We start from the raw sequence: 65,365 nt of genomic DNA, 5'->3' as shown, positions 1-65,365 counted from the left end.
GATTTTACCCATGCCATGTGTTAAGTTTAATTAGGGATTCTGTACTGAAAGAATGTTATGTTATCTCTGAATATGGAAATGGTTTTGTAAAGTTGAGAAAAGACTGCAATATTTTTTCATCCTGAGGAGTATAATGTGTCTGGTATTGTATTTGCACATAAATCAAAACGTCGTTTGCTTCCTCTTGCTTAATTTAAAGTTACCATTTTAGAAATCGGCAACCTTAAGACGGACTTAAAAACAGCGATATCATCTATACTATTAAATAATTATTAAACGAGACCTCATTTTGTGTGTCGCTTCTCTTCCTTCCGCAATAAATTAATCATCATGCCTCTTTGTCCTATAGGTACCATGCATAGTCGCATTTGTCATCCATTCTTATGATTATTCAGTTTGTTTTTTTTTTGAGAGAAAAACGAAAAAAAGGCGTCCGAATATTGTATCCATCATCAGACCGACTTTTAAGTCATAGACAAGACTTCCGGTTTTAAACTTTTAACATATTTTTTTAATTACTCGGAGACAGGACAATTATTTTTGCGTTATTCTGCATTTAGACTATGATTATACTCAAACAATATATAGAGACTCTCTATATAATATAGCAGTGATCGCCGGGGAGAAGAAACTTGGAATCTATTGTTAGTAGCAAAATTAATGCACTTTATTTATAATATACAATGCACGTACAATGTAAACGCGAAAATCATGGAATTTAACAGAAAACAAAAAAATAACGCACTTTGGAAAAGAGAGAGAGGGCTTGAAATAATTGTCCTGTCTCCAAGTACCTATGACTTTTAATACCTTTTCTGAAATTCCACGGACTGCATTAAATCTATTTAAAAAATCCATCCTACAACAGTTTACATTCTTTCAACCAAGCTCTAAATGCCCGCGATTTCGCGGCTGTGTTTTAGTATATACAATACGATTACGACTCTCTAGTGGCACCGAGAGCGATGCATATAAACCATAGTGTGATGTCTTTTGAACAAATCATTCGTGTTACAAATGAAATGAATGTCTCCGGTTATTATAATTGTAATCAATCGGAACCTGAACTGTACTTGGAAGTCTTTACAAATATTCTGTGAAATATATTGATCAAGTTAACAATAAATTAATAAATTCTTTATTTCTTTATAGTCCGCTGCATACATAGTGGCAGTGAACAAGAGAGAGGAAATATGGTAGCTTATTGCAGACAAAATGTGGATGGCAATCAAGACATGTATATCGCTATTAACGAAAAAAAAATGAAAATACGAAATTTTGAGAAAGAACAATCCTAAAACCCCCGGTCACACCTAAACATATAGCTCGAACGGATGCCTAACGGATAACTTTTTTTTTCAATCTGTACATGTCCGTTAGACGTCCGTTCTTATTAATTAGACGTCCGTCCATATCCGTTGCATGTCTGTTTAGCGTACGTTTTATCCGTCGCCGTCCGTTTTGTCCGATGGAAAAAAGTAAAATCACAAAAATACTGAACTTAGAGGAAGATCAATTGGGAAAGTCCATAATCACATGGCAAAATCAAATAACAAAACGCATCAAAAACGAATGGACAAAAACTGTCATATTCCTGACTTGGTACAGGCATTTTCAAATGTAGAAAATGGTGGATTAAACCTGGTTATATAGCGCTAACCCTCTCACTTTAATGACAGTCTCATCAATTTCCGATATTTTTACATTGATGCGTTAAATAAACAGACACAATAAATATAATAGTCAAAATATGGGTACATCAGTCATCATCGTTTAACAATTTTAAAAGGAAATTTGTGAGCATGTTCAAAAGTTTGAACGGACGTCCAACGGATGAAATGTCCGTTAAACGTCCGGTAGTCGTTCGTTTTGTACGGTACTCGTCCGTTTCGTTTCCGTTTTGTATCCGTTACGTGTCCGTTATACATCCGATGAAGGTCTGGAAGATGAATTCACCAACGGACTTCTACCGGACGTTTAATGGATAAAACGGATGTTGAACGAATGAGAAACGGACTTTTACCGGATATTTAAATATACAGTGCACGTACAATGTAAACGCGAAAATCATGGAATTTAACAGAAAACAAAAAAATAACGCACTTTTGAAAAAGGGAGAGGGCTTGAAATAATTGTCCTGTCTCCAAGTACCTATGACTTTTAATACCTGTTCTGAAATTCCACGGACCGCATTAAATCTATTTAAAAAATCCATCCTACAACAGTTTACATTCTTTCAACCAAGCTCTAAATGCCCGCGTATTAAACCGTATCTCACCGTAAAAACTCGTATCACTCATGTTACCAACTGATCCCTATACTTCATTGTCCGTGCTAGTAATGTCAAACACCGTAGTCAAACTTTTGTGCGTCCGTATCGGATTTGTATCGAACTACGGAAACAGCATTTCCAGGATCATCCGTGAGATTTAGTCCGTAGTGAATCCAGCGAGGTGATACTAGAATGTGTGCTCTAGGCATTACTGTTACATGTACTGTAGTTGTTTAATCATTGTTTATATATGTGCATTTGAAGGCGTTTGCATCTGATTTTCATTTTTTTTTGCCTCCAACTCTGCACACTAATGTTGATGTCCTTAAGGATTCAATTTGCGAATCTAAAGTTTCTGACAGATCCATTAAACTTTTCTTGAAGGTTTAATCTAATGGAAAAAGTGGGCCGTTCATAATCGTATAAATTATTGTGATATTTTACCAGCTCAACACTTGCACGTTGCACTTTATTTATGCAATACTAGAAGTTCACCAGTTCGGATATTTCAGCATTTTGTAGTTAACAAAATGTACATGTACACATGATATGATTTGGTCAAAAGTGAAATTACAAAAAATACCGAACTCCAAGGAAAATTCAATTCTAAAAGTCCCGTATAAAATCGCAATATCAAAAGCTCTGTCATATCAAAGGTCTTATAGCTTGCTAACAATTTTGTATTTGTTTGTACCATAATTTAAACTGTTCCCTTATTAACAATAGTGCGTTATTTTATACTATTTCGCCATCCGTTCATTGTTTCAAGTACATTTGTAAATGATGTAAATGCCATTTTATGGTTGACCATTATAAAACGTTTTGGGTATGATATTTCCATTTATTCTATATCTTGGTATGTTTTAATCTAAATTTGGCTAATAAATAGTATGTCTCGAGTGCCATTCAATAAAAAAAAAGAGCTGTGTGTATTTACTCATTGTTTGCTGACGTAGGAATTTAGTTGGAGACTCCCTGTTGTATAGCTACATATAGCTAAACTTTTTATTTGTAAGACAGTCGCAAACAATTCTATCAGCGTGAACAAAACATGTACATAACAGGTAGAAACGACCTCAGCACTACAACACATTAATGTAATTACATGTAGTACCGAGCCGCGCAAAACGGATTTTACATAATCGACTAAACAGTTACGGATAATATTTTAAAAAAATAAACAAAAGAACACTATAATTCGTAATATAGATGATAGACTGCGTCAGTACTTTTCTTGAAGACCATAACGTAGTATTTGTGAAGTTGATACGGAATATATTTATCAACAAGGTCTTGGTAACTACCGATTTACAATTTTAGAACAAAGGACGAAACATTCTTTGACATATCCCTGTTTCATCAAATTTCTGCTAAGACTCCGGTGATGATTGTAAATTCTGAGTAGCAATAAGACTCCACAAGGAGTATTAACGTCGAAAACAGTATCACCAAGTTTATGCAAATCCTCTTCAGAAATATCTTGATAATGGTAAAATTTGGCAAAGCCCTTACGTTTTAAATCGACATTGATGGCTTGGAATATCAGATCGCTTTTGCACTTTTTGTGCTGACATGAATTATCATTGATATGGTTATATTTATAAATTAATTGTTTACAAAATTTAGAATTTTTGAAAAACTAAGGCTTTTCTACCTCAGGCATAGATTACCTTGGCTGTATTTGGCATAACTTTTAGGAATTTTGGTCCTTAATGCTCTTCAACTTCGTACTTTATTTGGCCTTTTTAACTTTTTGGGGATTCGAGCGTCACTAATGAGTCTTTTGTAGACGAAACGCGCGTCTGGCGTATATACAAAATTTAGTCCTGGTATCTATGATGCATTTATTTGCATAAACTTGGTGATACTGTTTTCGACGTTAATACTCCTTGTGGAGTCTTATTGCTACTCAGAATTTACAATCATCACCGGAGTCTTAGCAGAAATTTGATGAAACAGGGATACATTTTGTATGACAGATTTCTTGAACAAACTACCAGCATAGAAAATCTTTAGTTCAGCTTGAAAACTTCATACCCTTCAAACTTGGTGTTCACCCTTCCACTCTCCTCAATAAACTGTCGGAAACTTATAACTGCAACTGCAGTAATTGTTTTAGTTTTCAGTGAATCTTTGTTTTTTTAAACCTTCAATTTCATCTTCGTCTGCGACATGAAACCGTTTTGCCATTTTTGTTAACTAGCAAAAAATATCCGAAAGCTCACTAGACTTTTCTATTTATTATATTTTGGTGAAAGAAGGATAACTCTAGTATAATCTTGAGAAATTGGAATAAAGGGAATATGACAATGGAATATGATATTATTTTTGGTTAAACATCACATTGGCCAGTCTGAACCAATGAAATACTCGTTTAGCTATCCATATTTACATATACTGGATATATTGAAATAATATTTCTTGTTTATGAATGTCAAATAGTATTGTATATATTATTTTATTACTCATTCATGGACATATATTATGATTTAATTATATTTGCAGATTTGTGTAATACCTTAAATGTATTTTTGTATTTGTATTTTTGTATTTAAATAAGCTTTCTCACTTTAAAATAGTCAGTCAGAGTCTTTCATTCGGCATTTAAGGCGGGTGTGCCGACCACCTTTTTTGAAAGCCGATCACCTTTTCATGGTCGGCTTTTTTATTTTCAAATTCTTGATTGTTTTTGGTTTCACACCGTAAAAATGTAGATACTAATCGCTCTCGCTGACGATCGTCAAATGTCAATGTCTTCTTGTATAAATCGGGGAATGAGAAAGACAGATGGCAATAGTGTGTGGTAAATTCTAGGACAAGTTGGTCAATTAAAACAGATACAAAATTAATGTAGTTGTATTGAAATCGTTGAAATTAAAAAAAAAGAAGCATTAATGCAACGGAAAAGGCACACAAGCAAAAATAAATATGAACAGGACTTCTAATTGCTAATTGTCACAGAGGAATGATGTTACTCACAAAACAAAAGCAAAAGAGAGAAACAGTACAGAAACTTGGATCGATAGTCCATGCATTTGCAGGAGGAGAAGTCTTGCAAAAGCCATCTTCTATCCAAGGTGCACAAAACTTTTAAATTTGTTAAATGAAAAATTAGCAGTGATAGCAGAATAACAAGCATTATGACATCTATCTATTTTTGTTCAATTCCATAAAATGTAAATACAATACTTTGTTTTGTGACCCCTACCCACTGTACAAAAAACCGGAAATGTTGAGAAAAAAACCCATCTTGTTGCAAGTGTTTTTTTTTCAAATCACCAACCTTACCTTAGTGAGAAAAAAAAAAGAGAATACTCAGTCTACCAATGTTTTGGAAAAACTTTCTTTATTTAAGATAATTAACTTATGTTATCTCGAGAAAAGTTTGTGGGATCTTTATTTGTAAATCCTTTAAATATACATTAAAACAAGTATTTATCACTTGGTGATAGAACTCAGGAAGGAATTTAAATATTCGTTGTCTAATTTATTTACATTTTAATGTTCTTTTGTTAAGGTAAGACTTAGGGAAACTCGGATAGATTAAAACTGTTCCATTGTTAGGCAGTTATGATACAAATCGAGAAAACATCTGATATAACAAATTACAAAAAAAAAATCAAGAAAACAACAGTAGCTGTTAGACAGTGCACACGTTCGAGTTTGTGACAGCTGATATGACTTTTTCTTTTTGTCTTCTTGGTTTCTTTTACATGTATAATGTTCATTAATTTCAAAAGAAAATGTGCTGGTTTATAAGAGTCACCAAAGGACGCAAACACAGTCATTATATGTTGAAGCCGACTAAATAAATTATGTAATACCACAAAACTGAATATATTGGGTGTACGTGTAATTAAACAAATATACTTTAATTATTCATAAATGAAAAGAGAGACAGTATTTAAAGTCACTATTCAAAATGCCGTATTTCATATAATGTTATGTTCCGTTAAAGAAGAAGTTGTTTTGAAGCTGACAACAAAAAATATGTTTACTTATTTTACTATTTTTCAATTTCGAAAAAAAAGCATTTGGTTATCCAGTTCAATACGTACAGTGTAAACTCCCTCCTATATTTTGTTTTTAGTATTAAGAAAATCAATTTTCATATGTATTTTTTTTAAATGTATTTTTTCCTAACATAAAACGTGATCTTGGTTTATCATATATGTATCACAAAATGTATTTTTTTATATTAAATTCTTCTTTAACTTGTGTTGAGGCATCAATTGCGATCATTATAGATTTCCTTCTTACATGTTTCTTCTTAATGTATTATAAACAGTCTTCGGACGGAACAAAACGTTGATTCTTTTGATATTGCTTTTCCCACATGTTTATCTGCATTGGAAATTTTTCAATAACATATGTTTTTGGCTAATTATAATGTGTGCTGAAAGTTTTTTTTTTATAATGAATATGTAATCTCGTATACCAAAAAAAAGAAAGAACAACAGCAACAAAAGAAATCTGCATTGACAAATTTTTAGATACTAAAATGTATATAATTCAAAAATGTTCCTTTTCTTAACTGCAACATATACATAAATCAAATATACATGTACACTTAGTCTAGTAAAATCTAGTAAAATCTAATTTTCCAACAAATTTGGCAAACAAAAAACGTTTATAATCAACTTCATTATTCACAAACATGTTACAGAACATGAAAAAAATATAACCATCCCAGTTGACTTACAATTTGTCATGCTATTTCTGTTGCAAAATTCAAATTAGTTCAATAACATTTTAAAATACTTTACAGGTGCTTTAAATTTATAGTTTAAATGAACAAATACATTGTAAAATGTTTTTAACAATTGCGAACAAAGGAGTTTCATAATCAACTTTATTATTCAAAAACATGTCACAGAACATAAAAAAAAACAGAACATGAAAAAAATTCTACCGTGTATATGTAACCAATCCCAGCTATACATAAATTTGTCTTTTTTATTTCTTTTCAAATTCAAATTAATTCAATACAATTGTAAGGTACAACGTTACGTGTAACTTTATAATAAACTACGTTTACTATATGGTATTGTTTATGAACGCATTTAAATGTCGTACAATGCTCTTCAATTTCGTACTTTATTTAGCCTTTTTAACATATTTTGATTCGAGTGTCACTGATGAGTCTTTTTAGACGAAACGCGCGTCTGGCGTATATACGAAATTTCAATCCTGGTATCTATGATGAGTTTATTTACATACAATGTTTGCAATCCCGCCGATCAATTCACATTTCTCCATTTGGTAAGGTACTGTTATAGAAGGATCTTTTTAAATGACAAATGATACTTTGTTTAAGGTTTAATTTCATACATGTAAGGCAAAAAAAAAAGGATATTTACAAATGATTTCAATTATCATTTTATCGATTGTTTAACCCCTTTAAACTCCTTTTTAGACTCTAATAATTCACACATTAATTAGTAGTTTATACAAATCTAAATCATATTTCAATGAATGAATACAACTTGTTATACATTTATAGAACTAAAAACATTAATAGGAATTTTTGTTTCAATTTGTGTCCGTTTATTAAGTGTAATACCACAATTGTTTTCCCTATAAGTCTTTGTTTAATTTTGCATTTTTTTCATAATTGTGTAGAATTTATCTTTGTGTCAAAGTTGAACCCTGACCAGCACTACAGACACAATTTCACATAACATGTCATTGAATATTAGATAATAATCATCACTTTTTTACCCCTTTTTACCTGTGTACTAGCTTTCAAAACAATGTTACCTCATGCATCGGAATGACCAAACCACACGAGGTAAATTGCATTGACTAATATTTCTCGGTCCAAACTAATTAGCATATGAAAGTGACCAGTAAAAAATGTATCGAACACATCGTCAATTAAATCATACCAAGTTATATAATTGCAATTACCTAATTTTATTATTATTGAATTAAATGCTATTAATACACACAAGTAAATATTGTTTGTTTTTATCAAAAGATCCAGGAATACATAACATGATTTTTTCTTTTATCTCATTGGTTACTACGGATTCATATTGGGTCATTCCAGTTAATTTCTGACAGGTGGGGATGTATGGGGAGATTTTTTTTTCATACCTATCAGAAAAAAACATCATGAAAAACTACCTATCAGATGTTGAGTTTCAGTTCATATTGGGTGGAAATATGGGTGGAAATATGGGAAAAATTGACCTATCAGAATATTTTACTGCAAGGATTGTACCCATCAGCATTTTAAATTCAATACCAGATAATGCATGATACGAAACTGTCTTCATTCCAAAGCACCCCTAACATCTGAAATAGGTATTTTTTGTAACCCCTAAGATGTAATTATTTTTAATTTTTTTCTCCTGTAAGACCCTCAGAAATTTTTGCGTATAAGTGTACGTGTCAGATGAAAAAACCCAAAATTTCACCCCTAAGATGAATAAATTTTACACCCCTCAGAAAGGACCATCCACCCCCCTTTAGCAGATATTAACTGGAATGGCCCATTGCAGTCATTTAACCTGATTTCTTTGACATTATAAAATGTGTAGAGGAATGTAAAATGTTAAAATTATCATGAATACACAACTCTTATTACTATTTTTATTACTATTGTTTTTTTATGAAGAACCAAGCAGTGAAGAAAAACAGTTCGAAGACGAAAATGGAAAGTTAATTAATGTCACATCGAAGTTTAGATACTGTAATATAGTTTTGAATTTTATGGGAAAATTAGATGAATCATACTTTATGGTCATACACAACGTTTCATGTATTTTTTCAAACAAAAATACCTATTTTGTTCCTAGTGTTTAACCAATGGTACATAGGTCTGGAATAATGTCAACAAAATGCAAATTTGAACATTAAGTTACAAAAGGGGGGCCGGATTGCGACCTTTCTTGCATCAACCCTTACTATATTCATTCTAATAATGAAAATGTTACGCTGGTATGATATAGATTCAAAAATCGGTAATCAATTCATTAAGAAATAAAAGCTAAATATGCACTTTTAATGTATATAATCATTATCTTTAGAAATATTAACTAACATAGCACATTTCCACTTCAGGAAAAGCGAACGAATTTCACACGCTTTTATTAATTTTTGAAAAGAAAACGCTGTTGTAAAATAATGGATAATATTCAATGTTAAACCAAACAAGGTATAAATTTCAACTGAAAAGAAAGGCAAAAAATGGTTAAAAATTTCCTGATAAAAAGAAATATGCCTGCAACATTCGATTGAACATATTTAGTCAATCATGATTTCTTTTCTTATTAAATGGGTATAGTGTGGCTATTTTATGGACTAAATATATATGTAGACAATAACCCCTGTTTTTAGACCATTGGGACTATATGCAGAATTATACACATTACTTTAAACGAAAACGGACAGGTTTTTGGGATGACAGTTTTGTAATTAAAACAATATGCATCTTCAAACATAAAACATAACAGAGAAATAACTGAATTTCACGCAGCATCATGTGGGGCATGTCGAATTTGAATATACAGTTCACTTTGAAGAACTCGTTGTAGGGAAAAAAATTTATAACACGGGTAGAATTTACTAGTTCGAGGAGGTAATAGTAAAGCTTACATGAATGATTCAGTCAACACAAACAAAGTTAGTCAATTAGTCATTATCACAAGTACATGCATTGACAAACACCCAAATTGCTAAATAAATAAAGGTAATATATCCCTTTTCATTACTACGACATACACATTATTAAAAAAAACAGAAAGAAAACCCGATACATTTTTATTTTTTTTAAACAAATTTTGCAAAGAAAACTAATAATCAACGTTATTATTCACAAATGTGTTACAAAACATGTATTCAATTACACAATCTACAGCTGTATATATTTTTATATGTTTTTCCTTTACAAAAATCAGATTAATTCATTGACCTTTAAAGGTATTTTACTTGTACTTTTATGGTCTGCAACATGTACTATAAGGTATCCCCAGTCCAGTAGTCAGCACTTCTGTGTTGACTTGAGTTATCATTGATATGTTCATAATTATAAATAAGCTGTTAACAAAACGTTAAATTTTTGAAATGATAAGTAAAATTGAGAATGGAAATGGGGAATGTGCCAAAGAGACAACAACCCGACCATAGAAAAAAAACAACAGCAGAAGGTCATCAACAGGTCTTCAATGTAGCGAGAAATTCCCGCACCCGGAGGCGTCCTTCAACTGGCCCCTAAACAAAAATATACTAGTTTAGTGATAATGAACGCCATACTAATTTCCAAATTGTACACAAGAAACTAAAATTAAAATAATACAAGACTAACAAAGGCCAGAGGCTCCTGACTGGGAACAGGCGCAAACATGCGGCGGGGTTAAACATGTTTGTGAGATCTCAACCCTCCCCCTATACCTCTAGCCAATGTAGAAAAGTAAACGCATAACAATACGCACATTAAAATTCAGTTCAAGAGAAGTCAGAGTCTGATGTCAGAAGATGTAACCAAAGAAAATAAACAAAATGACAATAATACATAAATAACAACAGACTACTAGCAGTTAACTGACATGCCAGCTCCAGACTTCAATTAAACTGACTGAAAGATTATGATTTCATCATATGAACATCAGGCACAATCCTTCCCGTTAGGGGTTTAGTATCATACCATCATAACATATATGAGAAGAACATAACCCGTGTCATACCAACAACTGGTTTTTGAATAAATGTGTTTAGTTCCGATGCAAAGACCCTATAAGTGAATCAATATTAACGCCAAAATATGCAATCTTAAATGACCTGACAACAGTATCGTAACTATATCCCTTCTTAATAAGTCTATTCAAAGGTTTTGTTAGTTTTTGAGGTGAATACTGACCCCTTTGTGCTTTATAAAGAATATTTCCAAAAAAAATTGGATGTGAAATACCTGAATGTATAAGAAGTCTGCATGTTGAGCTATATTTACGAATGATGTCCTTATACCGATGATAAAATTTAGTAAATGTTTTGACTATTTGTGATATCGAAAACCTTGGTGTAATAATTTTTCAGTAATACATAAATTTCTCTCGTTAAAATCTAAAACATTGTTACATACACGAGCGAATCGTATAAGTTGAGATATATAAACACCGTAAGATGGTGACAAGGGTGACAGATCAAAACTTTGAACAGATTTAAAATCACCAATATAAGCTTGCAATTTATCAAGTACTTCCAACGAGTTCTTGACACTCCAAAAGTAATTAATTCCACTATTTTCGAAGGCCTTATTTCTAAGTCAGGAATAGATTAACTTTTAGGATTTTTTGGTCCTCAATGCTCTTCAACTTCGTACTTTATTTGGCCTTTTTAACATTGTTTTATTCGAGCGTCACCAATGAGTCTTTTGAAGACGACACTTGCGTCTGGCGTGAATATACAATTTCAATCCTGGTATCTATGATGAGTTTATTGTTCAGAATTTTAAAAGTTCAAATCCTGGACAGCTGCTTTATGCGGTCAAATAGAACATCTTATATTTGCTCAAGTATTGTCACTTGCAAGATGTATCTAAAATCTCTCAAAAAATAAATAGAATTGGGATACTCAAGGGAGACAAGAGAGAGAGAGAGAGATTTTGGATGCACCCGTTACGAAGTCTTGAACCTGATGGACATAATGAGAGACGAAAAAAGATTTAAACACAAATTAAAACACTATTCTTAAAATCATACAAATTTATTTATAGAAATTCATACAATTTGTAGAAATTCAAACAATTTATAGAAATGCATACAATTTATAGAAATTTATAAAAAATATAGAAATTCATACAATTTATAGAAATTCATACAATTTATAGAAATTCATACAATTTATAGGAAATTCATACAACTAATAGAAATTCATACAATTTATAGAAATTCATACAATTTATAGAAATTCATACAATTTATAGAAATTCATACAATTTATAGAAATTCATACAAGTTATAGAAATTCATACAATTTATAGAAATTCATACAATTTATCGAACATCAATAAATATGTTTTTACTTTTACTCAAACTTTATGTAAATGAAGCTACAGACATATATTGTTTTTGTAAAACATCAATAAATATATTTTACTTTCACTCAAATTTTGTGTAGTTCAAGCTACACAAATATTTTTATGCCATGCATCCGATTTCACCATGAGATATGCACACGCCTGATGCAGCTAATTTTTTGGGCAAAATATTGCGTACTTTCTATTCAAACTTTTTAATGTATAAATTAGCGTGTTTAACATGTTTAAGCTATATATTCTTAGATATATATGTATATATTTATGATAGATACACTTGAAATGTCAAATATTCTAATGTCTTATAAGAATGATTTCACACTATAGAAAATATATTATATGATTATCGTGTCAGATAAACTATAATTAACAGATGGGATTCACAACATGGAAAGAATATATATATATTTATATATGGTGGAAACAGTTAAAATGTCAAATATTCTTATGTCTTATAAGAACGATTTCACAATATATTAAATAATTATATATACGATTATCGTGTCAGATAAACTATTATCAGATGGGATTCACAACACGGTACATATCTTTAATATCATATGCAAATCGTACTAAATTCAGGTAATATCAACCCGATGGTGCGAGTGGTCAATGACGGAAAGGAAGATATCAGTGATAATAGAAAATATTGAACACACACAAAGAAGTCATATCCAGACACATACATTCACATACGATCGAATATGGTCATCTTCAAATGTAATAAGCAATACGAAGATTTACTTGCTCGAGTATAATCATAATCTTATTCGATAAATTATACATGTTATTTAACAACCGCCTACTTAATTACGTGGCTTTTGCAATATGTTGCATAATCTGAATACATTAATTGTTTATATGACTATAAAACTGACTGTTCTGCCCTATCCTTCAAAGTTCCCACATGAGCAGATTCGTCAATTGAATTGAGGAAATTGTAAGACCAGGTTAGTGAACAGTTTAATTATACATTTAAGAAGCGGTATGAATTGTACTAAGTGGTATGAAGTAAACTATTATAACCTTTGAAATATATAATACAAATATATAAAGCATACTTGATATATACATATATGACTTTTAAGACTCGCAGTTTTATGATTAAGAGTCAATGTTCACGCACATTGTATATAATCTTAACAAAAAACAATTTTTTTGTGTGTTTTTTTTCCAAATTGTTCATGCATGAAATGAAAATTCAATAGCAAAGTAATGGTAGATCACTTTGTAGCACACGCCTGCGATTTATCCCCAAAAAACGAATTCTGGCTTCACTAAGGAAACTGAAACTCGTTTTGTTCTACAAATTTCATAAATATCAAAGCTATAAAGTACTCGAGATATTAATTCAATAAAAGTTTACGTTAATATTTGAATATTACTGCATTGTTTGATAGCTTTTATTTATGTACAACAATTAATTTCAAAATTTGTATATAAAACATAAAATATTGTCCCCCATTAAAATTTTGTCTACGGAAAAAAATATCATATAAAATAGTGTCCTTGTTTATGAAATGTTGTCACCTCCTTCTGGACAAAATTTTCACTGTTAAATTCTGTCAATGCTAATTTGGCACTGTTAATAAGTGTCCATGAACTAATTGTAATTATTTCATTCCTGAGGATTCTACTGCCGTCCGTAGAGCTTGTCTTGCTTTACATAGATCTAGAACGAATAGTTGACACTTCTCCACATTCATTTCACTGTTTGAGATAGTTTTGATTTGAAGGAATTTTTTAATTCATCTTTGAATTGTTTTGTTGTTACTTTTTTAACTGAGTGAGAAAAAATTATAATTTATTTTGTTTTGCAGATACACTTACAACCTGTCAATTGCGATGATGACGATGATGCATGTTTTTGCATGTTTCTTATTTGTGTTGATGTTTGGTACAAGTGAACAATGTGAATGTAAGCTTTTCTGTTAATTTGAAAGTGTTACATTTTTTCATAGTTTTTCACACTGTCTAAACTTTTATTTAAATTGTTCTGAATTTTTTTTTTTTAATTTGAAATGTTTTTTTTTCATTTTGCGTCGAAAACGTTTCTCTGAACTTACCTTCATTAGAAAAGATTAGTGAATGCATTCGAAAAGTGATATAAAACGCATCAACAAGTTCAAGAACAATGAATAATGAACAAAACCAGAAGACAGTAACAAATATCATCTACGGGCAATTTTGCCTGATGGCGTTGAAACCTAAGTTTTTTTAAACATTTCTTGACTATCAAAATAAGTTTGAGAAAAGTCTTTTACATATCGTTCCAATACCTTAGATATAATGGTATTTGTACATGTGCTGTTTTTTAAACACTCGTAATTTACCCTCAGCATGAAAAATCACAAAAAGCATTTAAGAATAAGGATATTTAACACATAAACGTGTTTCCAGTTTCAATAATAAATTTGTTCCTAGCGATTAAACAACGAAACATAGTTTTATAATGTCTATTTTATCGTAATATGAAAATTAAGTTACAAAAGAAGGGTCAGATTGTGACCTTTACAATATACCTCCGTTGTTGCTGGGGATGTTAATAACATAAGCATAAAAAAACATTGTCTATAATCATTCTGATAATAAAAAGTGTATGTTGGTATGTTTAAGAATTTATAAATCGATAATAAATCCATTAAATAAATGAAGACTAAATATACATTTCAATTGTAAACAATCATTATATGTTTAGAAATATTATTTCTCATAGCTCACCATACCAGACAAAATTAGCGAATTAAAAGCCAATGGATTTACATCTTCGTTCTAAAGCAGCATCTAGGATAATTTGTAACATCTCCGGTTATATGTAGAAATACACCAATTGCACCTTGAGATTTTTGATTTTTTTCGAACCCTTGTTAGCCAAGTAAATTATAGGGGATTGTTTATCTAACATCATTGACTCAATTCCTATAATTAAAGAATCCGGTAATTAAATAAATTAAATATTAATTTATCTTTACTCATAATAAAAGCTAAATAGTATCTTCCAAGTGTCGAAATTGAATTAATAGTAAAATACTGTGTATTCATTTAGTTTTAATGATACCAATTTTCGTGGATTGAGGAACACTGGCATGTTCATGGATGTTTAATTTCGTGGTTTTGCGGAAGTTTGTATACAATTCTATAGAAAATTTGTTATAAATTGAACCTTCACATGAACCCACGAAAGCCACGAAAATTGGTATCAAACGAATAATATTGAATCCACAGTATCTGAATATAATCCTGCTATCCCGTACATGTAAAATGTTGAATAAAATTGAGAATGGAAATGGGGAATGTGCCAAAAAGACAACAAGCCGACCATAGAGTAGACAAGAATGTATCTATTTTCGTTTGATAACAACATCTTTATATTGGACACTACTGAGTAATCTGCGTTGACATTGAATTAGGTTCTTTATGAATCTCTTTAAAAGACAATATGTGTTTCTACATTGTATTGCTATGGCGTTGTAACTTTTCTTTACGACGTATTAGTTTTAATGTCCCTTTGGTAAATTTAGCCTCTCTTTATAATACTATCTTAACCTAAAAGGGGGTCTCATTGGGGGGTTCTGATCCCGGATTCCGCTTACTGTTTTGTCAGATTCCCATTTCCCGCTTACACTATGTACGTAAGCAATTCTCAATTTTTTTGCAATTTCCCGTGTCCCGCTAGACTTCATTTCCCGTTTTCACGGTACAATAATTTGATTTTCACGTGTTACGCTTACAAAAAATAGGCAATCCCGCGTCACGCTTAGACCCCAATGAGACCCACCTAAAAGAATGTGCTTGTGTTATGATGTTATATTATACTTACTTTACACACACATTTTTAGTTTACTTATTATTTGGTTTTTTTTTTGGGGGGGGGGGGTGTTGTTGAGTCTCTGGTTCTTGTTTAATTAAATAATACTGCCATTGTTGAGCAGATTTGTAAACACATCTAAAAAGAAATGTTTTTAAAAAAGCTTTGCGATGCATTAAGTGTATAAAGCTTGTTAATATATCTATTATATTGAATTTCATTTTACTGTTTTATTTACAGCTTCATTTACAGCGACATTACCCGGCGGTTATAATACAAATAATCTTAAACCATGTGTCCAATACAACCAGGTCCTTTGTCCGGATGATGGTTACAATAGCACTACAGGTGTTTTTACTGCAGAAATAAATGGTACTTACATTGTGTCTGTAACCATGATGACAGGCCTTGTTGCGGGTCACACTAATCTTATGAAGAATGGAGTAACTTATGTGTGGCTATATACTGGTAACCAATGGGATATGGCAACCCAAGTTGTCTGTATGGATCTAGTAGAGGGAGATCGGATTTGGGTAATAATGGCAAACGCGGCATCATACACTCTCTTTGATGTCTACAACGTTTTCAGTGCAGCTCTTGTACTTTCAGATTGATTCAGATGTAACATTAAATTGTTAAAGATGTTGCATTATGGCAAAAAAATAAAAATAAACGCTGTATGCTTTTTAATAAAGTTTACCATTTTGTTATCGTTAGACTATTTTTTAAATGAGTATTGAGCTAATCTAGCATTCGCTTTCGGTTTCTTGTTTTTAGTTTTAAATGTGCGTTATAACTAAAACAAGATGACATTCGAAGTATATTTATGTTTATCATATCATGATTTAATGTATCATGACTTCAACATGGAGACTTATATATATCTAAGACGTATATAAATTAAGATATGGGGAATGAGTGAATTAGACCAGACGAAATACACAGCCTATAGATGTTGAACAGTTTAAAATTTGATTAATTAAAAGTGAAATCACAAAAAATACCAAACTCCGAGGAGAATTCACAACGGAGAGTACCATATCAAATGGCAAAATCAAAAGCTCAAGCACATCATCCGAATGGATACCAGCTGCTAGTTGATAATTGATAGTTGCATTCAACCAGGTGGAAATACAAAAATAGATATCGTATACTGACATGCTTATGTGTTATGAAATGTTCAGATTAGTATTTAATCGATATATGTAGTCGATGTTTCTTTGAAAGAAGTTTCACAGGGTCATTTTTTGAAGCCGAACCTTTCAAGTAATTTTTGCACTTGCATTGCAGAAATACATTTTTGTGTCTTTCACTTTAGATGGAATCAAAATTCCAAAAGATGCGTTTTAAGTACGTTTAAGCCCCAGTCACACTGTCAAGTTTAACTACGTTTTAAAGTGCTACGTTTAAACTACGTTTTGAATAAAAATGTCCCGTTATTTTGAAAGCTAGGTTTACATTGGCTAGAGGTATAGGGGGAGGGTTGAGATCTCATAAACATGTTTAACCCCGCTGCATTTTTGCGCTTGTCCCAAGTCAGGAGCCTCTTGCCTTTGTAAGTCTTGTATTATTTTAATTTTAATTTCTTGTGTACAATTTGGAAATTAGTATGGCGTTTATTACCACTGAACTATTATATATTTGTTTATGGGACCATCTGAAGGACGCCTCCGGGTATAGGAATTTCAAGCTACATTGAAGACCTGTTGGTGACCTTCTGCTGTTGTTTTTTTCTATGGTCGGGTTGTTGTCTCTTTGACACATTCCCCATTTCCATTCTCAATTTTATTTACTTGGTTTGTGCTACGTTTTACTCACGTTTTGTTACGTATTAGTACGTAAAGACCCACGTAGTAAGTACGTTTTGTTACGTTCCGCTAAGCTTTGATACGTATTTCCTAGGTTTCTACTTCGTTTTAATTTTCGCTACGTTTGTTGTTATATTTTCAAAACATACGGGACAGCTCCCGTTTTGAACAGAGGATCACTACGTTTCGATATGCTTCTTTTCAAATAAAAAAGAGATCGATGGTGTAGCAACAGGAAACGAAAGATATCAAAGGGACTTATATATCTAAGATACTTTTGCATTAATACATGAGTAATGGTTCTACATGACCGAACGACAAAAACAACCTATAGATATTGAAAATTTTAAAACTTGATTGGTTAATTGATAATTGCACATACTGACAACACATTGGATATTGTTCTAAGAAAGCGAAATCATACCACTATTTAGTTTAAACACCCACACATCGTATCAGTGTATTGTAGTTTCATTTGATATCTATTTCAGTTGTTCTTCTCATTGGCTCATAACAACTTAATATAGTTATCAAAGGTATCAGGATTTAATTTAGTACGCCAGACGCGCGTTTTGTCTACATAAGACTCATCAGTGACGCTCATATCAAAATATTGTTAAAGCCAAATAATTACAAATTTAAAGAGCATTGAGGATCCAAAATTCCAAAACGTTGTGCCAAATACGGCTAAGGTAATCTACGCTTGGGATAAGAAAATCCTTAGTTTTTCGAAAATCTTTAGTTTTAGTCTTGTATGAGACTTATTACAATGTAGTCCAGTTGTCTTATCAATTGAATCCTTATTTTTTTTTTCAAATGTTTGTTTAAATCAAGTTAACACCGGTCGACAGGGAATGCCCACTATTTCAGAACAGCTGATACTACAACCTTCTACTAATATTAATTGATTGATTGGTCTTTATCGTCTCGTCGGCACCATTTTTCTATTTCGTTGCGGTCAGTTTCATTTATAGTGGAAGTCGGAGTGCCCTGAGAGAATCTCACAGTCTCGCGCAGGCTAGTAATACAGTGATTCGAATACTGATACTACATAGTCACACGGGTCCTTCTTATACGCAGATTGAGTTATGTTTCGATAGAGATTTATCGTTATTTTAGTTGTGATGGTTGCAGCATTTATTCCTACATATACATGAATATATCTTTGTTATATTGAATGCATCTTTCGTGTGTGATGCTACATTCGAAAGCATCATTGAACTTTCCAAGAAAAAGTATTCTTGATACAAAACTGATGTCTCTTCTCAAGTGTAAACATATGCCTAGTTGGAACTTGTAAATCATTTGTATATGTTTGTAAATTACTGTTTCACCCAATACACTAGATTATCAATATGATTTTCAGTATAATAGCTAAGATAAACATAATCTGATTCCGTTAAATTCACGCAATTTCCGTCAAAGAAATCAAATCAGTTAACGTTTTCCGTTATATTCTTCTGAAGACAAATAAATTGACTAATTTACTGAATTTAATGAATTTACAACAGACTAGATGAAATCAGGTTTAAAAAAAAAAAGAGAGAAAAAAATAGAAGATGAAAAGAATCGTGTGTCCGCACAAAACAACTTATAAAGGTCGAAAAATACCAAAACGTTAGATAATTCAAACCTCTTAACTCATGCAGTATTATATACAAAAAGAAGTTGATACATTCAACTAGTCTGCAAACTAACAACGAGTCACAACAAAGAAACATGCATAGATTTTTACAAAGAACCATACACATTTTCAATCTCACTGAGTCCAAGAATATATTAAACGCATCAAAGATCTGTCATCAACATGTTTGAATAAATGAATACAAATGATTTGTACGACTTTTTATAACATATTTCATTGAGATATCATTTTTAAAACTAAACATGGTAACATCGTTACATGATGCTTTAAAAAGTTTTAATTTGAAGTACTATCCTCATTCTGCAAATTGTCCGAACAATATATATATATGTATGTATTAGGATTTCTACAAACTCTGATTGATCTGTGATATTCTAAGTAAGTTCTACATTTGGATAACTAAAACAGCTGATCCCTCAACTAAAACTCCCATCGACAGCAACGCTTAATTTCGTCTTTTGGAAACACGTTAATTTAATTTAAAATGCAATTATTCAATGTTAGATTATACTTTAGATGAAAAGGTAGAGTGAGTTGTTATGGATTTTAGTGGTAACGTCGTTTTAGTCACGACATGATTTTCAATCTAAAAAAAACCCAAACGATATCATTAACTTTTGTTTTCATAAAAAATATAAAGAGATATCCAATCGTTATTGTGAGCCTTCCTATTACTAGCCTGATAAATGCCTATTTTACTCAAAGTCTCATGACAAACGAGACAAGAAGAAAGAAAGTTATTTTTGCGCAAATTCGGGTAAATAGAATAAAATAAACTAATTTTACGACTCTTTGAGGTTGTTTTTATTTTGATTTTTCTACTGTTATGGTGATTCCGTCCCCATAGTAACCTTTTAAAATAAGAGATTTCCCTATACTACAAGTTGTAATTCCAGTCATAAACTTTATGAATACTCGAATTATTTGTAACTTCCCACTACCCTCAGAATACAATAAATATAACCCATAATTTAGTTTTAAGCTGTGATTAGTTAATGTAAGACGCGAATTACATGATGTGGGTTTTGGGTATGCATTACCGAATAGTTATACAAATATGTCTTGACAAAAAGACAATTTTGAACTCATGTGTTTAGCCAGAGAAACTACACCAATGTTCATCAAAAGTTGCTTATGAAATGCGTGATATTTAGAAAATTAAATAGATTAATCAAGATGTACAATAGTTTGTTGTCATGATTCAGATGTTAAAACGTTCGAGCGTATGTTTCATGAAAATGGAGGTATCATACAAACTTGCGAATAGTTTGAAAGGTATTAGTAAATGTATGATGATAAATACTTATGTATATATTTTAAATGAAGCATTAATAGAATTTCACCATTAATATCATCAGACTATCGATCAATTTACGTAAACAGTACATGTATAACAATTATCAATAATGTGAAAATTGTTAAAATTGACAAAGTTTTGTCTTGTCTTCATTCTATCAGTTCTATAATTAAAAGTTAACCTCACTCAGTTAGTATAGAGTGATCAGCGTATCGGTCCCGGACACGCTTTGTCGTATTGAACCTTCTTGTAAAATTCCATAGAGATTCATTCATTAAAACAAAATGTGTCTCCGAACGACGACGATATAATACAATTATACATACCAAAAAATAAAAATGTTTGCGGTCATATTCAAATATATTAGACACAATACTCCATAAATGCATTTTCAAATATTTTATATAAAACCACCCACGTCAAATTAAATGAATGAGGAATGTGTCCATGGGTCTTTAATGATGCCCTGCATGCATATCCTATCAAGTTACAAAGAGATATAATTGAAGAACAGTAAAAGTGACACTACCCAAATTTGTTCTTATTCTGAGTGTTGTAACAATAAGCATTCCTTATCAATGTCATTACGTTTGGTTAGGCAAACTTAAGTTAGATAATTCACACGAATTGACCGTGTTGGAGAAAATTTATGATGGTTATAGCCATACAAATCATCTGAATAATAATTAAAAAAAAAACCAATTGATATGAAATTTCTATTGTGTATTTTAAAACTAAAAGGGTTCAAATCTTTATTAAGTATCGCTTCTAAAATTCAGCTGACTAAATTGCAATACTTTGTCCTTTCAAAGGAATATAAACATATAATTAGTAGAAGGAACATAAGTTAATGGACACTTTTGTAAAGTATACCAATAAAACACTTCTTTGTTGCTGAGATTTTTTAAATTTCCTAACAATATCATCTTGTAGGTTCCCCGGTATATGTCTTTGAAAAATATTTTAAAGACATCTTTAGTCAGATGTATGCTAGCTATTGTAGTTAAATCTCTCTGGTAAAAAGTAAATCGCGCATATTAATTATTACATCATATACATAATTTGAATATACACTAGACATTGCACTTTTTGAACAAATTATGTAGACAAAGAAAATCAATATACAACGTTAGTATTGACTAATGTGTTGCAGAACATGAAACAATCTAATATGTTCATAAAAAATCCCAGCTGTATATATTTTTCTATTTTATTTCCGTCATAAAATTCAAATAAGTTCATTGACATTTAAAGATGTTTAACAAGTACTTTTATAAAGGACTGCATGTACTATGTGGTTTCGCATTTGCAGACTTCTAACAGTCGGACAGTGACCTATACATGTTCAAATCCTGAACAGTTGTTTTATTCGGGGTATTTGCCTAAACTGCCTAGAATGCCTCAACTTGCTGTCTCTTAAAGTATTGTTAGTAGCAGGATGTATTTGAAAGGTTTCAAAAGTGCCAGTGGTAATTGATATGAGGTGTGCTCTCATAGTATTTATGCATCCCGCTATTGTGTTTTGATGTGTTCTTTGTACAGATGAATCCTGATGCGCAATACATTGCAGTCAAAACAAGATTAGGCTACAAACTATTAGAACAAATGCAAAATTAGATTAAATAAGATTTCGAAGATGGAGAGGTTAACTAACATGAGTACTCTAATTAAAATCTGCCGGTTTAACATCTCATTTGAAAAAATATTCACAACAAAACTGTTTTATGAAGTTTTGGTAAAAAAGTATGATTTTTATTATTTCTTAAATTTTTTGAATTAAACTTTTTTTCTTAACCTGATTTTTGGGTTTATATGACTGTGAAGAAACAAATGGTGAAGAAAAAATCATGTGGTGGTGCACTCCTTTTTTTGCTACAGCCCTGTGAGAGTACCCAATTTTGATGATTTTCACATTTATATCAATTTTTACCTACTTTTGGGCTATCATCGTAAACAAAATAACAGTTCCACAATTTTTTGTTTTCATACCTTCAATAAAGATGAAGTGGACAATTCTGAATAAATTTAACATACAAAAAAAAACTATAGGTAAGTGTTAACATAAGAAAGTTTTATCATATGTTGATGCTTTGTTGTGTCAAATTTACCATGCTGTCAATTTTGTAAATTTTTGATTTTTCTCATTTCTAAAAACAAAATGCCTATCATTTCAACTTTTTTGTTATAAATGATTGAACATATACATATCTAAGAAATTTGAAAAGACAATAATGATATGGGACGCACATAATTTTTGTAAAATCTTTTTTTGCTCCCCTCACCCATTTTCTCAAACTTTGGCCTAAAACAACTGAATCGATTGGTCGTAAAATTTGAAAACTGGACTACTCATAAACTGCTCATTGTAACGACACAATATTTTCACAGCGTTATTTTTGATAATAATATTTTTGAAATTCATTGATATTTGCTACTTGTATCATATGTTTTTGAAATAATTCCAGAACGAGATTTTAACGAGACTAAAACGTCAAAAGAATATATCCTTAAATATATTATGAGTAGTAATCATTATCAAGTATCGCTGCTCAAATTCAGATGACTCTTCTGCAGTACAATATCATTTCAGAGGAATAAAAAATATTAAATCGACCATTTAGAACATTTGCAATTTGTCATGCAGCATCGTTTGCTGCTTAGTTTAGTTCACGCATTATTGCAAATATAACAGAATTTGATGAGACTGTCAACAAAGTGAGAGGTTTAACGCTATGAAACCAGGTTAAATCCACCATTTTCTACATTTGAAAATCTCTGTACAAAGTCAGGAATATAACAGTTCTTGTCCATTCGTTTATGATGTGTTTTGTTATTTGATTTTGCCATGTGATTAGGGACTTTCCGATTTGATTTTCCCCTGAGTTCTGTATTTTGTGATTTTACTTTTTGCAGTTGCGCGCATTTTCATAACGTTAATTTGGAATTGATGTTATGGTAAATGGTGACATTATCCAACGACAATGGACGTTTCAAACGATTCTGCATCTGAACAGACACGTATTTAAAGTTTACAAAAAAAAAATTACTTCTTTGTTGCTGAGCAATTAATGATTTACAAACAATATGATTTTCACCTTCATCCATAAAATTTAAAAATGAACAGATTGTTTAAGGAGAAATTGATGTACATGTACAACAACCAAAACCGAAAACAACAAAATAACACATCAACAATAAACAGCGCTTTTTGTATGTTCTTCGTCTCAAAGTCATAGTAAAGCAGTCAACAGAGGGCAAAAATATATTCCCTAATTTCAAATTTAAGACTCCCCGAAATGCCTATTTAAGCGTTTTCTTTTGCAAACTGGCAATCAATCCGACTATGTGTTAACATTAAAAGTGAAATTCTAGTCGATTACAACAACAAACAGAGAAACAAAAAAGAAATTTTGCACAATTACAATTACAAGAGTTAACTAAAAGAATATCATTCCCATATATAAAAGTTTACATGTTTATTGCTCTTGGTCACTATACGTATTCAACTGATATTTATATTTATGAAGTTTCTAGTAAAATAGGAAGTAAGATCCTTGTGCTATTTGCGCGTAAGTATTTTGAATATATTGCACCAGAAATGTTGTAGTTTCCCTGGGAAAATTTTACTTTTTCAGTATGATTTAGAAAAAAAAGTGAAAACATATTTAGTCAGCTGCAGACTAGCAATTTTTGTCAGATATTACTGGTCAAAATTAAAACGCCCATTTCCATTTACATTTCTACTGTTACATATACATCATTATAACGAACATAGGACATTGTACTCTTTCATCAAATGATGTAGACAAAAACAATAGTCTACGTCTTCATCAGCAAACGTGTTACAGAACATAAAACAAATCGACTATGATTATGTAAATCATCCAAGCTATAAATATTTTTCTTTGTTACTTACGAGACAAAATACATATTATTTCATTGACAGTTATAATAGTTTTCAAGTACTTTTGTAAGGCTCTTCATGTCCTATACGGTATCGGACATTGACACAGGCATGTTCAAATCCTGGACAGTTGGTTTATTCGGGGTAGTTGCCTAATTGCATTCAAAGTATATCTTCCTCTTTGTTATAGTATTGTTAGAAGCAGGATGTATTTGAAAGGTTTGAAAGTACCAGTGGTAATTGATGTAAGGTGTGCCCTCATAGCATTCAAATACACGCTATTGATTTTTTTACAATGGGCGTTTTTTTCTTTGTGCAGATGGACTCTGGTGTGTAATACACTGCAGTCAAAACAGTAAAAGGTTACTAACTATCATTACACATGCACAATCAGCCAAAGTAGAAGTATACTAATATGGTTGATAACCACTTATTAAAATATACGATTTTAATACTTCATTTGAGAGAATATTCACAAACTCAATTTTTTTTAGGAAGCTGGGTTTAAAAAACATACGATTTTTTAGAAACAAAATAACTGACCACTATATATTGTTATGAATTTTGTAAGGGTTCATTGAAAATTATCCAGGTAAAAATAAAGAAATATAAATGATAAGAATTTCTTTTTTTTTATATAAAATTGCTATTATTTCTTGTTTGATATATGACAAGTTCAAATTATTTTTAAGTATAGCTGCTGAGACGTATATGACAGTACTTCATAATTTCAGAGTAATACAAACATATAATAAGCATAACGATCATTTAGAAGATGACTGTATTGTATTTGAAGCTCCGACGGCACCAACTAGTGATTTTATGGTCGCAAATTAAGTTTACCGGCTACGGGTAAACTTAGCAGAACTAGTAAACGTGTATTTGGAACCATCAAATCACCAATTAATGCCGTCGGGGCTAAAATACAAAATTGTTATCTCCATTCTAAAGAAACTTACAGAAAACGGAAGACATATAACATTTGTCATACATCAATTGCGCTTGCGCGTATATTTTCACAACATCCATTGGGATTTGTACCATGATAATTCGTGATGTTATCTAATGAAAATGAACGTTACAAACGATGATCCATTAGAATAGAAAATAGAAGCTTTTGTAAACCATAAAAACCTACTTTTTTCTGAACAAATAGATAATTTCCAAAAAAATAAGAAGTACACTTTTTCCATATACTGATATGCAATGTAAGATGATTAAATGGATTATTTTAACAAGACTCACAATAACTTAAAAAAGAAAAGGATCTATAATGTGTTCATGTACAGTAAAAAAAAGAATGAACAGCGCTTGTATTGCTGTTCTTCATCTCAACGGAATATTGAAGTATTGAATAATGATAAAAATGTTATCCCCCAACTTCAAATTGAAATCCCCCTGTATCACTTGTTTAAGTGATGTTTTTTGCATACTAAAGATCACGCCACTAGTGTGTCATGCGTGTAAGACCTTCAAAAGTTTAATATTAGATGTTTGAACAACAACAATAACAATATACTTTATTTGGAAACACTCAGACACATATTTATATGTGCAAAAAGAGGCAAAATACATAGTCATTATTATGATATATAATATTCTGATATATATTTTTTTCTGAAATTTTTAACAAGATCAGTAAAAAACGAACAATCAGTGATAAAAAAGGAGATATCTGATAGATATATATATAGGATACTTTCTTCATAAAAAAAATACACCGTCATTTGAAACCAAAGTTTAGCAGATCATTTTAGTAGTTAAAAGGAATTAAACACAGTGAAAATGTGTATTACCATTAATTGTTAAGCTCCGTGTACTAAACTTATTACAAAATATAAAACAATATGATTTAATATGATTGCTACGATTGATAAGTTGCAAATCACAACATATAAATTAATGATCCCTTAGACATATCCAAGTGTACTAGGCATTGCACGATGGGTCGTCTTTCTGTACTATTTACATATAATAGTCAATGCATTAATTGTATGTGCTACACTCAAAAGGCTGCCATTAATAGTAAAATGTAGTTCAAATAGGTCATCCATGTTTAACTCTATTTTGTAAATTAATTAAGGAAATAATTTATGGCAGCCGTAGATTTATTTTCATTTTACCATGGGTTGGGCATTTATATTCGATTATGTTATCCATATTAAATATATGTAGTGAATCATATTTTATTTTCTAATTAAATGGTTACAGTGTCGCTATTTGTGGACTACATAGATATGAAGCCTTTTCTAGTTCATGGGATGTAGAATTTAAAAGTAAAGGTCACGTTGAAAAAAACGCGTTTGAGGAAAAATACAAATCATAGGTAGAATTTTCAAGTTTGTGGTGTCGATAGTAAAGCTTAAATTATTAATTCAGTCATCACAAACAAACAAGAAAATATGATCACGTCAACTAGTCATCATCACAAGTACATGCATTGACAAACATTCAAATAGGCTTATAAAAAAGTTAGCATTTTCCTTTGTACAACTACAACATATACATATTAGTCAATAGAAAACAAAACCCTACACATTTTGTATCTTTTAACAAATTTTGCAACATTATCAACGTTATTATTCACAAATCTGTTTCAGAACATGTATTTCATTACACAATCGAAGCTGTATATATTATAAGTTTTTCATTGACAAAATTCAGATTAATTCATTGACCTTTAAAGGTATTTTACATGTATTGTTATTGTTTGCTACATGTACTATAAGGCATCGTTTGTTCAGAATTTTACAGGTTCGAATTCTGGATGGGTGTTTTATGCAGGGTAGTTGCCTCGATGGGACATCTTTTATTTGTTAAAGTATTGGCAATTGCAAGATGTATCTTAAATCTCTAAAATAGTACCCATGCCTAAAAATAAGGATGAATACTGTCGAAATAAATTAGTGTGTTATCCTTTAAACCAACCTAGTCTACAGATATTTTAAACCTTCCCTTTAAGACTCCTTATTCAAATAGTTGTTTATAGCAAATCTATATTTTCATTAATGAAAAAAATATTCAATGTGAAAACAGGACCAACCAAAAAATTTAACAAGTTACGGTAACAGTTACATGAGTTAAGAATGTTCTTAAATGGAGATGCACATTCAATGTCATATCAAAAGGCAATACATATTCAGATGTATATGATAATGCTAGATACCTTGTATGCTATGCTAAACATATTGGATTCAAAGCATAGTAGATATCTTTGTATATTTGAATATATGACAAACGCGTTGGTCTAATATGGACTATTCTATCAGATGAAATTCACAATATAGTTGATATATATTATGTATATATACTATTCATGAAGTATATACAACTCGTCTAAACATCAACCCAACAATGTTAGATCTGTAAATTTGCTATCGAAAATATTTTGTTCTTCCCTCGCCGGGATTCGAACCCATGCTACTGAGATATCGTGACCCCAAATCGCCTGCACTGTAGCCGTCCCGCCAGACCCCACGGCCACCTGGGCTATTCATAAAGTATATATATACTATTTATAAAGAAGTCTAAGTTGAAAACTACATTCAAATTTATGATTGCGTTGGATACAAACCGCAATTTACTATTTATTAAGTATATATTATTTATATAGTCTTAATTTTTGCAATTGTTTGTTTGCAGTACACAAGTTTTAACGGTATTTATCCAGTTTAATCATAAGTTTGACTGTTGTTTTTACTTTGGACTTGTCATATTGTTAGATAGGATTCAAAATATAGGTATAAATTAGATATTTATTATAGCTAACTAGAATATCGTAACAGATAATTTATTCTTATCAGAAGATATTCACCATGTTGCAAATATATATATATGATAGATACAATTATAATGTCAAATAGACTATTCTATCAAAATAGTTTTATAATATAGGTAATATATCGTGTCAGATAAACTTTTCTTATCAAATGGGATTCACAACTTGTTAACTATCTTTAATATCATAAGAAAATCCTACTAAATTCTTGATGGTGCGAGTGGTCAATATCAGAAAGGAAGATATCAGTGATTATAAAAAATATGGAACACACACACAGAAGTAGTGTCCAGACACAAGAAATCCCATACGATCAAATATGGTCATCTTCTAATGTAATAAGCAATACAAAACCTAGTGTGCTCAATCATAATCATAATTTTATTCAATAAATCATACGTATTATTTAACTACCGCCTACTAAATCACAAAATATGCACACCAAAGCATATCAAATATCAACATGGCGTTCGCAATATGTTGCACATCCTGCATACATTAACAGTTACATGACTATAAAACAAAGTGTTCTTCCATGTCCATCACAAGTTTCCATAGGAGCAGATTCATCAATTGAAAAGTAAGTGAAAAGTATTATAATAGTATCGCTCAAAATATTAGAGATGCGGTATGAACAGTGTTAAGTGGTATGAATTCAACCGTTATAGACTTTGAAATATATCAAGTATAAATCATATTTGATTGATACATATCTGATTTTAAGACTCGCGGTTTTTATGATTGACACATATATAATTTAAAAACACCTCTCATATTTCAATCTTTTTTTAAAATTTGTTCAAGCATGACATAAAAATGTAGCAGCTACGTTATGGTCGTTCACTTTGATCGACATTTGTTACATTTAATTGTTAATGCTTCGTCTACTGCAACTGGCGAAATACGAATATAATGAATGTTAAAACTAACATTGTGATTGGTCCGTCTGCATTAACATGTTTATAAGTTTAAACAAAACCTGTAGAGCAAATTAATAAGTTTATTTTGTTGGCAAATTAATTACAAATTCGAATGTTGAGGATGTTGTATTTTCATCCTTTCATACGATGGATTGTATTTATGAACTGACAAGTAGCACACCCCGGTGATACAATCCTAAAAATCCGAATTCTAGCAGATCTACGTGAACTGTGAAACGCGTTTTGAACTGCAAATTAAAAAAACAATATCAAGTACTCGGATACTTAATTGAATAATCTGAAGTCGAATAGTTGACACATCACCACATTCGTTTAACTGTTTGATATAGTCAGGGACTAATTTTGTTTTGGTTTTATCGACCTTTTTTAATCATCTTTGAATTGTTAAGTTGATACATTTTTTACTGAATGATAACACATTTTTTTTGCAGATACGCTTACAACCTGTACATCAAAATGATAATGACTCATATTTGTACATGTGTCTTGTTCGTGTTGATGTGTGGCACAAGTGATGGTAAGCTTTTACGTTAATTTTAATAAGTGTTTTTTTTAATAGTTTTTCACACTGTCTGACTTCCATCAGATTGTTCAGATCTCTTTCTAATTTCTTTTTTTTTATTTGAAATGTGTCTTTTTAACATTTACTCGTGATTAAACAATGAAACGACGTATTATAATGTCAATTAAAATCCTAATTTGAAAATTAAATTACAAAAGGCGGGTCGGATTGTGACCTTTCCAGTTATCACCGTAGTAATACACACTGGCTATATATTCTGATAGTAAAATTTGTATCATGGTATGATTCAGAATTTATAAATCGGTAATAAATCTATTACACAAATCAAGGCTTCAACTGTAAACAATCATTGTGTATAGAATTATTATTTCTCATAGCTCACTACAGTAGGAAAGTTTGCGAATTTAAACTGTAATTCATAACATAAATGAAACAAATGGCCCTTAGCACGTACAAAACCTAGCTGACTGTTGAAAAAATTATGTTAGAGATAACGTAATGAATGTTAATCATAAAGAACTAAATGATATGGTTATGTGTATATTTTACATGATTAAATCCATTGAAATCTGTTTACAGCTGCATCAACAGCGACATTACCAACCGGTTATCATACGGGTGTTACTATTACGCCCTGTGTCAAATATAGCCGCAGGCTTTGTATGGATCCCAACTACAATCCCTTGACGGGTATTTACACTGTTACAATGAATGGTACATACTTGGTGTCTGTTACTATGATGACAGGCATTTATGCAGGTCACTGTAGACTAACGAAGAATAAAGTGAATTATGTGTGGCTGTATACTGGTAACCAATATGATATGGCAACCCAAACTGTCTGCATGGATCTAGTAGTCGGAAATCAGATTTCAGTAGTAACAAGCGCACCGGCTCTCTTTGATGTTTACAACACTTTCACTGTAGTTAAAGTGATGGACCAATAAGGCCATAAAGTGAACGTATGGACCCGAAACATCAGCAGTGAATGTAATCAAATAAAGTGTACATTGCTGTTTATTGTTCGATTTTTTTTAACGAGGAGTATTATTTAATAAACACATTCGATGCGTTTATATATTTTTCATACCTTATACCAAAAAAAAAAAAGATTAGTTTCGACGTATACAATGAATTATGTTAAATATGTCACTGAGAGCAAACGAATCACACTTCTTATATATTTTGAACATTTGAAAATTATGGATATAACAGAAAATAAAGAGGTCATGCAAGACATTCGTATATCACATCTTAGGTATACTGAATAAATACTGGCTGCTTAGGGTTTAAAGAGATATTTTTAATCACTTAGTAATATCATAAATAAAAGATGAAATAACAAAGCAGACGACTTCACTGGTTTCAAATCTAAGAAAGCGAAATCATACCGCTATCAAATTATTACATCAGTATACTGTATCGGTTTTGATGTTATTCTATATATAGTGTCCATTTTAGTGGTTCTTCCTCATGACTCATTTGAGTTATTTGTTGTGTCATACCCCTGTTGATGAAGCTAGTGTACTGTGAACATGCATCATACATCATAGTCATTTGACATTGTATTCTTTTAATTTTATAATAAAGGAAAATACAATTTATCTCATTCTAACCGTGTACAACAGACAAAACTAAGAAGACTTATTTGTGAATTAAGATATGAGGAATGAATAAACAACAGCAAACGAAACACACACCTAATATATTTTGAACATTTAAAATTTAATTGGTTAAAAAATGTTGCATGACTTAAAGTCATAGCTATACAGAAAAAGAAAAAGAGGTTATGCAAGTCCCCCGTACACTTGTCTTGTCAATTGACTCCTCATTTTTTTTACAAATGTATGATTCAACAAAGTTAACACAGGTCGACAAGAAGTACTTACGATTTCAGAACAGGTGATATAACACCCTTCTGCATACATACTTCTACAAAGATCAATTGATAGATTGATAGGTGTTAACCGCTACATCAACATCATTATTCTATTTTGTCGCTGTCAGTTTTTATTTGTAGATGAGTGAACATACAATCTCTGTGTTGACAGACTAGTAATACAGTTATTGGACTACTTAGATATAGATCACTGGCCACATTGGTCATTCTACTATGCTGAATGAGTTTATTGTTTTTGTAGTTGTGATGGCTTCAAATAATTGTCACTGGAAACACTCACAGATATATTAACCACTCTGTGAAGTATTTTTATTTGTATCCACCTGATGAGGTAATCCTTTTCAACGGATTTTCATAGTTCATTCTTATGTTGTATTGTTACACCACTGTCCCAGGTTAGGGGGAGATTTGAGATCCCGATATCATGTTTTACACTGTTACATTCTGTATGTATTTGCTTATCCCACGCCTGTAGTGGGATTTGCTCATTGTTGAAGGCCGTACGGTAATTTCTGTTTGATTTGGTCGCTTGTGGATAGTTGTCTCATTGGGAATAATATCACATGTTCCTTTTAATATATAATAACAGAACATGAAACATTTATTTTGTTCGTAAAACAATTCTAGCTGTATATATTTCCGAAATTGAAATTAATTCATTGACAGTTAATGATATTTTACGGATATCTTCACACTATACTGACCCAATGTACAGGAGTGTGTCCCTTACGCTCCAACAGTGTTATTAGGAGGAAAGACTCAAAATGACACTCCGTAATTGTTATGGATACCATCACGAATTGGTTGATCAATACAATGTGTCTGTGTCTAAACTAACTAATGCCATTTTGACCATGATTAAGGTTGTGGTTTTACATTTATGTTAGCCGTCCGTAAGTACTTACATGACCTATTCCCGTAAATTATTTTTATACCGATTGTGAATTGCTGTCCTGCTTGTCATAGTATTTGTACTTCCAACATTTTTGTATTTAATTTAAAGTTTTTTAAATGGTTTCGCTAGAAAAATGTGTAATGAATATTTCAAAATATTTGAATAAAGTTCGAGATTGCATGTAAGTTACGTAAGCGCGTAAATGTTTTTGAAATCCTGTTGTGTTTATTGTTGATGGATTATGTTCGTTGTTGTTCTGCGGTTTGAAAGTTGTGTCGACTATTGTAGTATTTGTTTGTGCGTTTCTATGTTATGCATGTGTTGTGTGTGTTTGTGCTGTATTCCTGTCATATAGTGTTTTTGCAATTTTTATTTATATTGTCATGAAGTGGGTTACCATTAAACCAGGTTCCACCCATTATGTTTTCTTAAAATGTCGCGCACTTAGGCAGTTGTTATAAAAAAATCGTTTCTAAGTTTGATGTTGTTTGTTTTATTACACTTCACTGTTCCTGGCGTTCCTTTGTTTTTTTATTACAGTTGAAATGTTTCCTCAGGTTAAGTTTGTAACCCGGATTTGTTTTGTTATATATCGATTTACGACTTTTCAACACCAGTGTACTACTGTTACCGTCATAGAAAGACAATATTTAAGGTACCGTTTGATCTATACGGTATTGGTTGTACAGACTTTTAAATGTCGAAAAGTTACCTAGACATGTTTAGATCATGGTCAGTTGGTTAATGCAATGGTGGGTTGCCTCAATGGCAGTCAAATTATATCTTCCTCTTTTTTTATATAATTGTTAGCAGCAAGATGTAATTGAAATCTTGTGAAAGAGAAATAATGGTAAATGATTTAAAGGTACTCTCGGAGTATTTATTCATCCCGCTATTGCTTTTATGACTTTGTGTATCTTGATGCAGATAGATCCTGATCCACGATAACCTGCATTCAAGACAACAATAGGCTTTTAACTATCAGACCGTGCACCAAAATCAGCCGAAGCAGAACTACGAAGATGGTGAAATTTACCGACATAATTGAGTCCCACTTATGAAAAGCAAACTACAGGTGTAATATTTCATTATAAAAAATATTCACAAGCACCATTATTTTATGACGATTTATAGCAATACAAATCACCTGAATACAAAAAAAAACTTTGATTTAAAATTGCTATTATGTTGTTTTTTAAACTATAAGGTTTCAAATCTTATTTCAGTATTTTTCGGAAATTCAGCTGACTGTACTGCAATTCTTTTGTCTTTTCAAAGGAATACAAACGCATGAATAGTAAAACGGAAATTAAGTAATGCACACCAATAAACACTTCTTTGTTGCTGAGAAAAAAATAAATTTCCAAACAATACATGTATTATTTCACTTTCCTCCATAAACATTGTAACATAATTGCATGCATTTTTAAGCAGGAATTAACATTACTTATTGAAAGAAAAGGATATATAATCAGTACATGAAGAGTGAAGCAGTGACCAGAAAACAAAATTATATCCCTTATCTTCAAATTTAAGACTTCTCGTATAGTTTATTTATTAAGGTGGTATGCGTGTCTAATAGCAACATTCCAGCAGCACCTGCATACGGGGTATATATCTCCCAATTGATACGATATTCCCGTGCTTGCATTTCCTATCATGATTTTCTTGATAGAAGGGTTGCTGCTCACAAGGAAGCTATTCAACCAAGAGTTCCAAATGGTGAAGTTGAAATCATCCCTTCGTAAATTTTACGGACGCCATCACGAGTTGGTTGACCGTTGTGGAATAACCGTTTCACAAATAATATCGGATATGTTCCTTACGTCGTAACTACAATCCCCTTCCCTTTCACGAATGTGACCTACCGAATTATACTATTTACCGGATTTGATATCACATAAGCAACACAACGGGTGCCACATGTGGAGCAGGATCAGCTAACCCTTCCAGAGCACCTGAGATCACCCCTAGTTTTTTGGTGGGGTTCGTGTTGTTTATTCTTTAGTTTTTTTATAGTGTGTCGTGTGTGCTGTTGGCTGTTTGTCTTTTTCATTTTTAGCCATGGCGTTGTCAGTTTGTTTTCGATTTATGAGTTTGACTGTCCCTTTGGTATCTTTCGTCCCTCTTTTAAAAATGATAGAAATTGTTCATACTTTGCCAAAACATATTTTTGTATTGATATATGTTCAAAAATATAATAAAAATGTTAAAGTTACCCTGCATTTTCTCAAGCTACAGGTTGTGACAAAACTACAGTATACAGGAAAAACATCAATATGTGTTTAGAAGCTAAACTAAATGATAGAGTTGTAAAATAAAATAAGAGAAGATAGCTTTAAGAAAGTGCTTGGCGAATATCAAAAGAAAAGATAGTCACCGTATGTTTTTTCGGGCTAAAATATAAAATAGCAAACGTACATATAGATTCCTTCAGAAAATTAACTATTTCAGAGTCATCTCCCCTTAAATTGCAAAAAACACTAAAAATCAAGCAAAATAATATACCCTTGTAAAAATATTAATTTTTATAGATTAAATTCTTATCAATTTGTTTTTGAAGTGTAAATGCACATTATTCACTGCATTTCTGCATTAAATTTGGCTAACTTGATTGCAAATCTGGACCTTAGGTTTTCTGATATTTACAATCCAAGATGGCAAAGACACCCATACCACCTTAAGCGATTTATTTTTGCAAACTGACGATCACGCCACAGCTGTGTGTTAACTTTAAAAGTTTAATTTTAGGCGATTACATGAACGGGAGATTTTTTTTCATTTATATAACAAAAAATAATAAAAAGAGTAAACAAAAAGAACAAGTTATTTAAAGATGTATAATTCCTAAATTAAAAGATAACATATATACTGCTCTTAAAAACTATACATATTCAAATGGTATGTATAAGAACTTTCATATAAAGATAGAAAGTAAGATTGTACTATTAACACGTATAGTTTTCAAATTATTTGCATCAGAAATCTTGTAGTATCCCAGGGAAATATTTTTTTTTCAGATTCCTTGATTTCTTTTTTAAAGACATCTTAAGTCAGATGAAGACTAGCCATTACAATTAGGGATATCTGGTTCAAAAGAAAAACGCCAATATGCATATGGTATTCTTATGTAGACAAAGAAAATTAATAAACAACATTATTATTAACATATGTTTAACAGAACATAATGCAATCTACTATGTTCAAATAAAAGTCGTAGCTTTATGTAATTTTTCTGTGTTATTTTCATCAAAATTCAAATTGATTTATTTTAAGGTACAAAATGTATTTTACGGGTACTTATATGCGTTACTGAATATACTATACGGTATCTTTTGTGGAGACTTTTAAATGTCGGACAGTGACCTAGACATGTTTAAACCATGAACAGTTGGTTTATGCAGGGTAGTTGCATAAATAGCAGTCAAATCATATTTTCCTCTTTGTAATATTATTGTTAGTAGCAAGGTGTATTTGACATTACTTAAAGAAACAATAATTATTGATTGAAGGTGTGCTTTCAGAACATTTATAGATATAGATATGTTTTTTTAATTTGTACGTTCTTGGTATTGATGAATCCTGATGCGCCATAAACTGTAGTCAAGACAATAACAGGCAACTCACTATTAACCCTTGCACACAATCAGTCAAAAAGAGAGTCCCGAAGATGCGAAGATTTGCCAACATGATTGAGTTCAACAAATAAAAATCACAATAATCATTATTTTATGAAGTTTTAGTTAAAAACGTATGACATTTTTGTCTTAAAAATTTGACCATTACACACAATTGAGTATACTGTTTAGAGTTTTTGTAAGAGTTCATTAAAATTTGTCCAGGAAACAAATATAGCACTACAAATAAAGGCACCAGTAGTATATACCGCTGTTCGAAATTCATAAATCGATAGAGAAAAAAACAAATCCGGGTTACAAACTAAAACTGAGGGAAACGCATCAAATATAAGAGAAATACGACACAACAGAGACACAACATTAAAAAGTAACACACAAAAAACAAACTATAATGTAGCAATAGCCATTTTCCTGACTTAGTACAGGGCATTTTAAGAAAAAAATTGTGGGTTGAACCTGGTTGTGTGGCATGCCAAAACTCCCGCTTTAATTGCAATGTTAATTATAACATTAAAAAGACAACATTACATGACAGGACTACAATACAAATTAATGGGAGAAAATATAGGACAGAGAAACAAACGAATAATAGCCTACAAAAGGTATCAGAATGAAAATTTAATACGCCAGCCGTGCTTCACGTCAACACAAGACTAACCAGTGAAGCTCAGATGAAAAACATTTTAAAGCCAAAACAAGTACAAAGTCAACAAACTACAAACGATCTGAATAAAAACCCCAATTGATATGTAATTTCTATTACTTCCTTTCAAAATTAGAAAGAGTTCAAATCATTATTAAGAAGCGCTACTGGAATACATATGACTCTATAGCAAAGCTTCATCATTGCAGAGGAATACAAAAATATGAATATTATAACGAGCATTAAGTATGTAATTTATGCCAAAAAAACATATCCAATGTATCGCAACATACATGTTGTAATTTCCTAGGGAAATGTTTCTTTTTTGGTTTCATTGAAAAAAGTATATATATTAATTCAGCTGCAATATTTTGTTAAAATACACTTTTTTGGAATATTTGGAAAATGTAATTCGTGCTGCATTTATACCCCTCTACTAAAAAACTTCTTTTGCATGCAGATGCATACCAATTGCAGTTTTCATCGAACGCAAGCATAGGTTGAACGTTGTTTTCAATTCAGATTTATTAAAAAAGAGACGCGAAAGATACCTAAGAGACGGTCAAAATTATAGATTGAAAACAAACTGACAACGTCATGGCTAAAAAAGAAAAAGACAAGCAGACAAATTATAGTACTCATGTCACAACATAGAAACTAAAGACTTAGCAACACGAGCTCCGCCAAAAATTAGGGGTGATCTCAGGTGCTCCGGAAGGGTAAGCAGATCCTGCTCCACATGTGGCACTCGACATGTTGCTCATGTTATTACAAACCTGGTAAATAGTCTAACTCTGTATGTCACATTCATAAAAGGCAAGGAAATTGTAGTTACGACGTAAGAAGCATATTCGATATCATCTGTGAAACAGTTATTCCCTAACGGTCAACCAACTCGTGATGGCGTCGGTAAAATTTACGAAAGGAAGATTTCAAGTTCACAATTTGGAACTCTTTGTTTAAAAGCTGCCTTGTGAGCAGCAACCCTGTATCAAGGAATCATGATAGGAATTACAAGCTAGGGAATATCGTATCAATTGAAATGTTGCTACTTAGAAATGGAAAGTTCACAATTAGAAAGCTGAACTCATCTTTATTGTCGTAAGTGTTTGTCTCCATCCGACCCTCATTGTCAATATCTAGATGTTAGTTAAGATATGGGTCCGACTCAACTGTAACTGTAGTATCCTTTATATCTAGTTCGATGGGATAGATAAACTCATCATAGGTAGCAGGATTGACATTTCATATATACGTATATATTTAGTCATATATAATTGTGGACAAGTTTGGATAACTTTGTCTTAGTAGTTCCAAAGAGAAGATTTTTGTAAAAGATTACAAAAAATTACAAAAATTTGTTAAAAAATTATAATGAAGGGCAATAACTCCTTAAGGGGTCAACTGACCATTTTGGTTACGTTCACTTATGTTGACTTATTTGTAGATCTTACTTTGGTGAACATTATTGATGTCTACTGTTTATCTTTATCTATAATAATATTCAAGATAATAACCAAAAACCGCAATATTTCCTTAAAATTACCAATTCCGGGCCAGCAACCTAACAACGGGTTGTCCGATTCTTCTGAAATTTTCAGGGCAGATAGATCTTTACCTGATAAACAATTTTACTCTGTCAGATTTGCTCTAAATGCTTTGGTTTCAGAGATATAATCCAAAATTTAAATTTTACCCATATGTTCTATTTTTAGCCATTGTGGCCATCTTGGTTGGTTGGCCGGGTCACCGGACACAGTTTTTATACTGGAAACCCCAATGATGATTGTGGCAAAGATTGTTTAAATTTGGCCAAGTAGTATCAGAGAAGAAGAATTTTGTAAAAGTTAACGGACGACGAACGACGACGTACGACGGACGCCAAGTGATGAGAAAAGCTCACTCGGTCCTGTTGTAAGAACATCACCTCTCTTAAAATTAAAGATTAATTACTTGCGGACCAACGAAAGCATTAAGAGTTGACCTTCTGTTGGTGTGAATATAAATCACAGAAAAAAATGTATTCCTTGTATGTACATTGACCTATAATTGTTTACTTTTATAAATTGTTATTTGGATGGAGAGTTGTCTCATTAGCATTCACACCGCATCTTCCTATATCTACTTACAAAAATGATATCTAAAATAAATTTAGTAATATATTTGAGTTATGGACACTTCATTGATCTAATGCTCATTATTTAGTTAAACGTATTAAGTGTGTGAATTTTCGTTTTACTGTTAACAGTTTTTAAAAACAGAATGACCCATGAATAAAAAGTTTTATACATGTAAACATACATGTCATGTTGACATTGATTGAACCAAGTTTGTAATTTCACATCTGAGGTAAAACCTCAGACATATCTAAACTAAGCAGGTGCTATGCACTTAAAGAAACTACATTTGCTAATTAAAAAAAAAAGAAATCTTGATGGTTATAGACACTACATACACACTAGCTACTTTTTCCATCAATTTTCTAAAAGAAACATGCTTTTTGTGGATTAAAGGGTTTTTCTTAAAAAATTCATGAAGTAAATGTTTTTCTTTCAAGAGAAACAACAGAATTCCAAATGTCGAGCTAAAACTGCTGCAATTCATTTTACGATTTTCGTACATTTACTTATTCATTTATATTTAAAATATTAAAACTAAAAAAAATGTAATTTTCAGGCTAGACAGTGTTTAAGAAAAATACATTATTATTAGTTTGCAACCGGTGTTTGGAAGGCCGGTATTCATTTCAAATTGTTCTTGTGTCAATTGGCTTTATTGTACTCGTCTTGAAGATGTCTTTTTTTTCAAACAGAGGTTTCGTGTATAAAAAATCTAGTTTTAAACGACTCTGAATAGCCAAAGTAAAAGAATATATATCTAAAGGATCGCCAAACACATAATTAGAAATTAAATGGACAATACCATTGTCATTAACAGAAACCCGCCGACAAAAAGACTAAGAAAAATCGCGAAAAAAGTTAATAAATAAAAAACAAAACCAAACCGTAATAGATGATAACAATATAAAACTGTAAAAGGATAATACGTAAAGTCACTTAAACATTTACCGACTGCAATATGTGTAACATCCTATAAAATGTCGTTTCAAACATTCAACGACTGTAATGACCTTTAAAAAGTTTAAATAAGCATTTAAGGACTGTAACAACCTTTAACAGTTTACAACTGTCTTAACTCCCCAAACATTGTAGTAAACATTTTTTGCCCACATCAACGTCTAAGAAGTTAACACAAACATATGTCAACTGTCTCAACTATTAAAAGGTTGGTATGAAATTGAACAAATGCCACAGCTTTCTGAAAACTGTAACAAATAGTTATTGACTGTGATAACGCCGTTAACCATTGCAATAGTTCACTAATGATTGTTGATAGCAAATATTTAATAAAAGAGTTTAGGACAGGCATACATTAACTGTTACAACGAAATAAGGCAACTGTCATAACCCTTAAAGTTATGATCGGTTGATTTGACAGTCATTTTTAGGGTTACACAGACTTGGACAATAAGTGTCACTGGATGGGCTTTTTGTTTGTCCAGTAGTAAAACTCACTTGTTGTTGTGGCCATTGTTAATGGTCTTTTGGTTCAAGACAAGTATGCACGAATGACCGTTTGAAAAAAAAATCTGAAGTCCTTTTATTTTCCTTGTTAATGTCATTGAGTGTTAGTTTCTAGCTATATTTAAAGAATCAAAATGCTCTAAGTCTCATTGAACTGCCATATACATGTGTTGTTCACATTTGCTCTAGTAGATGGGATATTGTGCAGAATTGATCCATACATTGTGTTACCTCAAACTGATAGCAGGCACGATGTGGTATCGTTATAGAAAAAATATGAATGCAACGTCTGTAATATTAAACTGAAGTCATATAAGATATTATTTATTTATTAATTATTATATTTGTGCAGTTCTTTTAGAATACAAATGCATAAAGTATCATTGAATCAGAAATAACATCGTGAATATTTGTGGAATACTAAAAAAAATTAAAAAACTTACTACTTCCTTTAAAAAATTCTTTTTTATAACTGGTGATTATATGCAGAATCAAACACATCCATTCAAACTACAACGTGCACGTTGTGAAGATGGCTAGAAATTGGGTGTTAAAAAAGTTTAAATATCCAGACATTTTTAAAAGCTAACATTATTTTTCAATATACCAGTAAATAAATCTAAGGAGAACTGAAATGCAGGCAACATCCTGTTGGGCATGTGGAATTGAAGATGTTGATGTACGCGTGTACGAAAAAAAACCAAGGAACATACACGATTTTCTAGTCAGTGTATACTACTATAAATCTGAAGTGAAGTCACTAGAAGCAATGATACTTGACCATGCTCATAAGTCGCCATCTCCAGTACACGCATTGAAAATTATTTAAATACTAAAATCTGTAAAAGTTGAATGTTCGTGTCTTTACTTCGACATATGCGTAATTTATATTAGTATTTGAGACATTGTACTTTTATGACAAGTTTTACAGACAAAAAAGTCAATGATCATCATTATTATTCACAAATATGTTACAGAACATGAGAAAAATATTATACCGTGTACATGTACATGATGTAATAATTTGCATTTTTACATATTTTTTGCAATTTATTTTCGTGAAAAACATCAAATTAGTTCAATGACATTTTAAGGTACCTTATGTGTACTCCCTGGACTATTGCGTATTGTTTGTGTAGATTTTGTAAAATATTGTTATTTGCAAGTATTTAAAATTCCTCAAAAACACTAATTTTAATTTAGCTAAGTTGTGCTGTCTTATGTCCGACATAAGGACAGATTTCAACGACGTGACATGCTCTGTAATCGGTAAAACAAACCCAGACTTTGAAATCGTTTGAAATACTTTTAAGACACTTTTAATTTAGAAGTTTAGTAACGGTAGTGGTGTCTGGTAAATCTTAACAAGACTTTAATTGATGAACACTATGATGCATCAAATTGAACAAAATAAAATAATCAAAGAACTTTTTATCAAACTCTCCACGATTACGAAATAAAATTAAACATAATAAAGAGGGATGTGACATGTATGTATTCATCAATATTTTAAATTACTAACACGAAAACAGGTCTGGTTTTAAAGATAATTTGCCTTAGCAAGTGCGGTTTATTTATGTTTTAAGTGATTTGACCATGTTCAATAGCATGTATTTAAAATTGTGTGCCTAAAGAGACATATTTGATAACAAAAGTTACAGACATCAAGGTACAAAAGTTGTGGTGATAATAATGAATATATTTAATAAAGACACCCCACCCACGTCATGCTCATCCGAAACTATATTAAATGGCAATAAGGATTCTGATAGTTAAGATACTTTTATCAGATATACAATTGTGATACGATATAACATGGTTAAAATACATATATGCTAGAAACGATTTTCCTGTCGGATAGACTATTTTTATTTGAAGAAATTCACAACACTAAAACCTTTTTAATACAATATGATAAAAAGTTCTAATAAATCTTGATATTTCACAAACAATTATTGAACACAAACAAAGAGGCGAAAGCCAAAATATGCGTTTATATACAATCTAACAATGTAATTTTCAAACCAAGTTGTCAATACAAATGCCATGTGCCCGAATATAATCAACCGCCTACATTATGTTAATCACGAAATCTGCATACTCAGCATTTAAGAAATCAACGTAGCAATCGCAATATGTTACACAAACTGAATACATTAACTGTTTACATGACTATAAAACTAACTGTTCTTCCATGTCCATCACAAGTTTCCACAGGAGCAGATTCTATTGAGGAAAATTAAAGGTAAACAAGATTATTGTAATGGAATTAATCAAAACATAAAATACGTAACATACGCTGTATGAACAGTGGTATGGTTTAAACAGTAATAAACTTCGCATTGAAGATGTATTTAGATAGTTTTGCTTCGATAAAAAATGTTAGAATACAAATACATGTATATATATTTGAAACTTGTTTATCTAAGGCTGACTAAGGTTTATTGATTTGAACCTCCATTGGATCGCAAAGATGGAACATAAGGAATGTCAAGTTATTTTCTAGTTGAAGAAATGTTTTGATTAGAGCGTCACCGGTTATTCTGGTACATAGATGATGCCTGTAGTGTGTTCTAAATTATAATCCAGGGGTATCTTTAAAAATGTTTGCAACAAATACCGATAAAATAAAAAGTAATTGTGTGTTTTGCTGCAAAAAGATATACGCTTACATAGTTTTGTCTTTTTATTGTAATTTGCAGAATTAAATATTAAAAAGTAGACAATACTTATTCGGTTATGTTATTTAATCATAAATAAGGAGTGTTCCTAACGTCAAAAATATTCTTCTACTATATAATGTTTAAATTACATATATGTAATTTAGATTAATTTTGTATTTTGTAGATAAACTTATCAACTATCAACTGCAGTGATAATGACACATTTATTTCCATGCATCTTGTTTGTGTTGATGTGCGGTACAAGTTATGGTAAGATTTTATACCAAATCACGATTTTTAGTTACAAAAATTTCTAAATTCTAAATGGAATCATGTGAAAACTATATTGTGCAGCCTTGTATCACCATTTCTGGTGATCCAATGGATAAAATATTTCGAAGAATTGTCCCTGTTTCAGATGTTTTTAAAATATAATTATTTGTTTGACTACATCCTACACCAATTTGTAAAATCCTGTACGACAAATAATCTAGATAATCCGTAAAATTTCATCGTCATGCCTTACATATCATGTACTGTGCTACGACACTAGATAACAACTGACATGGAAAGGCCAACGGAAGCTTAATCATTGTAGAGATTAAATGATCGAGTGGTCGCGCGCGTGGGACATAGTGTAAGGTAATTTGATGGCACGATATCTCAGTGGCATGAGTTTGAATACCGCAAAATGAAAGATCTAGAATTGTTACGAATCATATATATATGTATAACACAAAGACTCATTAAAGAGCCAAGCATAGGACCGAAAGGAACATTGGATTTTTTCTGAGTTAAATTTTGCCTGAAAGCTTTGTATTCCTATTTTTTTATGATTTGCTGACTTAACAAGTGAAAATTAAAAAATTAAAAAAAAAAACGAAAATCTCATTATTATAAAGTCTCTAAAACGTTACCGGATTCCGAAATCAATCGATGTTTGTCTGAATTTGTGTGAATGTTGTATAAAAATATGGAAAGTATTAATACTTCCTAAATTTTCACATTTACCTATACGTAATATAAACATGAATTATAAACATTTTATAAGAATGAGATGATTCTTCTGGTCGCCAATACAAAGTGTACCGTTGTACACACAGAATAATTATTGTACATCTTCATAAGCATGATCAGCTATGGTTTCACAGTGACCATTAATAAGTAAAAGTGTCATAGAGATAGAGTAATTCCTTTTTTTAAATAGAACTGTGTGTATGTTTATATCAATGTGTATGATGCGTATATTTTTTTCATCAATCTAAATATCATTTTGGTTTTTTTCAGCTGCTTTTACAGTGACATGTCCTTTAAATTATAGTCCAATCACGGTAGGAAGTTGTGTCAGATACAACCAAATCCTTTGTAATACTGCAAATGAGTATAATCCATCGACAGGGATTTTTACTGTTCAAACGAATGGTACTTACTCGATTTCCGTTTCTATGATGTCAGGCATGTTAACATCTCACCTTACTCTACGGAAGCTAGGTATGAGTTCTACCTATATGGTGTGGCTTTACACTGGTACAAATTACAATATGGCATCCCAAACTATTAACTGTGAACTGGTAGTAGGTGACACAATGTGTGTATATGCGCAGAGTGGATCGAGTCTTTTTAGTGTCTATAACACTTTCACTGCAGTTCGAATATCTTAGGCTTAAAAAACGTTATGTTTGGGCCTAACAAATGGAATAAAAAAGCAGTAAATGCTATTATATAATAATGACTTTTTTGTTATTTATAGACTTTTTTTCAACAAATAATACGATTTCAAACACATTTGGTGTGTTTGTTGTTGTTATAATAGGTATTGCCACTATTCTATGGAACGACCTATTGTATGTGTTTTTGGTTATTTTGTTCTTCTTTCGTCAAATTGAGGAACGTGTTTTGTTGTTTTGTAAGATGTCGCATAGATGTTTTGCATATGCTATCGAACATTAATTGCGCTTTTAAGACTGACCCTATTCAGTCAAAGACATTTTAATGTAAGAGTTGTCTCCCTAAACACTGTTTTCTTTGTGGCTAGAATTCCTCTGTAACCGTTAAGAAAGAGTCAAATCTATTTTACAAAATTGCTCGATATATCCTCAGGATATTTAGTTTTCCAATTTTGACGGAAGGGACACGACGATTCCATATCAGAGTTATTACCCCTAATGCGCATTTGAAATAAGTAATATGCATTTGTAACTGGTAAACCATAAGTGATAGAAACTTAGGATCTGTTGATTTGAGCTTCTTGGTCCAAAGAAAATATATCTCTTTTCAAAGTGCTAGATTTCTTTATTGACAACATATTTATTACGTTTGTAGGACGTGTTTTTCAACAGGATGTCGGCATTCCAATGGAAACCAATTGTGTCCCTTTTGTTGGCTTGTTTCTTTTTTATTATGAGGCTGAATTCATACAGGAATTTCTTAGGAAGAAAGATAAGAAGTTAGCAATATCCTTTAACTTTACTTTCCGCTATAAACATGACGTTCTCTCACTAAATAATTCAAAATTTGGTGACTATATTGAACCAGAGATAAAGGATTTGTCTGCCTCCGATCTTGACTTACATCTAGAAATTGATAATGAGGGTCGGCTGAAAACAAAGCTTTACGACAACAGAGATGATGTTAGATTACCAATTGTGAACTTTCCATTTCTAAGTAGCAACATTCTAACTGATACGATATTCCCGGACATGTACTTCCTATCATGATTTCCTTGATAGAGGGTTGCCTCTCACAAGCAAGCTATAAATCCAAGAGTTCCAAATGATGAAATTGAAATCATTCCTTTGTAAAGTTTACGGACGCCATCACGAGTTGCTTGACCATTATGGGATAACCGTTTCACAGATGAAATCGAATATGCTATTATGTCCCTTATGTCGAAACTATAATCCACTTATCTTTTTACCATGAATGTGACCAACCAAATTAGACTATTTACCGGGTTTATAATAACATGAGCAACAAGACGGGTGCCACTTTCGGAGCAGTAGCTGCTTATCTTCCGGAGCACATGAGATTACCCCCAGTTTTTGTGGGGTTCATGTTGCTTTGTATTTAGTTTTATATGTTGTGTCTAGTGTACTATTACATGTATTTGTCTGTTTGTCTTTCTATTTTTTAGCCATGGCGGTGTCACTTTATTATCGATTTATGCGTTTGACTGTCCCTCTAGTATCTTTCGTCCCTCTTTAAAAAAAAACAATCAAAGAATTTTATGAGTGAGCAAGCATGCCATATGAAATTAGCATTCTGGAAAAAGTAGTTAAATACGGTGATACGTTTGACAAGTGTGTAAACTCCCGCTGTAATTACAGCTTATTGACCGTTATTATGAAGTAATGTGATTTGTAACACTACACGTATTGAAGATAACATTGCACGCAGGCATAATTTCACAATAAACTTACAAGCGTCAACATTATGATAATTTTGAAAAATGTTTAACAGTGAAAGAAACATTTGGTTACAAATATTTTAGGAGACCGTTTTCGATTTATCTGACTGGTGTGTGTTACTTATTGGATGCGTATAAAATAGTCCCGTGTGAAATACAGGTATCCAGTGGAGGTTCAGAATTGTTCCGAAGAGATTAGAGAAAAGAAAAAAGTCATGTTATAAAATAATAATACCACATTCACCATATAAGCGGGGACTACCAAAATGTTCAGCGGCAAATGTTTCAATAGACTATTTGTTTTTACAATCAGTTTCGTTTTGAATTAGTGTATTAGGAGGATATGACAGTTGTGTCTTTTTTCATAACAACCTTCAGATATTGCAACCGGGGAAATTGTTTTTCAAATAATCAAACCTATCACGGACTGTTAGAAGTTTTGTATCCGGGACTTTTACGTCTAAAAATGATTCTTTATGTTTGAAATTAGCTATATGTTTTAATAATGGTTGTAGCGACAACATTTTACCTGTAACATCCTTTCCGTCGTTTAAACAGTTTATTTACGGACGGTTTTAACGTTGTTCGCGTTAGAACAACCTATTTCAAATATCTGTTACTACTTTACAATTGATGCAACAGTTGTATTATAACTGTGACAACGTTTTCTGCGTTTAAACAGTAACGTTGTGACTGAGACAACATTTTCCAAGTTGGGACAGTTTTAAACCAACTGTTGCAACCTGAACATAGTCATATCGGTCATGTCATGACTGTGACAGCTATTTTAAGCGTTGTTGCAGTCGATGGTTTTTTTTAAGACAACACTGTTCAAGTAAAAACAGTGGACTTAGCGCGCGTCTGGCGTATACAAATATTTTTTAACCTGTTACCCTTTGATGGCTATTATTCGTTTGTTTTTCTGTCCTTTATTTTCTCCCATTTATCTGTTTATTTATTGTAACTCTGTCGTGTAATGTTGTCATTTTAATGTTATAATTAACACTGCCATTAAAGCGGGAGGTTCGGCATGCCGCAAAACAAGGTTCAACCCACCATTTTTTTCATAAAATGCCCTGTGCCAAGTCAGGAAAATTGACATTGTCACATTATAGTTCGTTTCTGTGTGTGTTATGTTTCGGTGTTCTCTGTTGTATCGTAGTTCTCTTATATTTGATACGTTTCCTCAGTTTTAGTTTGTAACCCGGATTTGTTTTTCTCTATCGATTTATGAATTTGAACAGCGGTATACTACTGTTGCCTTTATTTAAGGGTTATCTCCGCGATTACTGCTTTTCTTGATATGAATACTCAGTGGCAACCGTCATAGAAAACGGCATTTTTTTTTTTAAAGATTACTCATGATAATTTCAAAACTTGACATTCGCGATCCTTAATCTACATGTGAGAGTTGTACCATCTTTTAAAAGTGTTTGATATATCTGAAATATATTTGTAACCGATTAAAAAGGACAAAAGAAGTAAACTGCTGTTCTATAGTCACAAATCGTTAAGGCGAAAACAAATGCAGGTCTTAAACCGAACCCTTGTGAAACACAACTATATGAGACAAACAACGGAACCAGAAAAACACTGAAATAGCCAAACCTCCAGTGCTTATATCATGTATATAGCAATGTTAATAGTTCCGCTAAAATGACATGACATATGACCCGAAAACAGTACAAATGCACACAAGTACATGCATGAAAGAAAAATACATTAATAAATAATATGATAGGACATAACAAATGTTACTCGATTTATTTATGGATGTGAAGTTAGCAGCCGATTCGTTATTCGTTATTCGATAATCGATATCAAACCGGCTGCTAGCAGTCGGTTGGATATTCACATTTATTTGAAAATCATGAAGAAATATAATATTTGATAACATTAAAAGCATGATTTTTATAGTTGAAAGGACGAAAAGATACATCGGAAATCGTCTAGTATCTTATGACCCAATCAAGTTGTTTTAAACTCTTGTTGTCCTCGAATATAAACCCTTATCCATGCTTAAGTAAGTTGCATATTTGTCTTTTTGATATATAGGTTTTTATCAATAAATCGACGCCAAAAATGTTATTTTATATCTAATATTTCTTAAAACAAATCAAAAACCGATTACTCTAGAAACATATATAGAACTATAAATAGAAATAAATATGGAAAGCCTAAAAAAACCCAGAAAGATATAGTGAAAACCTACATGAGACCGCTTAAATGACATTAGGACCTCCCTGTTCTTTCAATGTTTATAAAATTGTACCAATATATAGACTCTCTATATATAAAGATTGTATCAAAAGTATTCCGCAGAATAATGTCATCTTCGATATCTACGGAGGGCTTAGATTCTCACTTTTCAGCTAAAAAATTGTCAAAATTTCAGGACAAAGGGTACAGGGCAATGGTGAGAGCCCCCCTGATCTCTCAATCTTTCTAATATTATGCAGACATTTAGATAATAGATAGATACAAACGCGACTAAAAGGAATTTGGGTACACTTCCTGTCTTCCATGTTTACAGAGCGCTCAAATTGCCAGTTGAATATTCAAATTATATAGTGTAAACCTACCTGAGACCGCTTAAATGAGGGTGAGACCCCACTGGTCTTTCAAAGTCCATAACATTCAATTAAATCATAGACTCTTTGTTTTAAGAAATATCATATATAAAAGTACATCTTTGAAGTTCTTTTATTGAAAAAAATCTATATTACATAAAGACAAATATGCCTAGTTAGAAAATGGTTTTTATATATATTGCTGTTAGAAGAGGTTATGAAACGATTTCCTACGTAGCTTATCAGTCCTCTTAATTAACTATGAAAATCATGTTTTAATGTTATTAAATATTTCTTTTTTTATGATTTTCATCTACAGTTTGAATATCGAATAACGAACCGGCTGCTAACTTCACATACATGATTTGTTTCACATGACTTGGTGGAGTTTAACTAGTTTGCTCATCATAGACCTTTCCATCTATAGACAGGAGTTTTAAGATAAACACATACATGAAGTGTCCAGTTATAGTCATTGATTCGTATATGTATATGTATATTCGTAAAAATAAATGATGGGAAACAGTCGTTGATTTTCTTGTAAAGCAAATTTAAAAATATGTAAAAATTTGTCAGATTTGAAAATTTGTGAAATCTAAAAGTAAAACCATCAGTTTCAAAATATGTATATTTCGTTATTTTATAACGTTTTGAAGTACTTTTTTTCTCTTCATTATATTCCGAATCATTTTAGAGCGGATGCACGTGGATAAGTTGCAAAAAGAATTAATATTAAAGCTAGAACAAATAGGGTCTAAACATTTTTTAATATACATATATATTATGTTATTAAACACGTTTAAAATAAATCTCATAATCAGAAAAAATTTCAAACAGAATAAAACAATAGCCGATACTCATGAACACTCATGTAAATGCAATAAAATTTAAACTTTTTCATCCCTTATCGTGGTTGTTGATAAACGGCGGAAACGGAAAACGGAACGGAATACGGAACAGAAAACGGAAATTTGTCACTTACACCCATTTGTCTCAGTTTATAGAAAAGCCCCTGAAGCCAAACTGAATCAAAAGCTTTTTTAAAATCAATAAAGCATGCATACAAAGGTTTACTCCCTTTTTTGTATGTTTTTCAATAATCTTAGAACAAACATGTGATCCACAGTACGTTTTTTCTTTGTAAATCCTATTTGTTCGTGGGGTATAATATTGCTTTTTAAAAGAAATTTATCTAATCGTAAATAAAGGACTTTTGTAAATAATTTTCCAACACAGCTATTAATAACAATGCTTCTATAATTAGATGGATTATCTTTAACTCCATTTTTATGAATAGGATAAACATACCCTTCACTCCATTGAGTTGGATACTCCCCTGATGAGAATTTAGTATTGAATAGTTTATTAAGTGGTTTCACCAAAACTGACTGGCCACATTTAAGCATCTCATTTATTATTACATCAAAGCCTGCTGCTTTATTATTCTTCAGCTCTTTTATAGCTTTATGTATTTAATTTTCAGATATGATGTATTCTAATTCATTAAAACTTTTGTTTTTCTCTAAATTTTCTAAAAGGATATCCATTCCTGTATTTGAGTATGTCTCCTTGTTCAATTTCCTGAAATAATCATACCAATCAGTTTCAGATACATTACTTATTCATCAGTTTTAAATTTATCTTTTGATAGGAGCTGATCAAGCAGTTTCCAGTATTCTTTTGAATTTGTATTGTATAAAGTGTCGAGACTATTTATAATCTCTTGGTGGTTTTTGCGAGACTTAAGTTTTCTAAGTTTCCTATATTGCTTAAGTGTACTAAAATATAAAGATCTAACATTTGGGTCACTACTATATTTAAGAAAGAGATTGAATCTTTTGTCAAGATGTTTTTTTAGGTTTATCAATGACATATCATACCACACTTAATAGAGGAGTTACTTGATTTAGCCTTTTGGCATGCAGTATTTTTGTTCTTAGGGCCCACTTTCTTTTTGAGGCATTGATCAGCTTCATCATAGATAATTTTATTGAAATTGTTAACAATATTTTCAATTTTATTTTTCTCTATAGAAAAGTTATTAGATATTGAGTTTTCAAATTCTTTAACTAATGCTTTGACTGTATTGGATTATAATTCCAGTTTAAATTTGTTTTCAGAGTTATTATCCCATTTATATTATTAGGTAGACAAGTCAACTTTGGATTAACAACATGTAAAAACAATTCAGATTTATCAACAATGATATCTACAATGATCAGACATTAGACCATCAAGTTTATGTACCTTAAAAAAAGATATATATTCTAACAACTGCTCAGAAACGATAAAGTAGTCTATTACACTATTACCACCATACTGGTATGAGGTATAATGACCCAGTGAATCTCCAAAAATGCGGTCATTTAAAATGCGTAGCCCAAGTTTGATACATAAATCATTTAATTGTCTACCCCTTGGTGTAACTATTTTATTCATACTTCGACGTTGACTTATTTTATTGTCAGGACAATAACCATCAAAGAGGGGAAGATGGCCCCATTATCTTCTTTTATAAAATCAAAGCCTATACCAGTTCTTGCATTTAAATCTCCCCTTAGTATAATGTGTCCTTGTTCTGAAAAAAGGGATATTTCTTTTTCAAAAATATCAAAGTAATCTAGATCAAGAGACTTAGTATAAGTAGAATCTGAAGGGGGATTGTACATATAGCAGATAAATATATCTTTTTACGGGCAAAAAAAAAAACTCCCGCATAACTGTAACCAAATGTAATTATCCTGTTTCAGGAATTGAAATCCTCTCTTTAAACATGATTTCACATATACTGAGATGCCCCCAAATCTTTTCCTAGACTTTTAAGATTTTGGTCTTACTAAATGGATAGCTTTAAAATCTGGAATTTCTAAATTGTCTTCAGGCCTACTACGAGTTTCCATAAGACACTGATATCACTATTTTTAATATTTGTAATAAATTCTGGGTCGGTGAACTTATCATGCCCCTTGCTGGTATGTCCTTGAATGTTCCAGCTAGAAATTATTAAATTTTTCTTTTCGATCAGAAAGATGATTACTTTTCTAAGAGTATTGACAGATAAAAATGCTCCTAGAACCAATATACATTAAGGTAATCAGACAGGAAATTATACAACAGGAATGAAACATATGTACTTAATATTGCAACTTAAACTTCTTTCTATTTGATTTGTAAAAAAGGAAAGTAAAAATATAAAATGTTGAGAGTTATCTTTCTTTAAATATTACAAGCACTTTATTCTTATAAACTAGACGTTAATTTGAAATTGCTCTTTGATTTCAACAATAGACACTGTTATCAATTTACAAGCATGTATTTGGTCATATATACACAAAAAAAATAAATAAAGACTAATGTAATTAAGTGTGTGTACACATCTGCACATGTACTAAAAAAAGATTTAAATGCTAAGATGTTTTTGTCGTTTTCTTGTTGTTTTTTTTTTATTTTTAATGACCAATTTGTGTAGGAAGGAAGCTTTAAAAAAATTATAACAGCAGACTAAGTTGCATATTTGCCTGTTTTTTTTTTATATACAAAATCAGATTCTTTACAAGACTGAAAACTTATTGTCAGTCATTTCAATTTGTAACAAGTATAAAAATGTTCTATCTGAACCTTATAAACCATAATATACATAATATATGTTCTCAAAATTTTACAAAAAAAGATATAACTGTTATCTTGAATTCTTCTTCATTCATAATCTCCCCAGTCATAGTTTGAGGAAGTTGCGTACTGGTTTTTTTCTGTGATGATAAAAGTAATTTTGCCATGCATTATTGTTGGATTTCTGCTGATAATAGCCATTGTTCCACGAATTATTTTGGTTTTCCGCTCATGTTGGCCGTTATTCCACGAATTATTGTTGTTTTTCTGCTGATGATAGTCAAATTTGCAAGCATTATTGTCGGTTTTCTGTGGATATAATTGGTCCTGGGCGGAGGATGGTATGGGATCTGTAAGCAATCCCTGATTGAACTTCGTAAATTTGCAGCAAATATTTTTGTTCCTGCATATGAAAGATGTACATTGTCCCTGGCCAAGAAATGACGTATTAGCTGACCTCTTGAACTAAGTCCTGAGTTGTCACATACGAACATATGAGGGTCCTTGAATAATGTGTGCAGAACTTCAATGTTGGCTGCATAAGCTTTCTCATTGTAAGATGGAGACATTCCTCTGAATAGTGCTGTGGAAATGATTATTTTGCAATTTGGCCATTTTGATAGTATTTTGTCAAAAAGACTTGTTAATGAATCGATGTAGTTGACTTTTGTCTCAGCATGGATGTCTTTTGAGAATGACTGAATAACTACACGTTGCATCTCCTGCTGTAAATCTGAAATGACTTTTGTTGCCTCTTCTATGTTATGAGATGCCTTTTAGTGACTTTACATTTATCACCAAAACCTAAATGTTGGCGTTTGAATTCTCTGGAAGTGGGAATTTCCTATCATTAGAACTTGGTTAATCGGCTCTACTAAATCTTCTTTATTCTTATTACGGGGTTGAGATGATTGTTCATGTGAGTTATTTATTTGTAGCGCTTCAAATCTATTTGCCGTTGGTACAATGCATTTATAGGTTTCTTGTTGTGCCTCTGTGGAAAGTTGTCTTGGTGGTGAGTTTAAGATGTCCTCTTTAAATTTGGCAGATATTGTCACTAATTGATTCTTAATGGAATGAAAAGAATCATTTAAGGAATTGTCCTTAAATGAATGTATATCTTGTTCGATTGTGACGATTGCATGTTCAATATATTTTAACGAGACTACATTTTGTGTCAGTGTTGTTTGAGGGTTTTGTTTAATTGTTCCCACTGTGTTCACAATCATATTTGTAGATTCTTTTACTTCTTCAGCAAGTAATTTGCATTGTTCACCAATGAGACCTAAAACTTTCTTGATGTTTGCATTGTTCTTGCAATTCAATATTTTTCTCAGTGATATTTACATTAGTATGACTGAGTTTTTCCGATTTAGATTTCTCTTCATTCAACTTAGTTTTAAAATGTAGAATATCTTTGTCGTAGCTTGCCTTGTGTACATTACTTATTGCCGCAGTAAGTTTTTCCTCCAAGTTTGTAATTAGGTTTTAATGGTATTCATCGCCTTTATTTATATTTTCAGGTTTTTGTTTATCTAATAAGGAGAGTAATTTTAGCTCCCACTGTTCTATGAATTCATGTGGGATTACTGCGCATTTGGAGCATATGTACTTTCTGCTTGTACTTGTTAGCGTGTACAACTGATACGTTGGCAATTCTGTGCATATGTAATGAGTCCAAGATTTGCAACTGTTACACATTATCAAAAACTTATCAAAAGGAATAGAGCACATAGCTGTGCAGTTTCCATTCTTGTCTGGTAAATTGACATTGTCAATTTTGTTTTTAATGTTATTGTGTAGTTTTTAGCTGTCACCGTGAATTAAGTACTTGATCTTGGGAACTGTCAACTGTTTGAGTTTTATTATTATTTGGGTCACCTTGTGCTGGTATAGATTCAATTTCTTTTACATTTGTATCTTCCTCTTTATCAGTTTCACATAATGTATACTCTTCATGGTCATATAAGTCACTGATAGTGTCAGTGTTTTCAGTGTTTGAATTGATTTTGTTCATCTCTGTGCATGTTCCTTCACAGACATGATTATAGCTACTAGGTGTTTTTGTTTCATCTTTTTTATACACTGGGATATTTTGGCATGAGTAATATGCGTTGCTCGAGAGGAGGAAATAGACAGCCTCATTTATTGTTTTAAAGCCTATAAAAACGGCATTGGGGTATTTATGAATGTTCAATTCACAGGCACTCCACTCTGTGAATATGTCAGTTAATGTCCCGTTCGCCACACTATAAAATTCAATATTTGATCTGGGGGCGGCATGTTGTTGGTGGTCCCTCTGCAACTCCCCTACGTCTACGGTTATGTACTAAACAAGCCTTGAAAATGTTATATTGATATGGTTGTAAGTGGTGTAAATACATTTGATCTTATCATATTTTCCTTTAAATTGAGTTCTAGGGCATTACATCTGTCAAATTAGCTTGAAAATTGCTCCGTGAAAAATTGCCATGTCTTGTCTTGTCTTGTATACAACGTGCCCTAAACGTGTCTCAAACTTATCTGTAGCATTTTCAACGCGCTTGTAGCATATGTATTACGTGCGTGTAGCGTACCGGTATACGCTTGACAAACGCTTCAGCTGGATGACATTTTTTATGCTCCTTACAAATTTCCTGGAGTTATAGCATTCACCAAGCCTATATCTTTTCATTTCGACGTACTTCAAACTGATGCAACGCGCGTTTAACGATTGCTTAGCGTTCCTCTGGCGTGCAACTAATACGCCCCACTAGGCCTCGATCGCACTACGATCTGTGAAAAAATGCAATGTTTGTTGATCGAAGTACGATCGTGTAGATCGCAGTAAGGTCGTAACACGGTCGTGGTGAGGTCTTCAAGATCGTGATGAGCGTGGCCAACTTTCAACATGTTCAAAACAATTGTGGTGCAGTCGTGGAGAAATCAGGTCGGCGTAGTGAGAGCGCACTAAGATCGTAGTAAAATCGCAAAGGTCGCTGTACCATCGTAGCGAGAGCGTAGCAAAAGCTTGATTCTATTCGGAGAGACTGCGCTACGATCTCACAGCAACGTTATTACGACCTCACTACGACCATCACGTTTTCAACGCGACCCAACTACGCCTCCACTACGACTATACCTCGCTGTTCACGACCATATTACGATTCTAGCACGCCCTTGTCCTCATCACGCTCTTCTTACGATCATACTACGACCATCATTCTATATATTAAATCTCTCCAGGTTTTGTTTGTCTGTATGTGATTAGGACTTCTTGTCCATTTTCTCTAACGACTCAACCGTGCTTCTCGTTTTTATATAGATTAGACTGTTGGTTTTCCCGTTTGAATGGTTTTACACTAGTATTTTTGGGGGCCCTTTATAGCTTGCTGTTCGGTTTGAGCCAAGGCTCCGTGTTGAAGGCCGTACCTTTGCCTATAATGGTTTACTTTTATAAATTATTACTTGGATGGAGAGTTCTCTCATTGGCACTCATACCACATCTTTCTATATCTATTGACACATCTGTCTCATCTCTGCTATCGTTCACTAAAATATCGTCATTTGAGCTTTATGGACCAGCAATAGGTTGTAATTTAGGTTGGATTGGTCGGTCCGACATCTCTGTTTAATCAGGATTCGTTACTATCAGAGCTCCCTCTGCCTCTACATCAGCCCCTACAACCACGCCCACGTGTTCTAGTAGATTTTGGTGGCAAAAGTGTATTGTTTCCGAGAAATCTACGTATCAGAAATAAAAGAAATGGACCTGTAATGATATGGAACACGATGTTGACGTTATTGCTGAGAACGTAGTAAGATCGCGATATGAACGTAGTTTAATCGTATATGTAGTAAGAACGTGCTATTATCGCAGTAGAAGTGGTAAGATCGTGTTCCAATCGGATAACTCGTGGTATGATGGTAGTGAGAACGTGATGAACGTAGAAAGATCTTGATAAGCGTAGTGAGGTCACAGAATAAGCGCCGTGAGAACGTGGTATTATCGTAGCGGGATCGTTACAAAGAATCGTAATGAGGACGTAGTAGCATCGTGAAAGCAACGAATATTTACATTTTCATGCCGCTCATACTGCGACCTCACCACGATATGAATTTATTTTAGATCGCGATGAGCGTGGTGCGATCGTGGTCTGGTTGGACTGGGGCTTAACGTATACTAACTTTGTCAATTTTCTCTGTACGTCTGGTGCACGCCGGTCTATACGCCAATGTGTGACGCCGGCATAAACTATATTTAAAATATTTAGTAAATAAGTAGATTAACAAAATTTTTCATAAAATGATTTACATCTTTTATTTTTGACTTTTGCAAGTAAGACTCCTTTCCATGAGTAATTCGATCAACAATCTTCAACTTCGTACTTTATTTTGCCTTTTTAACATTTTTTTTATTCGATCGTCACTGATGAGTCTTTGTAGACGAAACGCGCTTTTGGCGTACATACGAAATTTCAATCCTGGTATCTATGATGAGTTTATATATAATGCAATTATCATCCAAGATGCGAGTCATCGGTGTGCATGAAATTCACACCTGTGACATATTTGCTTGTCTTCTTGCTTTATTGTCTCTCCTATGACATGCTAAATATACAGATAACAATCTTACGGCATAAACTTTTTTTATTGAGCTTTATATTTTAAATGGTAATTGACCTTAACTGGAGGCTTCATACTGTGTGTACATATGTCTTATATAACGAAGGTATGTCATATGTATGTTGGCTTTGACCTCATTTATATGTTCAAACGATTGGTTAAACAAAAAGTTTCTTGTTTTGTTATGTAAATTTCTCACTTACCTATTATTAGACCTACCTAATTAAGACTATTCCGCATTTGTAATAACATGAGAAAAACGATGAGTGCTACATATTTGAAATGCTTTCTCCAAACACTTGAATTAGAAGACAAAAGTGACGAAATAAACGTTTTATTTGAATTGTGTCAAAATCTGAAAGTACGCTGTATTCTAGTCAGAAACTAATGTTTAAAGCAATTCATAATCTTATGAGGTACGATTAGTGGCTTGTATTTTTATTTTTCACCTGACTATATAGCTATCAATCAAAATTATTAATTGCAAATGTCCACAAAATTTGCGTGTAAAAAAGGGAAACAAAATAACTGAAGTCAAAATTATTAATAGAACGACACTATTGAAATGAAAGTTGCTTTTTTTACTATCTATATCAATTTAGTTTTGAGTAGATTGATTATTAAACCCTATCTATATAAAGTGTTTTTGTGTAGATTGATTGTTTTACTCTATCTCTCCTTTAAAACATATTTAAATGTGTCTAGTTTGAAATGTTTTTTCTCTTAAACAAATGATCATTGAATTCTAAATCCTCACTAAAAAACAGATTCAAAAAGAGAGGCGAAAAATACCAAAGGGATATTTAATTTAAATCATCAGTCGAACACAAACAGACAATATAATGACAAAAACGACGGAAAGACAAACAACAGTACAAAAACATATGTACGAGGTACTTTTGTACATGTTATAACTTGTATTTTTGCAGCGTACAAATTATAACATGTACAAAGAGTTTGTACATGTTATAACCTGACCGCGCTGAAGTACGTCCATTATTCATTTTTCATTATTCAAAATTCAATAGTGAATAAAGAAATAGTTCACTATTCACTATTCTATGTTGAGTGATGAATAATGAATGATGAAATAGTTTATGTTTCATTATTCAAGTTGAAGCGTTGAATAGTGAAATAAAAAAATTGACTGAGACTATATAGCTATATCCCGTATTTCTAAATTCGTCATTTTGGTGTTATCTAACGAATATTCAAATTTTTATAAGGAAAAAAAAACACTCTTTAAATCTTTAATTTTATTTATTAATTTAGTTTCGGATGATAAAAACATAAATATCAAAATTAAAATACTATACGTTTTTTTTTACTGGACCTTTACTATTCTCGATCATCTAATTAAAGTTATAACAAGTTGATGGTGCCGCAATGACCATTAGAGGGGTAACGGAGGACCTAAATTCCAAAATACGCGTGAAAATTAAGATATAGCCAATTTTGAATAATGAAATGGATATTTTGAATAATGAAATGGACTGCTGTGATCCTTCAGCCCGTAATTACATATAAACCTTACACCTCATTCAAACGCTTATTAAGAGAGGAACAAAAGGTATATAATCAATATGTTCCACTAAGCATATTAGAGGGGTACCGACGGACTTCAATATCGAAATACGCGTAAACATTGAGAAATATCTTATTTTCAATAATGGAACGGACTGCTATATCCTATCAACTCCTAATTAAGGAACAAATTATACACCAAATTAAAGCTTATTGGTAGAAGAATACACCGAGAATAAACAATATGTGTCGCAATGACCATTAAAGAGGTTACGAAGGATCTAAATACCAAAATACGCGTGAAAATTAAGAAATAGCCAATTTTGAATAATTAAATGGATATTTAGAATAATGGATTGGATTGCTGTGCCCCTTCAGCCCGTAAATATAGATAAACCTTCAACCTCATTTAAAAGCTCATTAAGAGAGGAATAATAGGTATATAGTCAATATGTTCCGCAACGCATATTAGAGGAGTACCGACGGACTTAAATATCGAAATACCCGTGAACATTGAGAAATAGCTTTTCAATAATGGAACGGACTGCTTTAACCCGTCAGCTCCTAATTAAGGAAAAAAATTAACACCAAATTAAAGCTAATTGAAGAAGGAATACACTGAGAATAAATAATATGTGCCGCAATGACCATTAGAGGGGATACGGAGGACCTCAATTCCAAAATACGCGTGAAAATTAAGAAATAGCCATTTTTGAATAATGAAATGGATAATTTGAACGGACTGCTTAAACCCGTCAGCTCCTGATAAAGGAAAAAAATAATCTTCAAATTAATAAAAGCTTATTGATAGAGGAATACACTGAGAATAAACAATATGTTCCGCAATGACCATTAGAGGGGCTACGGAAGACCTAAATTCCAACGTACGCGTGAAAATTAAGAAATAGCCAATTTTGAATAATGAAATGAATAATTTGAATAATGAAATGGACTGCTGTGACCCTTCAGCCCGTAATTACAGATAAACCTTTTACCTCATTCGAAAGCTTTGTAAGAGAAGAACAAAAGGTATATAGTCAATATGTTTCGCAACGTTTATTAGAGGATTACTACCGACGGACTTAAATATCGAAATACGCGTGAACATTGAGAAATAGCTTTTCAATAATGTAACGGACTGCTTTAACCCGTCAGCTCCTAATTAAGGAAAAACATCAACACCAAATTAAAGCTAATTGAAGAAGGAATACACTGAGAAAAACAATATGTGCCACAATGACCATTAGAGGGGTTACGGAGGACCTAAATTCCAAAATATGCGTGAAAATTAAGAAATAGCCAATTTTGAATAATGAAATGGATATTTTGAATAATCGAAAGCTCGTAAATACAGATAAATATTATACCTCATTCGACAGCTTATTAAGAGAGGAACAAAAGGTATATAGTCAATATGTGCCGCAACGCATATTAGAGGAGTACCGACGGACTTAAATATCGAAATACGCGTGAACATTGAGAAATAGCTTATGTTCAATAATGGAACGGGCTGCCTCAACCCGTCAGCTCGTAATTATGGAAAAAAATTATACACCAAATTCAAGCTTATTGATAGAAGAATACACGGAGAATGAACAATATGTTCAGCAATGGCCACTAGAGGGTTTACAGAGGACCTCAATTCCAAAAGACGCGTGAAAATTAAGAAATAGCCAATTTTGAATAATGAAATGGATATTTTGAATAATGGAATGGACTGCTGTGACCTTTCAGCCCGTAATTAAAGATAAACCTTGTACTTTATTCGAAAGCTTTTTAAGAGAGGAACAAAATGTATATAGTCAATATGTTTCGCAACGTTTATTAGAGGAGTACTACCGACGGACTTAGATATCGAAATACACGTGAACATTGAGAAATAGCTTATTTTCAATAATGGAACGGACTGCTATAACCCGTCAGCTCCAAATTAAGGAAAAAATTACACACCAAATTAAAGCTTATTGATAGAGGAATAAACTGAGAATAGACAATATGTGCCGCATCGACCATTAGAGGGATTACGAAGGACCTAAAATCCAAAATACGCGTGAAAATTAGGAAATAGCCAATTTTGAATAATGAAATTGATATTTTGAATAATGAAATGGACTGCTGTGACCTTGCAGCCAGTAATTACAGATAAACCTTATACCTCATTCGAAAGCTTATTAAGAAACTAACAAAAGGAATATAGTCAATATGTTCCACAACGCATATAAGAGGAGTACCGACGGACTTAAATATCGAAATACGCGTGAACATTGAGAAATAGCTTATTTTCAATAATGGAACGGACTGCTTTAACCCATCAGCTCGTAATTTTGGAAAAAATATACACAAAATTAAAGCTTACTGATTGAGGAATACACTGAGAATAAACAATATGTTCCGCAATGGCCATTAGAGGGGTTACGGAGGACCTCAATTCCAAAAAAACGCGTGAAAATAAAAAAATAGCCAATTTTGAATAATGAAATTGATATTTTGAATAATGAAATGGACTGCTGTGACCTTGCAGCCAGTAATTACAGATAAACCTTATACCTCATTCGAAAGCTTATTAAGAAACTAACAAAAGGAATATAGTCAATATGTTCCACAACGCATATAAGAGGAGTACCGACGGACTTAAATATCGAAATACGCGTGAACATTGAGAAATAGCTTATTTTCAATAATGGAACGGACTGCTTTAACCCATCAGCTCGTAATTTTGGAAAAAATATACACAAAATTAAAGCTTACTGATTGAGGAATACACTGAGAATAAACAATATGTTCCGCAATGGCCATTAGAGGGGTTACGGAGGACCTCAATTCCAAAAAAACGCGTGAAAATAAAAAAATAGCCAATTTTGATATTTTGAATAATGGAATGGACTGCTGTGACTCTTCAGCCCGTAATTACAGATAAACCTTATACCTAATTCGAAAGCTAATTAAAAGAGGAACAAAAGGCAGTCAATATGTTTTGCAACGCATATTAGAGGAGTACTACCGACTGACTTAACTACCGAAATACACGTGAACATTGAGAAATAGCTTATTTTCAATAATGAAACGGACTGCTTTAACCCGTCAGCTCTTAATTAAGGAAAAAATATACACCAAATTAAAGCTTATTGATAGAGGAATACACTGAGAATAAACAATATTTGCCGCAATAACCATTAGAGGGGTTACGGAGGACCAACAATTTCAAAATACGCGTGAAAATTAAGAAATAGCCAATTTTGAATAATGCAATGTATATTTTGAATAATGGAATGGACTGCTTTGACCCTTCAGCCCGTAATTACAGATAAACATTATACCTCATTCGAAAGCTTATTAAGAAAGAAAAAAAGGTATATAATTAATATGTTCCTCAACACATATTAGAGGAGTACCGACGGACTTAAATATTGAAAAACGCGTGAACATTGAGAAATAGCTTATTTTTAATTATGGAACGGACTGTTATAACCCGTCAGCTCTTAATCAAGGAAAAAATTATACACCAAGTTAAAGCTTATTGATAAAGGAATAATCTTGAATAAACAATATGTGCCACAATGACCATAAGATGGGTAACGGAGGACCTTAATTCCAAAATGCGCTTGAAAATTTAGAAATAGCCAATTTTGAATAATGAAATGGACTACTGTGACTCTTCAGCTCGTGATTAAAGATAAACCTCATACCTCATTCGACAGCTTATTAAGATAGGAAAAAAGGTATATAGTCAAACTGTTCTGAACGCATATTAGAGGAGTACCGACGGACTCAAATATCGAAATACGCGTGAACATTGAGAAATAGCTTATTTTCAATAATGGAACGTACTGCTTTAACCCGTCAGCTGGTAATTATGGAAAATTCATACACCGAATTAAAGCTTGTTGATAGAGGAATACACTTAGAATAAACAATATGTGCCGCAATGGCCATTAGAGGGGTTACGTTGGACTTCAATTCGTAAATAAGCGTAAAAAAAATTGAGAAATAGCCAATTTTGATATTTTGAATAATGGAATGGACTGCTTTTACCCTTCAGCCCGTAATTACAGATAACCAGCATACCTCATTCGAAAGCTTTTTTAGAAAGGAACAACAGGTATATAGTCAATATGTTCCGCAACGCATATTAGAGGAGTACCGACGGACTTAAATATCGAAATACGCGTGAACATTGAGAAACAGCTTATTTTCAATAATGGAACGGACTGCTTTAACCCGTCAGCTCCTAATTATGGAACAAATAATACACCAAATTAAAGCTTATTGCTTGAGGAAAACACTGGAATAAACAATAATTACTGGAATGACAATAAGAGGGGATACGGAGGACCTAAATTCAATATTCGCGTGAAAATTTAGAAATTGACAATTTTTAATAATGGAATGGACTGCTGTGACTCTTCAGCCCGTAATTACAGATAAACCTTCTACCTCATTCGAAAGCTTATTAAGACAGGAACAAAAGGTATTTAGTCAATATATTCCATAACGCATATTAGAGGAGTAGTACCGACGGACTTATAAAATATCGAAATATGCGTGAACATTGAGAAATAGCTTATTTTCAATAATGGAACGGACTGCTTTAACCCGTCAGCTCGTAATTATGGAAAAAAATATACATAAAATTAAAGCTTATTGATAGAGGAATACACTGAGAATAAACACAATGTGCCACAATGACCTTAGAGGGATTACGGAGGACCTAAATTCCAAAATATGCGTGAAAATTAAGAAATAGCCAATTTTGAATAATGAAATTGATAATTTGAATGATAGAATGGACTGCTTTGACCCTTCAGCCCGTAATTAAAGATAAACCTTATACATCATTCGAAAGCTTATTAAGAAAGGAAGAAAAGATATACAGTCAATATGTTCCGCAACGTATATTAGAGGAGTACTACCGACGGCCTTAAATATCGAAATATACGTGAACATTGAGAAATAGCTTATTTTCAATAATGGAACGGGCTGCTTTAACTCGTCAGCTCCTAAGTAAGAGAGAAATTATACACCAAGTTAAAGCTTATTGATAAAGGAATAATCTTGAATAAACAATATGTGCAACAATGACCATAAGAGGGGTAACGGAGGACCTAAATTCCAAAATGCGCTTGAAAATTTAGAAATAGCCAATTTTGAATAATGAAATGGACTACTGTGACTCTTCAGCTCGTGATTAAAGATAAACCTGATACCTCATTCGACAGCTTATTAAGATAGGAAAAAAAGGTATATAGTCAAAATGTTCTGAACGCATATTAGAGGAGTACCGACGGACTCAAATATCGAAATACGCGTGAACATTGAGAAATAGCTTATTTTCAATAATGGAACGTACTGCTTTAACCCGTCAGCTGGTAATTATGGAAAAATTCATACACCGAATTAAAACTTGTTGATAGAGAAATACACTTAGAATAAACAATATGTGCCGCAGTGGCCATTAGAGGGGTTACGGTGGACTTCAATTCGTAAATAAGCGTGAAAATAAAGAAATAGCCAATTTGGATATTTTTAATAATGGAATGGACTGCTTTGACCCTTCAGCCCGTAATTACAGATAAACAGCATACCTCATTCGAAAGCTTTTTTTTAGAAAGGAACAACAGGTATATAGTCAATATGTTCCGCAACGCAAATTAGAGGAGTACCGACGGACTTAACTATCGAAATACGCGTGAATATTGAGAAACAGCTTATTTTCAATAATGGAACGGACTGCTTTCACCCGTCAGCTCCTAATTATGGAACAAATTATACACCAAATTCAAGCTTATTGCTTGAGGAAAACACTGGATTAACAATATGTACTGGAATGACAATTAGTGGGATACGGAGGACCTAAATTCAATATTTGCGTGAAAATTTAGAAATTGCCAATTTTTAATAATGGAATGGACTGCTGTGACTCTTCAGCCCGTAATTACAGATAAACCTTATACCTAATTCGAAAGCTTCTTAAGACAGGAACAAAAGGTATTTAGTCAATATATTCCATAACGCATATTAGAGGAGTAGTACCGACGGACTTAAATATCGAAATATGCGTGAACATTGAGAAATAGCTTATTTTCAATAATGGAACGAACTGCTTTAACCCGTCAGCTCGTAATTATGGAAAAAAATATACACCAAATTAAAGCTTATTGACAGAGGAATACACTGAGAATAAACAATATGTGCCACAATGACCATTAGAGGGATTACGGAGGACCTAAATTCCAAAATATGCGTGAAAATTAAGAAATAGCCAATTTTGAATAATGAAATGGATAAATTGAATAATGGAAAGGACTGCTGTGAT

General features: G+C 32.0%; 1 protein-coding gene and 1 long non-coding RNA gene across 2 annotated transcripts; both read left to right on the top strand.

Moving 5' to 3' along the window:
* Positions 1-13,178: 13,178 nt before the first annotated feature.
* Positions 13,179-16,824, top strand: LOC139522416 (uncharacterized). Its single transcript, XR_011664422.1, has 3 exons — positions 13,179-13,261; positions 14,132-14,229; positions 16,360-16,824. It is a non-coding gene; the product is annotated as an uncharacterized lncRNA (long non-coding RNA).
* A 12,185-nt stretch (positions 16,825-29,009) lies between these two features.
* Positions 29,010-31,033, top strand: LOC139522414 (uncharacterized). Its single transcript, XM_071315930.1, has 3 exons — positions 29,010-29,131; positions 29,924-30,009; positions 30,595-31,033. The coding sequence occupies exons 1-3, from the start codon at positions 29,061-29,063 to the stop codon at positions 30,960-30,962; spliced, it is 525 nt and encodes a 174-aa protein (XP_071172031.1). The 5' UTR covers positions 29,010-29,060; the 3' UTR covers positions 30,963-31,033.
* Positions 31,034-65,365: the final 34,332 nt, after the last annotated feature.

The sequence above is a fragment of the Mytilus edulis genome, chromosome 5, assembly GCF_963676685.1.
Source record: "Mytilus edulis chromosome 5, xbMytEdul2.2, whole genome shotgun sequence".
NCBI lineage: Eukaryota > Metazoa > Mollusca > Bivalvia > Mytilida > Mytilidae > Mytilus > Mytilus edulis.
This window is presented reverse-complemented; position numbering and strand designations above follow the sequence as displayed.

What these genes read in the sequence shown, in the direction of transcription:
- LOC139522414 (XM_071315930.1), top strand. Translation starts at nt 29,061, where the DNA reads ATGACTATAAAACAAAGTGTTCTTCCATGTCCATCACAAGTTTCCATA. An exon ending in GCAGATTCATCAATTGAAAA is followed by an intron (nt 29,132 to 29,923) that starts GTAAGTGAAAAG and finishes TTTTTTTTGCAG; the next exon opens with ATACGCTTACAACCTGTACA. An exon ending in GATGTGTGGCACAAGTGATG is followed by an intron (nt 30,010 to 30,594) that starts GTAAGCTTTTAC and finishes ATCTGTTTACAG; the next exon opens with CTGCATCAACAGCGACATTA.